The sequence below is a fragment of the Lepus europaeus genome, chromosome 13 (genome assembly GCF_033115175.1).
Source record: "Lepus europaeus isolate LE1 chromosome 13, mLepTim1.pri, whole genome shotgun sequence".
In the NCBI taxonomy this organism is placed as follows: Eukaryota; Metazoa; Chordata; class Mammalia; order Lagomorpha; family Leporidae; genus Lepus; species Lepus europaeus.
In genome coordinates, this window is record NC_084839.1 from 95,716,153 (window position 1) to 95,788,241 (window position 72,089).

Genomic DNA, 72,089 nt, shown 5'->3' on the forward strand with positions numbered 1-72,089 from the left:
CAGAAGGTGTGCAGAGAGATAAATGGATGCTGATAATCTACTTCTTGACCTGTGTGGCGGTTATTTATATGTATTCACTTTTCAGTAGTTCACTGAGCTGTGCCCACATGATTTGCACACATCTGTCACTCTATATATACTCACGTGTGCACCCCTCTCACGCGCACACACACACATACACACACTAGATTTTCAGAAATTCAAGGAATGGGAATTTCAAGTTAATATTGGGTTGGGTATTTAGCTTACTGGTTAAGCACCAGCTAAAATACACTATCTCAGATTGGAGTGCATGAGGTAGTTATTCAGCTTTGGATCCTGACCCTAGCTTCTTGCTATTGTAGACCCTGGGAGACTGCAGGTGATGGCTCAAGTTCTTGGGTTCCTGTCACCTATATAGGAAATCCAGTTGGCCTTGACCTGGTGTAGTGCAGGCTAATTCAGGCATCTGGGAGTGAAAGAGTATGTGGAAGACCTCTGTTTTTCCTCTTTTTTTTCCAGTCTGCCTCACCAATAAATAAATAAAACATTTAAAAATATATTAGGTATTTTCCATGAACTTTTTGAAGTACCCTGTGTGTGTGTGTGTGCAATTTCAATTAAATGTTTATTTAGAAATTGATTCTGGTGGGGCCAGTGCCGTGGCTCACTTGGTTAATCCTCTGCCTGCGGCACTGGCATCCATATGGGCACCGGGTTCTAGTTCCGGTTGCTCCTTTTCCAGTCCAGCTCTCTGCTGTGGCCTGGGAGTGCAGTGGAGGATGGGCCAAGTGCTTGGGCCCCTGCACCTACGTGGGAGACCAGGAGGAAGCACCTGGCTACTGGCTTTGGATCAGCATAGCTCCAGCCGTAGCAGCCATTTAGGGGGGTGAACCAAGAGAAGGAAGACCTTTCTCTCTGTCTCTCTCTCTCTCACTGTCTAATTCTATCTGTCAAAGAAAGAAAGAAAGAAAGAAAGAAAGAAAGAAAGAAACTGATTGTGTAATACTCCAGTGGAGATATGTTGTTTGAAGTCTAAGACATTACTACATCTGACATCTTAGTAACTTGCACCAGGTTTCTCATGAATAATTAGGCTGAGTTGGAGTTTGAGATGTGTATCCCCAGTACTATCTCTCCCAGCTCATTATCCATTCTTTATAATCATCTCCAGAAAATTCCCATGTATCCCAAAACATTGTGATTGAGAGCTGCGTTGAGACTGAAAAGTTAAAAAGGAAAAAAGTGTTGCAGGTATGATTTCTATGAAACTTACTTCTATAAAAGAAACCTAGAGACACTGGAGACACAGATATTTCTATCCCCAGAGAGAACAGTAGGCAGAAAAGGGAAGGCCAGTGATTCCCAAGAAAGGGCAGACTTCAGGCTGCAGCATAACAGGTCCCGGAGATACGTAGCCAGAGACTCCACAGGCGTGGAGAGCATGCACAGCAAGCTCAGAGGAGGGATGAGGTTGCTGGCCTGGTGGACTCATTAGAAATCAAAAGCAGAGATGACAAAGGCAAGACGGAAACTCAAGATGCAGACTGACAAAGTTGTATGGCTAGGGTACAAATCTCAATTCGGTGATGTTGAGAGGTTTTGTGGGAGCAGGGGAGTTAAGGCAGCCTTGACTTGAACTCATCTCAGATGGAGGAAGAGCTTGGTTATCTAGAAAGGAAGAATCTGGAAGAAGAAACTATGCATTTTGGTGACAGAGAAGCCATATGAGTCCATTCAGGGCCAAGACCAAAGCCTATGCAGACCAAAGCTACAGAGCAGCAGCAGGTCAGGGTGCAGTTAGTTGGCCAGTGTGAAAAATTACAGCCACATTACATTTTTGACATCCTATGGTGGGGTGATGTAGCACAGTGCTGAAGAAAGTTGCTCCAGTTAAGCTATAGCTATTGTTGGGGAGGCTTGTGTTCCGTGGGCTTCCACTAGGGCTAGATATTTCGTGACTCTCTTATGGGGCCAGTTAGAAAGCTACATTTCACAAAATCCACAGAGTTATGCTTTGACAACCGTACGCTTGACATGTGGGTCATCTTACCAGGAGCTTTGATCGCCCCATGGAAGCCACTGTATATTGTTAGACTCAATTCTCCCTCCGTCCATATGCAGTCATTTCTTATCCATGTGGCTACTCTGTCACCCAGGGAGATTTATTCAAGTTTCAAGGTGCTAATTTTCTTGAACTGGTACAAATAGTGAATTAAAGGAATTAATCAAATGTTATTAGCTGAGAAACACGCTACAAAAAGCAATTGATGGAGCTGTCAAGGTTTCTATAGCATTAAACACTTCACATACAAATTTTATAAGGGAGGAATATTATAGATGCATATAATATATCTGGTGAGAAGGGAACATTTTCCTAACATGATTTCTCAAAACCCCTTGGTTAGAGGTGCTGCAAAATAATGGGCTTAATCATATGTGGACAGATCATATGGGGATCAGTCATAATGGCCAGAAGGCAACACCTTTGACTTATTCCATATAATATTCCATAGAAGATTTATAGTCCATATAAGATTACTCCATATAAGATTCCCTTAATAATTACCATCGAGTTTTATTGTATATACAAGTACTTAAATAAGTTGCTTCTACCAGAGAGCCTTGGAGAACCACGTGTTTGGAGTCCCCTGGAAAGCTACTGTCCTTGTAATCCTGGCTGGGACAGCAATTCTTGTTTGATCTTTTTTTTTCTTTTCATAAGGGGAAGAGATCTGGATATGATCAGCCTTTTAGGGGAGACATTTACATGCCAGGTGATTTAGGAACTTTCACTCACACATACATACACTCTTCTCTGTCTTCAGTGCTTCTGGCCTTTCTTCTTTGTTAGATACTCAAAGCACTCGGAAATAAGCCTGTTGCGTATTAAAAAGTTCATATTTCAGTCTCGCCTCCCCTTAAGTGATTCTTTCAGTGTTTAGGATGGGATGCAAATGATACTTCTGTCTCTTGAAGTTGGAAGTAAGGTCTATAATTCCTTCTAAGTAACTAGAATGGGTTTGATTTCATCTCATGAGAGGTAAATGTCATCCATGAACATCTGAATTCTCCACACAGACAAATATTGTTTACCTAATATCCAATCTACATCGCCAAGCACTGTAGGAATACAGGGGTATGCAAGCTATGGTCCTTATGCTCAGGGATCATGAAAGATACACACACATATGCACATGAGATGCAAATACAAGGCAATGTGTACATGGGATACAGAAGGTGCAAAGGAGGTGAAGTCCCACCAGCTGTGATGCTGATGGGAGTTTTAGTGCTAAAAGTCGGTACTTGGGCAAGAACTTGAAATCCGTAGAGGTTGAGTGGGCATAAAAGAGAGATATCATGAACTTCAGGTATTTTAGGATGTGAATGGCCATCTTACAAAATGACTCATTGTTTTCTAGTATGCAGAGTTTATTTAAATTCACCTTCTCTTTCACACACAATCCTAGAGCATTCAAAGCATTATTGAATTTACACATAAAGCAAAGTTAAGATCCCTTATTTTTTAGGGATGTCTGCTGTTTGTGGCTTTAATTAGTACAGTGGCACACTGAGTTGGCTGGTGAAGAGATTGTGATGATGTAATCAGGTTACAGGAGTAATTTTACCTACTCCTCAGACTCAGCTTAGATACAGCCTTACCTGACCTGTGCCTTCCCCCAAGTCCATCAGAGCTAGCTGTCCTTCTTCCAGATATCCAAAGACTCTGGGATTTTACCCATCGTATGATTTCTCTTATAACATCTGACCCAGTGTCTGGCCCACGGTAATCACTCATTGTGAATCGCTGGAGACTTCATGCTCTACATGCTTTATCTCATCTAATCCTACAACAAATCATGAGTTTTATATGCATATACAAAATATGTACATATGATAAGAACCTCTAATCTGAAATCCAAAATCCTTCAAAATCTGAAACTTCTTGGCCACTGACTAGACACCAAAAGTGGAAAATTCCATACCATGAATCTTTGTTTTATGCACAAAATTGTTAAATAGTTCTTTAAGATTACCTTCAAGCTATGTATATGAGGTGTACATGAAGCATAAATGAATTTCTTTTTTAAAAATTTTAAAAATTCTTTAAGATTTATTTATTTATTTGAAAGGCAGAGTTACAGAGAGGGATAGGGAGAGAGAGAGAGGGAGAAAAAAAAAAAAGAAAGAGAGAGAGAGCACAGCTGGTTCACTCCCCAAATGGCGACAATGTCCGGAGCTGTGCCAATCTGAAGCCAGGAGCCAGGAGCTTCTTCTGGGTCAACCATGCAGGTGCAGGGGCCCAAGGTCCTGGGCCATCTTCTACTGCTTTCCCAGGCCATAGCAGAGAGCTGGGTCTAAGTGGAGCCGGCAGGACTTGAACTGGCGCCCATATGGGATGGTGGCATCACAGGCAGCAGCTTTACCTGCTACGCCACAGCACCAGCTCTGCACAAATGAATTTCATGTTTAGCATTGACTCCCATTCCCTAAACCCTCTCACCATTTCTCTACAAATATTTAAAAGTCTGAAAAAGCCTGAAATTCAAAAACACTTGTGATTCTAAGCATTTCAGGTAAGGGCTATTCAACTTGTATTATTAATATAATTCATCTTTTATAGATAAGGAAACGGAAGCATAGAGAAACTAAGTAAATTGCTGGAGGTCACAGTTACCAACTTTCAGAGCAAAGACTTGAATCCAGGAAGTTTTGTCCTAGAATCTGGGCTTTTAAACGTTATGGCACCCATTCAGTTGTTCATTCAATTGGACCGCTCATTGGATGTCAGCCATTGTGCTAGATGCCTGATATCAAACGGTGAGGATTTGTCCATTAAAGGCCACAGAGTTAAGTGAGAGGGGCAGAAATGTAAGCAAGCAATTGTCAGATGGATGGCAAATAAAATGGCAGATTACTGTAGGATTAACAAAGAGAACTTGATTGTCTTCTGAGGAATCAACACTAAAGGATGTGATGCAGTTGCAGACACTGGGGAGTTGGTCAGGTATTGGCTAATTAAATGGGCAGACAGAAATCGCTAGAAAGAGCCAGAAAGGCAAATCTGTGATCTCAAAGGATAGAAGAGAGGAAAGGTCCAAGAAGGAACCACTTGTGGATGAATATTCAGGTGACTTGTGTCTGTGGACTGATCTCTGTGCCAGCCTTCAAGTGTGACTAGGTTTTCAAATACCATATAACAGAGAGACATTCAATGGCAACTGGTGACAGAGTGGGTGGGGGCAAAGGGAGGAATGGGAAAGAATGAAAAATGACCCTCAGTCTTCGGTCTTGTGCAAGTAGACAGGGGACAGGTGACACTCCCGATGTCCAAGAGCACAAAGGAAGCAATGGACCCGGCAAGGGAAACAAGGTCAGATTTGGAACATTTGGATTTGAGATACTGAGTAGAGAGAGATATTAAATAGAGAATTTAGGGTCATGACTAAGAATAGTGTTACTGGGACCACAATGCTAAGGTTCAAATTGCAATTTCCCTAACTACTAAATAAATTATGTGGCTAAGGAAGAGTAACTCAACCACCTTAGGTGCTCTTAGGTATAAAATGAGAGGAAATTTTGGCTATGGCCATTTTAGGCATAGCATGGCTGATGGACTGTCTGGAGACTCAAGAGAGAAGAGATCAGGCCCAGAGATGGGGACTTTTGAGTTACTTTTGTGCAACGTGACGTAGACTGAAGCTGTGAAAGAAAGAGGAGAGGGGATCAGAATCTGGGGAACTCTAATATTTAGGGAGCCTGGAAAGATTCACCACCTCCAAGTGCATGCTTCCTGCAGGTTAACCATGGACTCCAGAAGCTGGGCATGTCATCTGCCCTGTGGATATCCACACCCCATCCACCATGCAGTCACACATGGAACCTGGTGACTGCACAGTAGGTTCCAGTTTGTGACTGTCTCCTTCATGGCAAATGGCACCACTGCCATGCAATACACAGAAGAGTCTTAAAGGCCAAGAGAGCCCTGGCTGTTTCCCCAGGGATTTCTTTGTTGGAAAGCAGCATTTCTGAATTTCAAGTAAGATAAATAAATGTCTTTTAAAAAAAGTATTTGCCAATAAAGTTTTCATTTTATTTTTGATTTAATTTTTTAAAAAATTTATTTCAAAGGAAGAGCTACAGAGAGAGAAGGAGAGATGGGATATATATATATATATATATACACACACACACATATATATATATATATATAGAGAGAGAGAGAGAGAGAGAGAGACAGAGACAGAGACAGAGACAGAGATAGAGTGCTTCCATCTGCTGGTTCACTTCCCAGATGGCCACAATAGCCAGGGCTGAGCCAGTTCCTGGAGCTTCTTTCAGGTCTTCTAGGTGGATACAGGGGTCTATGCACTTGGGCCGTCTTCTGCTGCTTTCCCAGGCACTTTAGCAGGGATCAGGATTGGAAATGAAGCAACCAGGACTCAAACTGGTGTCCATATAGGATGCCAGCATTGCAGGCAGAGGCTTAACCTGCTATGTCACATTCTGATCCTGGGTTCAGGTTTTTGCACTTGATCTTTTTGTTATTCTCTTTTTGCATCTTCCCAGTGCAAATGGACTCAAATAACTTAATGCAGACATTGTCACGGCCTGTCAAGATTGCCAGAAAAGTGTAGGAAGCTGTCCCGAGAGCTTTGTATCCTGGTCCCACATTCCATGATTCTCACTCGTCCTTGTTAGTAGACTACAGACACTATGGCACTGCTGTCTGCCTCCTGTGAGTGCTGATGGTAATGGTGTTTAGATCTTGTTTTTCCTCCTGTGAAAGATGTACTGGTTGGTCACAAAGGGTTGGAACACAAAGTGAATGCTCAGTAAACAGTTATTCTCTTCCCTTGTATGCTCTCGCACTGTATTAATAGAGGGAACTTTAGAAAGTTTGTAAAGAATAGAATTAGAAGATACCCTTATGCTGCTGCAAAGATATTTGAAATCCAGGCATGTGTGTGGTTTTAAAAAAGTTCATGGGAAAATATTTATTACGGAACTTTGAATACATTTCAGTGCTTTACATCAAAATAAAGTTTTTGTAAGAAATACACATTTTTTTAAAGTTTTTTTTTTTTTATTTCTCTGTAAGGCAGAGACACACAGGGAAAGTTCCTTTCTTTTCTTTTCTGTTCTTTTTTTTTTTTTTTTTGACAGATAGAGTTAGACAGTGAGAGAGAGACAGAGATAAATGTCTTCCTTCCGTTGGTTCACCCTCCAAATGGCCACCACGGCCAGCGCTGCGCCAATCCGAAGCCAGGAGCCAGGTGCTTCTTCCTGGTCTCCCACATGGGTGCAGGTACCCAAGCACTTGGGCCATCCTCCGCTGCCTTCCCAGGCCACAGCAGAGAGCTGGATCAGAAGTGGAGCAACTGGGACGAGAACCCGGTGCCCATATGGATGCTGGTGCCGTAGGTGGAGGATTAACCAAAGGAGCCACAGGCGCCGGCCCCTGGGAAAGTTCCTTTCTATTCATTCTCCAAATCTTTGCAACAGCTTGAGGGAAAGCAGTAGGGAGCTCAATCCAGGTCTCTCCTGTGGGTGGTAGGGACACAACTACGTTAGCTATAAGTGCTACCTTCCAGGGTCTGTGCTGGGTGGGAAGCTGGAGTCATAAATGGAGCTGGAACTCAAACTCAGGCACTCTGACATGAGATGCAAGTGTCCCAGTCAACATCTTAACCACTGAGCTCAGTGGCCACCTGTAAAGTTATTTTTAAATTCCATTTTTCAGAAAACTTTGGATATACCCTACTATTTATGTTATATTTTATACAGTGATTTTTTTTGGGGGGGGCAGTGATTATAAATGAAGGTATGCCAAAAATTCAGAAAATGAATACATAACAATCTGAGTTTATTTTGGTGAAACATATTTGAAATAAATGCATTTTTCATATTATACATCAAAAAATTTGCACCAAAATATGTTGACTTTCAATATTGTTTTCCCATGAGCTTTTGTAAATATCCTCATATTAAATTCAAAATAGATTTTAATATAAATAGTTATCTTACCTGGCAAAGATATACCTAGCAGGAATATTTGTAAATATAAGAGCCAGCAAACCCATTGAGCATAAGCACTCTGTTATCCCAAGTGCCATCCCAAAGTGTTCCGCTGACTCTTACTCTTATTTCCTTTCTCATCTTTCCAACACCTCAGTAGGAAAGTCTGCCCTGTTGTTCTATTTCTTCCTTTTTCCTCTTTCTTTTATTTCTTTTTTAAAGGTCTATTTATTTGAGAGGAAGAGTTACAGAGAAGCAGAGGGAGAGAGAGAGGAAGAAAGAGAGAGAGAACTTGCATCTGCTGATTCACTTCCTAGATGGCCACAACAGCTGGAGCTGGGCCAATTCTGAACCTCCAGGAGCTTCTTCTGGGTCTCCCATATGGGAGAAGGGACCCAAGAACCTGGGCCATCATCCATTGCTTTCCTAGGCACATTAGCAAGGAGTTGGATTGGAAGTAGAGCAACCAGGACTTGAACCAATGCCCATATGGGATGACAGTGCTGCAGGCGGTGGCTTTAACCTGTTGCACCACAGTGCTGGCCCCTCTTTCTTTTATTTCTACAGGCAGAAAGCAAAGAGAGGAAGTATGAAGAGGGAGCTGAAGAGATGGTTAAGATTTTTGAGAAGATCACTCTCTTGACCTCTCAAGTATGACGAAATAAGATGGAAGCGTGACTTAAGAGAGAGCACAATGGGAGGTTTGGCAAGTGCCATTAGCATGATTCTACCTCAGTGCTATGGAAGGAGCCCGCATAAAGTTGTTCAAAAACACTTTCTAAGAGTAGAAGGCTTTCCTCTACAGAAAGTAAGACAAACAGAATCTGAGAGGTGAGGATTATGACACATATAACAACAGAGTCATGTTTCCATAGCGAAAGAAGGTGCCAGATACCAACCTGGCCAACTCGGCCATTGCCTAGGGCCCGAGCAGCTGCTGGGTTGTGTTCTACTTGCTTTAGTAGCAGAATTTTGACGTTTTCCTCAACTTGCTCTTTGAAATGTAGGTTTCTCATTACAGTTACCATCTGGCATTCTCCCTGTTGTGAAGCCTCTCTAAATATAGGTTAGACTAAGCAAGGAAAATGCCTCTCTCCAAAGAGCTTTCCCTTGGAAAGCAACTGAAAATGGAAATGGATATGGGAATGCGTCACAGAGAATCAGCCTGCTACAGGAAAACTCAGATTTTCTCAAAAGACAAGAGCTCCTCTCAGTTCTCAGTTCTTCTCATATATTTAAATGCAATCAAATTCTTTTTTAAAAAAAGATTTATTGATTTGAAATACAGAGTTACATAGAGAGATAGAGATGGAGAGAGAGAGGTCTTCAATACATTGGCCCAATGGCTGCAACCATGGGAACTGAGCAGATCTGAAGCCAGGAGCTAGAAGCTACTTCTGGGTCTCCCACATGGGGGTGCAAGGGCCCAAGGACCTGGGCCATCCTCTGCTGCCTTGCTAGGCACACCAGCAGGGAGCTGGCTCAGAAGTGGAGTAGCTGGAACTCGAACCAGTACCTATATGGGATGCCAGCACTGTAGGCCAGGTCTTTAACCCATTGTATCAGTCCTGGAAATTGAATCCTTAAACACACACACACACACACACGCGAAATTAGTCTTTCAGGAGACCAGTTTCTGGGAACAACTAACAGCTAAGGAGAGAGATTATGCTTAAACCTGAGTTTGTCATAAGCGTTACCTGCCTACATCTCTCTTTTATTTTCCTTTTCCTGTCATCACTAAATTTTCAAAAATACTCTTTGAGAACCTTTTAAGTATCTAGCATGATGGCAAGAATTATTTGAATTACAATAAAATAAAAGATTACAAGAAATATGAAACATGGTGCCTGCCTTGGGACACATTTAGCCTGGAATTAGGTTATGGACATGCAGTCAATCCTGCAAGGGAGAGGAAGATCCCATCCTATTTGCTAATTTGAGAAGTCGTTCATCCACTCTTCCTCTTGTAACTTTCCCTTTTAGAGTCCATTTGATGGGTCCAATAATGTCTCTGAATTCTAATTTGTCCAATTTGAAAGAATACACCTAGGAAGCCATATTCTAGCATCTATGTTGCACATGTACCCTGAAACCTGGGAACTGTAAGTATGGACAACAGAACTCAACACAAGTGTTCAGTGATGTCTCTTCTCCAGGTGCTGTGCCAGTGCTGCAGCATGGACAAGCCTCATTTTCAAGGAGCTTAGAATCTTCTAAAAAGGACAGATGTGGATGAAACAAATGTGCACAAAGCTGGGAGAAATCATAGCTGGAGAAAATAAATGACACTTTATGTAAAAGATGCGATTTGTTTAGGTTGAAAGATCATTTAAGAAAGGAGAGGGACTAAGATACAGAAGCAACAACATTTTGGGGAGATAACAGGGGATAAAGAAATCCACAGCTAGATCGTAAAGGGCATTACTTTGAGTGGTGTGCAAGCTTGGGTTCTCAGTTCACGTTGGTCTTAATGGGGACTTTGCCAATATTTGCATATTTCCCTGTTGTAGTCTGCAATTATTTTACAAGAAAAGTATTTAGAAGAGTCTACTTTGAGAAAGCCTGTTTGGAGACACAAGGCTGGCAGCTGGTATGTTAATGAACCCATTTCCATAGACTAAATCCCATTACTATTAATATTAAGCAGTCACAGAATGATTCATGCAGCTCTTTTCAAAATTCAAAAAGTGCCTAATGAAAAGGAGGGGAGAGCAAAGAATAAATAGAAATCATGTCAGCAGTTGACTGTCGTTGGGTTACTTGCAGAATCAGTTTTTCTGTCTCAAGCTGACTGAGGCTCAGGTAGAGCACACTGGTTTATTTTACTAAGTAAAACTCTTCATTGGGTTGATACAGGCATACCAGGGCCCTGGGGAATTGATTGATGTTTGCAGGTCACATGACATACCCAGGTTTATAAGGTCTGTGTTCAAGGATTTTGATAGGTTTCCAGCAGAAGAATTCTCCTTTTGCCTCTCACCCTCTGTCTCATGGTCCTCCCTCTCTTCTTGCATTTGCTTCTCTTGTTATAAGGGAAAGATTTTGCAAGTAAGAAATGATTATCCAGGTAAGACTCAAAGTAGATTTGACATTGTGGTCTGCATCATCATCAATGAACTCAACAGATGAGACTGATGACATAGAAATGTGCAATTAGGAGAAAGGAAAGAAGGCATCATTTTAGGCAGGAACAACACCAGTTTTGATGCCAGTGGGCAATTGTAATACTCTATTTCCAGCAGAGGGGCACAGGGAATAAGAAGCTGTGTTGCCTGCCTGTTGTGTCATTACTTTTCCCAACAGTTGTTTGACTGTGTTTCTTCTAAGGGTTTCTGAAGGGCTAAAAGTGCACCATTCAAAGGACCACTAAGAGATTAAGAGGATTCTATAGGATACTGGAGTTTGGAGTCACTGTTATCTATGCACCCGAGTGCAGAGGATTCAAAATCACACTGATAAGTCATTCCTGTTATTCTGAATCTGGTTTTTAAAAAAGTCAATCAAACCCTTTCTTTCACTTTCAGCTATCTTTTCTTTCTCTCCTCTTCTACTCTGGTTCTCTTCTATGAGATGAACCCTAATGTTATTGAAATTAAATCTTGCATTGTAAAAATTACTTCATCACTTAGCACCTTAACAAGCATTTATTATTTCATGGTTTCTAGTGCAGTTCAGCTTGCAGCCCCTTATAAAGGTGTGATGGAGTGGACCGTTTGGCGGAATGGGTAAGACGCTACTTGGGACACCTGCATCCTTTATCTGTGTGTCTGGGTTTGAGTCCAGGCTCCATTACCAATTCCAGGTTCCTGCTTCCAGCACAACTGGGAAGTAGTAGATGATGTCTCAAGGACTTGAGTTCCTACCCACATGGAAGACCCAGATGGAGTTCCAGGATCCTTTCTTTGGCATGGCACAGCCTCTGCTGTTGGAGGCATTTGGAGAGTGACACAGAGGGTTGCAAATATATTTTTGTCTATCTTTCTTTCCCTTTCAAACAAATGAAATAAGCAAAAACAGAGGAAGAAATAAAGACAGGATTGAGGTGTCTGTGAGAGTTTGGGATCTTATCAAGGCTCAGTGGAGTTGATTGTTTCTGGCTTGTTCTGTGGTGGTCGGCAGGCCTGGCTGTGTCTTTATCTGTTGGCTGGAGCACATCTTGGACTCATGGACTTTTCATACGACAGTGCACACTATGGGAGAAAACCAGAGAGTGCACCCAAGATGAAAATCACATTCTTTTTGTAACTTAACTTCAGAAGTAATGTTTTGTTTCTTTTACTATATTCTGGTTACTAGAAGTAAGTTTCTCTTTTCAATCAAAGGGAGATTATAGAAGGGAGGTGGGGGCCGGCGCCACGGCTCAATAGGCTAATCCTCCATCTGCAGCGCCAGCACCCCAGGTTCTAGTCCCGGTCAAGACGCCAGATTCTGTCCCGGTCTCTCCTCTTCCAGTCTAGCTCTCTGCTGTGGCCCAGGAGTGCAGTGGAGGATGGCCCAAATCCTTGGGCCCTGCACCCGCATGGGAGACCAGGAGAAGCACATGGCTCCTGGCTTCAGATCAGCGCGGTGCACCGGCCACAGTGGCTCTTGGGGGGTGAACCAACGGAAAAGGAAGACATTTCTCTCTGTCTCTCTCTCTCACTGTCCACTCTGCCTGTCAAAAAAAGAAAAAAAAAGAAGGGAGGTAGGATCATTGCAGACTGTCTTAGAGGTGCCTACTGCACTGGCCAAGCGTTATGACAAAACCACACTCTCTGAGGGATGGATAAACTCCACAGTATCTTACAGCTGCTGGCACTCTCATTTGTTTGTTTTTTCTGGATACCAAAATACAAAGGTTTCCCACATTATTTCCATAAGATTGGAATTCATCTTAAGATATTCTCAGCCCAGTACCAGGGAAGGAAGTCTTTGGCCATTTGCTTCATTCTCTCCCTCTCTCTCTCTCTCACCCTCCCTCCTTCCATCCCTTCCTCCCCTCTGACTTAGATGAACACAGAACTATTGCTTTATGCCCTTATATTGCATCTGACCACTGCAGTCCCATCTCCTTTCTACAACAGCTTCCACTGCTGTTTGAGACTTTCTGTGTGGGGCCACACACACTTCCTGAGGTCAAGCCTTCTACTGGCTTGCGAGTGGAGTAGTTCAATTCCTGCCTGGTTCAGTCACATTCCATTCATTCAGTTCAAACACACACACAGAGTCTCTAGCAATGATTCTGAAAAGATTTTGTTCCGTTTGCTAATCTTTGGCAACTGGGAAGAACCTCTCACTTCTTCCCTTCATTCCTGTTCTTACTCATTGTCTGTCTTGCAACAGGAAACTTCTCCCAGCCACCTGTGTCTTTGAGTTCTTCTGCTCTGCTTGCCCTTCCTCACAGAAATCCATTTCTATAGGTACTTTTTCATTGGATTCTTTGCCATTTTCTCAGTTATCCATCATGAAAGAATAATGAAACAATTTTGGCAAAGGTAGAACCCCTCTACAGAAAGGAAGGAATGAATAGGTCCAGTGGGATACCTGCTGGAGTGAGTCGGGGAGCTATGCACATGTTGATAGGTTTTATCCTGCTAGTTTTCGCATTCTTCAAGAACTTGTGATTGGATACTCCAACTCACCTCTTCTTGTGGACCCTGGATAGGTGATCAGCATGACTGGGGTGTTCTTTCTTTTCCTTAAGGAACACTCATTGCTTTGGTCATCTTTGGCTAAAGATTCAGGATCTTGACATATCCAAAGTGATCCATTGGGTAGCAATGCCTGGGATCGAGGCAAACCCTCTCAGTATCAACTGTTGTCAGAGTAGGCAATGATTAAGTCCAGCTAAGCATATTCCCGGCAAATGCAGAAGAAATAAACCACACAGCTATTCAAAACCAGCAGGGCCCTAAATGAGTAGGGTAATCTAAGTGATGTGTGCATGAAAGGATAGATCATCAGCTGGAGAATGCACATATTTAAGAGTCATGGGGATAAGATCCAAAATTCTGGAGAGTATAATTGAGAGAAAGTATCTTTATCAATGCAAGTCTAGAAGAACACAGTCTCTTTTAATTTTCACATACATTTAATAGCTATAACCCAAACCAATAATTACTCTAAAGGTCACATTAATGTAAGAATATTTAATAAATTATTATTGCACCCCAAGTAATTTTACTTGCATTAATTTATCTAATCATCGCAACAATTCTAGGAGGTGGTACAATTAGTATACTCTTTACTTGTGAGAACTCTGAAGAGTATGAAGGTTTAGTTACTGAGCTGAAGTCAAACACCAAGATATGTGTGCTTTTAAACTCTAGATTTACAACCATTTTATTGCACTGGCATTAAAACTTCAGTATTGTAGGCACATCAGAAAGATTACTTCTTAAGGAATTTTTAATATAACTGAAAAAATATCTCTGAATTAAAATTAAGTACCATCCTTCCAAACTTAATAGCACCTTAATACATAATTTTATCTGAGCAAATTCTCTGTGGTTGTAAGAGCATGGTGAGAAGGCTGAGTGGGAACTGGGGTCAAACAATCTGGGCTCTGCTGTTCCTAGATGGGCCTTGGGGCTATGTCTTTCAACTCTCTTATCTTCTATGAGTTGAGAGCAGACCTATCCCAGATAGCATGTGTCTCTGAAGAAATATGTGGTATACATGAGCAAGAAGTAGCACTCAATAGTGGTAGCTATTGATATTGCTACTGAGTAATCTCATGATCTCTATGCAGAGGAGACAGCCTGATAAGGCTTGTGAGAGACATTAAGGTTGGGTCTGTTGTGCAGCAAACGATCTAGCTGGAAGGCATATATCCAAATGTTCACCTATATGATGCTCTACCTTCAGATATCTTCAAGTAGTTGCAGGATAGCTGAGATTTTGCATGTTTTATTGCAGGGCATAAGCAAAGTCTCTGTTTTTCCTCCTATGACAATGACAGTAAGTCTTCCCATGAACTAAAGTGATATGATAGTTTGCATTTGAAAGTGAATTGATGGGGCTGGTACTGTGGTATAGCAGGTAAAGTCACTGCCTGCATTGCTGGTATCCCATATGGGAGCTGGTTTGAGTCCTGGGCACTCCACTTCCAATCCAGCTCTCTGCTATGACCTGGGAAAGCAGTAAAAGATGGCCCAAGCCCTTGGGCCCCTGCGACCACTTGGGAAACCTGTAAGAAGCTCCTGGCATCTGGCTTTGGATCAGTGCAGCTCCAGCCATTGAGGCCAATTGGGGAGTAAACAAGCAGATGGAAGACCTCCCTCTCTCTCTCTGCCTCTCCTTCTCTCTCTGTGTAACTCTGACTTTCAAATAAATAAATAAATCTTCAAAAAAATAAGTGAGTTGACTTTCTAGTTACAAATAAGCTTTACATATCTAATGAAGATAATTTTTAAAGAGATGGTCACTCACAAATTTTCTGTTAGTCCAAAATTCTCTATGCTGCATTCTTGACTATTTAACTGTGAGGGTCCTGATTCATGAGTGGAATTGCAACTATTTCTGGGGTAGAGAGATGAGAATAAGGACCCAGGACCCAGGAAAAACTTATATAATAACACATGGATTGCCACAGGGGAGGAATGTGTTAAGACCCGTTCTTTTGTTTAACTCACATGTACTTTTTTTTTTTTAAGATTTATTTGAAAGAGTTACACAGAGAGAGGCGAGGCAGAGAGAGAGAGAGAGAGAGAGAGAGAGAGAGAGAGAGAGAGAGAGAAGTCTTCCATCTGATGGTTCACTCCCCAATTGCCCACAACAACCAGAGCTGCGCCGATCCGAAGCCAGGAGCCAGGAGCTTCTTCCTGGTCTCCTACATGGGTGCAGGGGCCCAAGGTCTTGGGCCATCTTCCACTGCTTTCCCAGGCCATAGCAGAGAACTGGATCGGAAGTGGAGCAGCTGGGTCTTGAACCGGCGCCCATATGGGATGCCTGCACTTCAGGCCAGGGAGTTAACCTGCTGCGCCACAGCACTGGCCCCACATGTACTACCCCCCCTTTTTTTTTAAACAACATTATTTATTTATTTATTTATTTATTTATTTTTTGACAGGCAGAGTGGACAGTGAGAGAGAGAGAGAGACAGAGAGAAAGGTCTTCCTTTACCGATGGTTCACCCTCCAATGGCTGCTGTGGCCAGCGCTACACTGATCCGAAGTCAGGAGCCAGGTGCCTCCTCCTGATCTCCCATGCGGGTACAGGGCCCAAGCACTTGGGCCATCCTCCACTGCCTTCCCGGGCCACAGCAGAGAGCTGGACTTGAAGAGGAGCAACCAGGACAAAATCCGGTGCCCCAATCGGGACTAGAACCCGGGATGCCAGCACCGCAGGTGGAAGATTAGCCTAGTGAGCTGCAATGCCGGCCTTTCTTTTTCCTTCTATCCCTGCCCTCCCAGTAGTACTCAGCCCCATTGCTGCCTGGCAATCCCTTCCTGACTTAAGAAAGACATTCACATGGAATTTGGGTAAATTTCTTTTTTTTTTCCTTTGGAATTTATAACAGGAAAGGAAAAAAATTGTGTTTACTTTCTGTTTGAGAATACAAATACAGGACAATTTTAATTTTCTAATGTGGTATATTTTCTCTACCAGGAAAACTTGCAAAGTAAGTTGGTTGGTTGAGACCAAGGGCATCAGTGAAGTGGAGGAGGCACTTGGGAGCCTCTGTTTCACTAGGTCTCTCAACATCATGAAGAGGAATTGATCTTCATGCCAGTGGTCATTAGCAGGACTCAGTCTCAGAATCAGCTCAGAAAAAATAAGATAAGAATTTTCTGTCTACCAAGAAAGAAAAGGAAGGCTCATTTTCTATCCATATCCTGGAAGATTTTTCCCTCTTGAGCACATTTATATGAGAAAGAAGAGAAGAATATCATGACTCAGGAAATGCTTCAGTGAGACATGGTTTATTTGATGCATCATTAGAAGGCAAATCAGTGCCTCAACAGTCTTTTTTTTTTTTTTTGCATTTAGGAGAAAATAAAGCCAGTGTTGAGCTTTCCATCTAGGAGAGGACTGATCAGTGCAAAGCAGCCAGACCATGCCTAACTAGGGTCTGGGGTTGGGGCTTGGAAGTCTTGGCAAAGCCACCCTCAGCCGTTCTTATCTAAGGCATCCCCTTACAGGTTCCTGGGTCATTTTGTCATAAAGAGTACTCTGAAGAAGTTGGTAATCCGCAAACATGATGTTACAGGGTGATTTTCCTTTGTGGAATGTAACTACAAAGAGTGGAAACTAATACAATTAGTCGTCTCCATCAGTGGTGCGGGTTGGATGGTAGCATCCTTGATGCTCAGAAATGTGTGACTGAATTGCCTCTTCAATAGAAGAAGGGACCTCTGGGCTAATTGCATATTGCTACTTGTTTGGAGCTTTGTCTCTTTATAGCTCTCACTCAGCGGTGGTGTGATATCGTTATTTTCTCATATGCGCAATCCAGTTAATAATGATTTACACTTCCTGTTGCTGTTGCTGTCAGAGCAGCAGTGACAAATCTTGCTTAAGTCTGGTGGGATGCAGTTTTATAAGCTTTCCTAAATACCCTTCCACATTGGCAGTAATATGGATGAGGTGACAGGCAGAGCTCATCTGATGGGAATTTTTCATGATTGTGCTGACACCAGCCTCTGTAAACCCTATGCAATTTTCAAAAGGTGTATTAAGCTGGAGTCTGTTTGTCTATTTGGAAGCTTCAAGCTGTCAGGCACACCTTGTGCTGCAATAAAAAGTGAGCCACCCCAGAGGCACAGAGCTGGTTCTTCAAGCCGAATGCTGAGTGTGTTGTCCCCACTTGATCTGAGCTTGCCACCCCTGGGATGGAAGACACTGCTTCCCCATGGAGGAGACGGTGCATTGCTACCTTGAGCAGGCTGGGTACCCTGTGTTATCCTGCAAATCCACAAGGGAGCTGCACCACTGTTTGCTGAGGAATTTGTGGAGGACATGTAAACTCTCTTCACTGATTCTTCTAGGATTTTCCAAAAATACTCAGGATGGCGGAGGAGATTAAATATTTATCCTTAAAGTGATAGAGGCAAGTGGTATGCAATGGCCATCCACACACCTAAGAGGTCTTTGAAGTTGTAAAAAGCCATGCCTAATTTACAATTTAAACCAAAATACATTCCTATTTGTCTCTGAAACTTATATTCAGATTCTTTTGGTGTAATTAGTAAATACTTTTTTGAACAAGTTTAAATATACAAAGCCAGATTCTTTTAGGTGTCTCCAACTCATAGAATCTGAAACAGCACCTTGACAATAGGGACTCCATTTTGGAGCATCTGAGACTCCATTCTGGGAAGGCAGCCCCCACACACACCATGAGACTCTGGTCTGAAACTATGATCTAGAACAGTCGGACAATAGCAGTGCACTGCATCACACTTGGCAGAGCATAGAAACCCCCTCACATGGTCGCTCAAGCTTGAAAGTAGAAAGGCTGCACCTGGGTTAATGATAAAAATGTGATTTGTCTATGTCCTACATATAATTAAAACCAATAATTGGATTAATGTCAGGATTATAATTAATAATTGTTAAGTTTGTAACTGGTACTGTCAAGATTATAATTGATATTAATTTTGCATAGGTTTTAGGTCAGCTTGACCCCAGTAACTATGTATTCCCCCTTGATCTTAGCAACCATGTATTTCCCTCCCAATTTTGCAGTTTTTGCCTTTATAAACCCTGTTGCTTTGGTCTTCGGGGTCATGAGTTCTTTGGGGCATGAGCAATAAAGGATTCTAAAATCTCCTCTGTCAGCACTCGCTCAGGCACAACAAATCCAGGAATAGCTAAGACAGAGCAGATGCACTTTGCTGGGTATCAGGAGAGACCTTAGGAGAGAGGTGTTTCTCTTTGTCTCTCACAACCGCCATTGTTTCTTCTGCAGATCTGCTCATGTAGGTTTATACGTGGTTCAGGATAGCATGCTCCACTTTGGAGGGTTCCCGTCTTTACTTTGAGCTTTCAATGTCAAATACCTACAACTTCTTAGCTCAAAATAGAAATGATCATGTCTGTTGAAACTGGTGGATGCTCTTTTTTTTTTTTTTTTTTTTTTTTTGACAGGCAGAGTGGACAGTGAGAGAGAGAGACAGAGAGAAAGGTCTTCCTTTGCAGTTGGTTCACCCTCCAATGGCCGCCGTGGCCGGCGCACCGTGCTGATCCGGTGGCAGGAGCCATGTGCTTCTCCTGGTCTCCCATGGGGTGCAGGGCCCAAGCACTTGGGCCATCCTCCACTGCACTCCCGGGCCACAGCAGAGAGCTGGCCTGGAAGAGGGGCAACCGGGACAGAATCCGGTGCCCCGACCGGGACTAGAACCCGGTGTGCCAGCGCTGCAAGGTGGAGGATTAGTCTGTTGAGCCACGGCACTGGCTGGTAGATGCTCTTATGATAAATCATTTAAGGCCAGGAAGATGGTGCTTTGCTCATTTGTTTTACAAGACTATTTCAAAAGGTTCATGGCATAATGGACTTAAAAGCTAAGCTTATTTTGGAGTAGAATTTTTTGAAATTCAGGCGCAGTGCTTTATAATGAACATTTTCCATGAGCTTTTTGAAGCAGGCTTTATGTGGCCAGTTCATCATGGATAATGGATAGGACAGGTTAAACTATAAGAGAAAATTGGGGGGCTGGTGCTATGGTATAGTGGGTAAAGTGGCTGTCTGCAGTACCGGCATCCCATACAGGCACCAGTTCAAGACCCGGCTCCTCCACTTCCGATCCAGCTCTCTGCTATAGTCTGGGAAAGCAGTACAAGGTGGCCCAACTCCTTGGGCCCCTGCATTTGATTGTGAGACCCAGAGGAAGCTCTTGGCTCCTGGCTTCAGATCAGCTAGCTCTGGCCATTGCAGCCATTTGGGGAGTGAACCAGGAGATGGAAGATCTCTCTCTTTCTGCCTCTGCCTCTGCCTCTCTGTAACTCTACCTTTCAAATAAATAAAGCTTTAAAAAAGTTGGGCTTAGCGAGTGAATAATCCATGTGCAAATGTGATGTTCCCATGAAAAAAATGGTTTTCACTATTGTCCCATATTCATTAATGTACTGTATAGAGCTAGATAAAGTCCAATTAAAAATTAAATTCTAGATTCTATGCTCTTTTCTAGGGTCTGAAGAATGAATTCTCTCACAAAAGGGAGACTGCTTTATTATCACAAGTATAATAATATTCACCAGAGGTGTGCTCTTAGGGCACAGGTCACCAATTCCAAGAAGATGGCCTTTCAGGTTCAACATTATCTAGAAGAGAATTCTCAAAGAAGTGATTACTTTAAAAAAATTAGCAACAGATTTTTTCTTTTACTGTGAAATATTCATTACATAAATTCTGCCATTTTAGCCACTTAATGTACAATTCAATGACATTAATTATATTCACAATTTCATGCAATTATCACAACATCACTGTATTTTTCTGAAACTTTCCATCAACCAACAGAAACCAACAGAAAGGATTTTAGAATCCTTTATTGCTCGCAGCCGAGAGTAGGCTCATGCCCCAAAGAACTCATGACCCCGAAGCCCAAAGCAACAGGGTTTATAAAGGCAAAAACTGCAAAATCTGGAGGGAAATAAATAAATCCCTATTGCTCCTTCCACAGCTGTGGAAAGCTGCAGCCTCATTTTCTAAATATTTTTAAAAAGTAGAATATACAATATTTGTTCTTTTGTGTCTGGCTCATTTCACTTAGACGTTTTCAAGGTTCATCCATATTGTAAGCTATATCAGAATTTCAGTTCTTTTATGGCTGAAGGAAGCCCAGTTGCCTGAAGGTACTACATTTTGTGTATCACTCATCTTTTGGTGGACATTTAGGTAGTTTCTACCTTTTGAATGTGAATAAGTTGCCATGAACACTGATGTACAAATGTCTGTTCAGCTCCATTGTTTCCATTCCTTTGGGTATAGCAGAGAGCTGGCCTGGAAGAGGGGCAACCGGGACAGAATCTGGCGCCCCGACCGGGACCAGAACCTGGTGTGCCGGTGCCGCTAGGCGGAGGAAGATGTGTTCTTGAAGTGTGATCTCATTGTGGATTTGATTTGCATTTTCCTAATAACTGATGTTATTGGGTGTATTTTCACGAGGTTATGAGCTATTCAAGTACCTTGTTTGGAGAAATGTTGTGCAAGCCCCTTGCCCATTATAAAAATAAGTTGTTTTGTTTTTTATTGCTGAGTGGTAGGAGTTACTAATTCATTATAGTTATTGTCAGCAGATAGATGATTTTAAAGTATTTAGTCCCATTCTTCAACATCCTTGGAGGCACAAACCTTTTTAAAACTTTAATGAAATTCAGATTACCTATCTTATTGCTATGGTTGCTTGTGCATTGGTTGTCATATCTATTACATTGGTAAATTTAGAGTTGTGAGCATACTCCCCTGTATTCTAAATATCTTATTGTTTAGCTCTTTTATTTGTTTTTGGTACATTTGAATTAATTTTGTGTATAATGTGAAGTAAAGCCCAACTTCATTTTTTGGCAGGTGGGATTCCAGTTGTTCCAGTATCATTTTTGAATACATTATTTTTTATCTATTGGATGGTCTTGGAACTCATGTTGAAAATCAATTGACCACAGATGTGTGAATTTATTTTTAGTATTTTATTATCATCCACTTTTTAATAACAGTCTTTATGTCATTGCCACAATATTTTGAATATTATAACTTTGTAGTATATTTTTATTATTTATTTATTTTTATTTTATTTGAAAGACAGAGAGCCAGACACAGATACAGATACATACACACACACACACACAGAGTTTTCCAACTGATGGTTCACCCTCCAAATAGATGTAACAGGCAGGGCTGGGCCAGGGAAAGCCATAGCCAGGAGCCTGGAACTCAGTCTGGGTCTCCCATGTGGGCAGAAGTGTCCCAGGCAAATGAGTCATCATCTGCTGCTTCCCAGGGTTTGCTGATAAGTAGGAAGCTGGAATTGGAAGTGGAGCTGGGACTTGAACCCAGGAACTCCCATACGGGATGCAGGTGGCCCAAGGAGTGACTTAACTGTTACACCAAATACCTATCCCTGTATTATGCTTTGAAAACTAGAAATATGAGTCTTATAATTTATTATTTTTAGTTATAGTTTTGTTATTTTGGGGAATCTTTTATAATTATATAGAAATAGAAGGACAGGATTGAATCTTCCTAATTATACAAAAGGAAGGTTGTTGGAATTTTAACAGAGATTTCAATGCATATGTAGATTGTTTTTGGGTAGTGTTGACATTTTAACAATATGAAATCTTCCGATCTGTGAACACATAAAGTCTTCTCACATATTTAGATCTTCTTTAATATGTAACTAAATTTTTGTAGTTTTCACTATGCAAGTGTCTCATCTCTTTGATGAAATTTATTCCTAGATACCTTAGTAGTTTGGATCCTGTTACAAATGGGATTAATTGCAAGTTTATAAAAACACACTGATTTTGTGTGTATTGATTCTGTACTTTGTAATTTTGCAGAGTTCATTTATGGCTCTGTTTTGTGGATTCCTTTGGGATGTCTCTGTAAGCATCATGTCATCCAATTTGGACAACTTCCGCTTTTTGATGGATTTTTCTTTCAATTATTTGATATATAATTCCTATGCTTCTGAAGATAAATTGCTTGATAATATTGAGGATGCCTTGTACATAAGCCTCACTCTTGACACTTTCAAAATAGTCTCTTCAACTTTGGCCATTGAAAGCTAATAGTGTATGTTGATGTGGTTCTCTATGTATTTATCCTATGTGGATTTTATGGAGCTCTCAGGAAGTATAGATTCATGTATTTCATCAAATTTGTATGATTTTTGAACACTGTCCTTCAAATATTCTGTCTAGACACTTCTCTCCTCTTTCTGGAATTGCTATAAGACACTTATTATCCTTTTTGAAGTTACTTCTGTTAGGTTGTGTGTACTTTTCTTCACTGTTTTTTCTTTAGCTTTTCACTCAAGAATTTCAATTTTTTTTACCTTTAAGTTTGTTGATTCCCTCTTCTTTCTGCACAAATAAGATCTTGATTACCTCTAGTGAATTTTTCATTTCAGTTATTGTAATTTTTAGCTCCCGAACTTTTGATTTCAGTTTATATTTTCTGGCACTTTTTTTACATTCTCTTGCTCATGCATTATTTTCCATATTTTTGGTCTAATGTTTTCCCTGCATTCTTTGAGAATCTTAAGGTAGTGCTTTTACAGTCTTTGTCTATGAATGGTTGCACTTCCTCAGGGATGGTCTCTGTCAATAAGTTTTGTCTTCACAACAGGCCATACTTCCCTATTTCTTTGTATGTTTTCATTTTTAATTGAAATCTGGGGGTTTGAAGAGTATAGTACAGTAAATCTGGAAGTCATATTTCTTTTTATTGTGTAAAGTTTCCTTTTTTGTAATTGTTGGAGGGTGCTTAGTGTCAGTGACTTTTCTAAAATACTTTGGGAAAGGTTGTATTCCTTATTTGTGGTTACTGGAGTCTCTGTTCTTTTGCAGTTGTTCAGCCAATATTGTGCTTTATTATGTACGTTATACTCAGTTAATATTTTGACAGGTCTTTCTATGAATGCTAGGAATTAAAAATAATTTAAAAAAAAACAGATTTCTTCTACGCTTGGCGGATGGGCTATGTACCATGAAACTCCTTGAGCAGTTGGCCAGATTTGCCCTGAGCTTAGAGATCCATCAGAGCTAAAAGATCAGGATCTTCTCAGCTCTGGTTTAATCATGTAGCTTGCTTTGGGCATGTGTGTGACTTTCTATTTTGAATCCCTAATTTACCAATGAAACTCTCCCCAATTTTTCTTCTGACATTTAGACAGTCTATTAATGTTTCAACATTATATTTTGCCTTAAGTCACAGTATTCTCCAGTATTGCCTACCACTTTTCTGTTCTAAGCAGATCTGCTATAGGTAAAATGCAATGAGTGTTATGCTTCGGTTCTTCAAATATTCTACAACTGACATTCACAACGGTTGGAAAATATGGCCTGTTCTACTTCTCAAATCAGGGACCAGGGAACCACCATTAGAACAGAAGCTGCTGTCCTCAAGTTTACTATTGATTTGGGAAGACCAGGGAGCAACAGACAAAATCAAATATACACAGTAGATTCTATACAACTTATACTGCCTTTTCCTGATTTAGCAGAAATTCTTTTTATTGCTGTAGAATGATGACAGGTTCTGACAACATTGGTTTTGATCATTTCTGCTTGTGTTTTGATGTTTCTGGGAAGTAGGTAGCAATTTGAAGAAATTAACTCTACCGGTTCACTGATGTCTCTTTTTCTCTAAGAAAAGGTGCTTGATTTACTTTTCTAGGAGCAGTAGACAAACTACAATTTTTACAGTGTACAAGTCCTGTTGCCTATTTTTACAAATAAATTAAAATAGTTGTGCTCATATATTTGTGTATTAGTTATACATGATACAACAACAAAGCTGGGTAGTTATAAGAGACCTCACGGGCTAATATCAACTCTTTATACCTTCATGGAAAAAAGGTTGAAGACCCATGTTTCAAAGTTAAAGCTGTTGTGGTGGACTTTGTATTGTGTACTTTAATTTCTTTTCCATTTAATGATACTTAAATATGCATAAAGTTGCAAATGAAGTTTTGTACTTACAGCATTCACAAAATCAAATTTATGAAAAGATGAAGAGCTAAAAAAAATCAATGCAGATACAATTAACAATCTTGATTTAATGTGAGGTTCTTTTGATGAGATAAAATTGGTGATGCTGACTTTAAGTAGAGAAATTACTTACCTCATTTTAGTTCTTGATTACTTGATTTTATTTTTGATTGTGAAAATGATTTCTTTGAATCATGATTATTGCCATTTGAATATTTTTTCCTTCTTAACAATAAACTTTCTAAGTATGCTTGCAAAGGCCCTGTGTTTTGAAAGCTCAACCATTCTAATCTAGCATCTTAGCTTGTGTCTCTAGGAGCATGGCTGGAGAGGAAGATTCTTGTGAAAGTGCTTTGTTGAAGAAGTGTTCTCAGGAGAAACTAGAAAGAATTGTGGAAACAGGATGGGGAAAGGAAAGAATCCAAGAAAATGTCTATTGTATTTTTAGCCTGACTCCATAGGGAGTTCTGATGTAGATGATGTGGCTTAGAGTTTGTCCAGAGTGGAGGCCAGGCAGACTTGACCTTAATTCTCCTGCAACCACTCTGTCATTGTCTAAGGACCCTCCAGAGCATTAATGATCCCCTGCAGGTGTGGACACAGGCGACTCTAGTAGCCCAAGAGAAGATTCCTTGAGACCGTTTGCAAGTGTCAGCTGCCAAGGAGAGAGCTTAACAGAAGCCAGGGGAACTGCTCAGAGATGTTAAGAGGAGCCTTGGGGAACCTGGGCAGAATGCTCTGTCCACTACACAATCTTCAGGCAGAAGGTTTTCATCAATTGCGGGTATCTATCCTACAGTAAACCGAGAGGGGGCTCATTCTCTGACTATATCGCCATAGTCACATAGCTGCACAATTCTCATTTGCACAGTGCATGGGATGCTGTCTGCCTTCCACGGTGAGAGGATGCATTGTTTATCAAGTCATTTTTTCCTTTTCTTATTAGCCCTTCTCTAGTAAAGTATTGTGGTTCTTTGACACATTATGTAATCTCCGTGGTGTCAAATAACATTTTGATTTTGCTAAAGAATTCAGGAGATTAGGACTTACTGTAAAAAAGGGTATTTCTACTATGAATTAGCTCCATTAACTCGGTGATCTTTGGGTCTGGGAAAATCGGTTCATGAATTCAATGGCAAATGAAAGACGACCGTGTCATTTTGACATTATGACATAGCAACTCTGAGGTGGACTGGCACTCCCTTCAATGTCGGAGAAATGACACACTGTCACTCCAGGTGGTCATTTGGCCCAATACTTTTGTAAAACTAAATCAAGCAGAAACCCTGGGATGAACATTTGATGAGAATGCACCTTCTAAAATGTTATCACAAAATAAACGTGCTTAATTAAAATGTTATCAAGAACTCATGTGTTAGTGGCCCCCACATGTACTATGAACATGAGAAGCCAACTTCTCTTGTTTTTGAACTGTCATGCCTTCTAAGTTTTTCAATTACAGTATGATGACTGACATCTGAATTTTGTCTTTTATGCATTTAGAATCCCCATAAGTCACATGGGCTATGCGCATAACAGATACTCAATACGTTGTTTAATATCATAGCTAGCAGGCATTCAGGTGAGATAGAAGCCCAAAGACTTCACATGCTGTTTGAAATCAAGTCTGGGAGATGGAAACTACACAGTGTGTGTCATCAGAAGGCTAGGGGATCAGTGCATGATATGTAGCACTTCTTAGCCATAGTAAAACACACAACTTCGATTTTCTCACTTACATTATAGTAAGAATAAATATACAAGTAGACTTCAGTTTTGGCTCTTAAATGTGAAGAGCATGCGAGTATCAACTCCTGTCTTAATTTTTAATTTATTTATTTATTTATTTTATTTTTGACAGGCAGAGTGGACAGTGAGAGAGAGAGAGAGAGACAGAGAGAAAGGTCTTCCTTTTGCCGTCGGTTCACCCTTCAATGGCCACCGCGGTAGGCGCGCTGCGGCCGGCGCACCGCGCTGATCCGATGGCAGGAGCCAGGTGCTTCTCCTGGTCTCCCATGGGGTGCAGGACCCAAGCACTTGGGCCATCCTCCACCACTGTACTCCCTGGCCACAGCAGAGAGCTGGCCTGGAAGAGGGGCAACCGGGACAGGATCGGTGCCCCGACCGGGACTAGAACCCGGTGTGCTGGCGCCACAAGGCGGAGGATTAGCCTAGTGAGCCGCGGCGCCGGCCTAACTCCTGTCTTTATAACAAAAATAAGCGGGGCAAGTTAAAGATCCACAGAGACATAAAGTAACAGGAGCATTCAAACAGCTAGGCAGCTCCCAGGGACCAGAGCAAAGTCATTGTGCTCCACAAACCATTAAGAACATCTAAGTGTTAATTTTGACAAATTGTTAGAAGTGAAATTTGAATTGGTGTCATCATGAGAAACCTCAGAGCGCTATAGACATTAGGGAGCTCAAATACTTTTGCAAACTTTATGTCTCAGAACTTCCCCAGCTTTTCATGGTAAGGGTCTGAGAAAGATCCCATTGGACTCCTCAAAGGGAAAAGGGTAGAATAGCCATTGTGAAACTCGACTTCAGGGAGAAATAATTCACTAGAGCGCAATCCTGAAACCTTATCTCAGCCAGGGGGAGAAATTGCAATGCAGTCTAATCAGCCTCTCTAAAGGGAGGAAAAAACAGCATGAGACATAGCTGACAAAAATAGGTTGGAAAATCTATAGCCAAAGGAGAAGAAAGAACTATACTCCTGGAGAAAGGACAGAAACACATTAACAAGTGACTCAATCACTGCTGGTGAGAAGCCAAATTGGCTTGGCTACTTTGGAAGTCATTTGGGCAGTTTTTTTTTTTTTTTTTTTTTATAAAGCAAAAACTTTATCATACTATACAATCCTGCAATTGCTTTCCCCCAATTAATTGAGAAATTATGTTTTGCATGTTTGTAGCAGTTTTAGTCACAATCACACCAAACTCAAAGAAATTACAAGGCCTGCTGTGGTTTAAATGATTCCCTTTAAAACCGAGACGCTGTCAACATGATTGTATTGATTGGTGCAGCCTATAAGAAGTGATTAGGTGATGAGGGCACCTCCCTCATGTGTGAGATTAAGGCTCTTCAGAAGGAGGCTTCATGAAGCATTTGGCTGTCTTGACCTTCCACGTTTTGTCATGTGAGAAGCCAGGGTTCCTCTCCTGCAGAATCTGCAGCAACAATAGCATGTTGGAAGCAAAGAGCAGCCCTCACCACACGTCAAACACGTCAGCACCTCGGATTTCTCTGCCTCCTGGGAGTAAGTTTTTGTTCTTTATAAATGATCCAATCCCAACTATTTTCTTAACTATTTTGTTCTAACGACACAAATGAACTAAGACAGTGTTTTTCAGAAGGTGAATGAAAGGTGTTCTGCGGTGCATCCATGCATTGGAGTGAACGATCAGGCTTGTGAAGACACAGGTGAGTCATAAAGGCATGTTACTAAAGGAATCAAGCCAGTGTGAAAAGGCTACATCCTTCACGTGACGTTTTGTAAAAGGCAGAATTATAGAGACAGAAAACAGTGGCTGTCATGTGTCTGAGAAGGAGCTAGGTTTAATATATGAACAACAGGGGTTGTTTTTATGACGGTGAAACTGTTCTGCATAACACAATGGTGATGGATATACGATACTACGCATTTGCCGATGACATAGAACTTTACAAAAAAAAGAGTGAACCCTAATGCAATCCTCCACAAATTGGTATAGAGACTATGATAAAAGAATATAAATATGGTGTCAATGTAAGCCATTGCCTTGCTGAAGGATGTGGAGGGAAGGTTCATTCTAAATAACTCAGGAAATGAGGGAGAGAGTAAGACTAAAATCAAAAGGAATTGTAGAGAAGCACTGCGCTCTAGGTGAGTAGGGAGTTTCCCGTGGAGATGTGGGCTCATGACTCTGAAATCACCACTGACCCAGAAAGCGAATGGAGGGAGGACAGTGAAAGCCAGATTTCTCATGGTTCGACAGGGAAGCTACTCTTAAGCCAAAGCAGGAGGGCTGGTAGGAGTCATATGCCACTGGACTAGAGTTGGAGATAGGTATATATATGTATGTATATATGCACACACAGATGTTATGGACATAGAAATAATCATATAAGTAAATAAATATGCACTCATACATAAATACACATAAATAAATATATGTATTACACATAAATATACATAAAACATATAAATATATACACACTCGTACACACATATACACACAAACATATATCTATACACACACTCACACACACACACTCATATGACCTAGTATATACATACTTATATCTATGCTCTAAGAAGGCCTAGAAGTTACAACACCCCAGTAGCAACAAGCATATCTAGAACCCAAATGTTGGTTTCTTGTTTCATTTTCTAATGAGAGGAACTGGAACTCCTTGGGAAAACGGCTGATTCTAACAGAGTAGGGAATACGGAAGATGAGCCTGAAGCATCCCATAGTGTTTAAAAGTAAAGAAGTGCTCTCACACTATGATGTGGATATTTCAAAAGGATATGGAAGGTGATTGAAAGTTCTCACAGGCCAAAGCTGGAACAACTTGAGCAACTGTAAACAATATAGTCTTAGATTGTTGCCCAAGAATAAGACAAATAGTAATGAATCTATATTATTAAAAATAAATGATTGAATAAATAAATGGAAGAGAATATACAAATGCCCCATAGAGAATCTCAAATAACTTAAGTATACTTCGTTTTTCAAAAAAATCATTTTTTTTTATTTAAAAAGCAGAGTATCAGAGAGATAAGAGAGAAACCCTCCATCTGCTGCTTCACTTTCCAAATGGCCACAACAGCTGGGGCTAGGGCTGGGTCAGGCTGAATCCAGGAGCCAGAATATCCATCCTCGTCTCCCACATGGGTGTCAGGGACCTGAGTATGTGGGCTATCTTCCACTGCTTTCCCAGGTGTGTTAGCAGGAACCTGGATTGGAAGTGGAGTAGTCGGGATTTGAACTGGTACTCTGACTTCCTTTCAAGGTCAAAGTATAGAAATAGAGGAATAAAAGCAACCTCACAGTGGACAAATCCGACACCTACTGCCTGGGCATTGTGATCCAGCTCAGTGTCCCTAGGGACAAATCACAATGATCTGATGCAGTGAAAACGGCAGTTTCCCTCCGTGCTCATCCTCTCAAAGGTATACCACCCCTATCCAACATGGGAAAAATATCACACACTCTTAAGTTGAAGGCAGTCTACAAAACACCTGAGCAGCACTCCTCAGGTCATCGGAAACAAAGGAAGCCTGAGCCACTGTCACAGAGAAGCATAAAGGAGACAGGATCTGCTGCTCAAGGTACTACGGGATCTCGGGACAGAAGAGGATGTGAGCTCAAACCAGGAAGACATGGGCAAGTTACTGACTGTTGTTAATATTGTCTCACTATTGATAGCAGACTTCCCATCATTATGTTGTGTTAACTATTGAGGAAACTGAGGGCTGGGTTTAATGGACAGCTCTGCATTAGCCTTGAAATTTCTCTGTAAATCTGAAACTATTCTACATAAAAATATATTTTAAAAATTCATACCGGGGCCAGTGCTGCGGAGAGTAGGTGGAGCCGCCGCCTTCAGTGCTGACATCCCACATGGGCTCCAGTTCGAGTCCCGGCTGCTGCATTTCTGATCCAGTTCTCTGCCACGGCCTGGGAAAGCAGTAGAAGATGGCCCAAGTCCTTGGACCCCTGCACCCATGTGGGAGACCTGGATGAAGCTCCCGGCTCCTGGTTTTGGATCAGCACAGCTCCAGCCATTGTGGCCATCTGGGGAGTGAACCAGTGGATGAAAGACACCTCTCTCGCTCGCTCGCTCTCTTTCCCTCTCTCTCTCCCTCTTTCTCTCTCTGCCTCTGCCTCTCTGTAACTCTGCCTTTTGAATAAATATACAAATCTTAAAAAAAATTAATACCTGGCTGGTGCTGCAGCTCAATAGGCTAATCCTTTGCCTGCGGCACTGGCACACTGGGTTCTAGTCCTGGTCAGGGCGCCGGATTCTGTCCCAGTTGCTCCTCTTCCAGTCTAGCTCTCTGCTGTGGCCCGGGAGTGCAGTGGAGGATGGCCCAAGTGCCTGGGCCCTGCACCCGCATGGGAGACCAGGAGAAGCACCTGGCTCCTGGCTTCGGATCAGCGTGGTAAGCCGGCCTCAGCGCATCGGCCACAGCGGCCATTGAGGGGTGAACCAATGGAAAAGGAAGACCTTTCTCTCTGTCTCTCTCTCTAACTGTCCACTCTGCCTTAAAAAAAATAATACCCAACTCATGAAATTGTCATGAATTAAAACACATACACACACACACTCATGTGAAAAGCATACATATTCTAAATAACAAGAACAGCAATTCTAAATAACAAAGTGTTTACAATTGAGATTTGGAGGAAGGATCAATACACAGCATCTTTTTCTCAGTTGCTTTGGTTTGGAATTAACTGAAAAATAGACACAGGACATCAGACAAAATGAGGCTTGAAACAGCAGCCTTAATTAGTAGTAAGTATTAACTGTGCTTAGTCCCAGGACCTGGATTGGAATATGTGGCTTTGGTGGGTTTACAATAGACTTCCTAATATTTCACAACAGAACTGACTAAACCTGGCTATATGTAGCTGATGATTCTTTGTGGCCTGGTAGAAATCAGCCCAATATTAAATTTCTCCGCAGACAGGCAGTTACGAAAACAAAGTCACAAGAGGTTGAATGCACACTCCTCCGCTTTTTTCTGAGTGCGCTAATTAAATCTGTCTTAGCACTTCTGAGCGAGCGAGGGAGGGAGGGAGGGAGGGAGGGATGCAGGAAGGAAGCTTGGCTGGACACGAGGAGCCAGGGGAGTGAATGGTGTTGCCTCCCAGTCAAGATCGACAACCCAGCAGAAGCTGGTTAAGACAAACCAGGTCTACACCTGCCTCCTCCTTCGTGTACAGTACACAGCTTGAGGATCTAATAGTGAAACCCAAAGGCGAAGTCTCCTTTGGCAGAATCCCGTGGCTCAGTTGCCATAGCCTTTTGAGGGTGTGTGATTAGGGCGATTCTGTCATACTGACTTTGTAAAGGGGTCCAAGGAGAGCCTTAGAAAATCACTGAGAACTAGGGGCCAACGCTGTGGCCTAGCGGGTAAAGCTGCCACCTGCAGTGGGTGCGGGTTTGAGACCTGGCTGCTCCACTTCTGATCCAGCTCTCTGCTATGGTCTGGGAAAGCAGTAGAAGATGGGCCTTGGGCCCTGCACCCATGTGGGAGACCCAGAAGAAACTCCTGGCTCCTGGCTTCAGATCGGCGCAGCTCCAGCCATTGTGGCCAGTTGAAGAGTGAACCATCAGATGGAAGACCTCTCCCTCTCCCCCTGCTCTCTGTCTCTCCTTCTCTCTCTGTGTAACTCTTTCAAATAAATAAATCTTTTAAAAAAAGAAAGAAAATCCCTGAGAACTTACCGCACTCTGGTTCTTCTGAAGACTTGAAGAGGTGTCTTATCTCTCAGCACCTGCTGATGGAGGCAATGGGTTAGGGAAGACAGATAAAAAGCTATGTGAAGAGCAGTAAGGAAATACGGTTTGCATGGGGCCAGTGTTGTGGCGTAGTGTGTAACACTGCTGTTTGTAGTGCTGGCATCCCATATTTGCAACAGTTCATCTCCTAGCTGCTCTATTTCCAGTCCAGCTCCATGCTAATGGCAGGAGAAAATCAGGGAAGATGGTCCAAGTGTTTGGACCCTGCCACCCACTCAGGAGACCTAGGTGAAGCTGCTGGCTTTGGCCTGGCTCAGTCCTGGACGTTGTGGTCTTTTAGGGAGTGAACCAGCCGACGGAAGATGTCTCTCTGTCCCTCCCTCACTCTGCATCTCTGACTTTCAAACAAATAAGTAAATCTTTAAAGAAAGTTTAAAAAAGAAAATAAGATTTGTGGGGCTGGTGCTGTGGTATAGTAGGTTAACTAAGCCTCCACCTGCGGTGCTGGCATCCCATGTAGGCTGGTTCAAGTCCCGGCTGTTCCTCTTCCAGCTCTCTGCTATGGCCTGGGAATGCAGAGGGTAGCCCAAGTCCTTGTGCCCCTGCACCCACGTGGGAGACCTGGGAGAAGCCCCTGGCTCCTGGCTTCGGATCCACCCAATGGCTGTTGTGGCCATTTTGGGAGTGGAAGACCTTTCTCTCTGTCCCACAATTCACATACTATTATTTAAAAATTCAAGATTATCTAATAACCAATTCAAATTTTGCAGAGGCAAACTTTAGGGATATTCACTTTCTATTCTGAAAACCTAGAGATCATTCTATGAATTGCATTTCAATTGTTCTACATAAGCATATTAGGAAAATTATAAACATACTTCCATTATCTTTATGAAGAGACTTCCTGAAATTTATATTTGATCTGCTTATGAAGATTGTCAAAATTTCAGACACCTGTAATTTGGATAGAGGAAAACTAATTCAAATGATTCTGCAGAAAAGATTTTAAAGAGAAAATCTTGGAAAATTCTACAAAATAACAAGTATTCATATATGCTATGTGTTATTAGATCCATAACCTATAATAAATTACAGTAATTAAAGTAGGAACAAAAATATTTGTTACACAGTACTTTTCTTCAATAACTTAATGTTAAGGGTTTTTTTTTTATCAGTTTATACTTTTTTTAATGCTTTGCTGTATTTACTTCAAGATTTATTTATTTATTTGAAAGGCAGAGTTACAGAGACAGAGGGAGAGACGGGGGAGAAGAGAGAGTATATTTTCCATCTGCTGGTTTGTTCCCTAAATAGCTGCAATGGCCAAGATTGGGCCAGACTGGGTCTCCCACGTGGGTGGCAGGGGCCCAAGCACCTGGACCATCTTCTACTGTTTACTCATTCCATTAGCAGGGAGCTGGATAGGAAGAGGAGCAACCAGGGTATGTACTGGTGTCCATAAGGGATGCCGCTGTTGGATGTGGAGGCTTAACCCAGTGTGCCACAGCGCCGGCCCCTAAATAATTTTTGACTTGTTGCAAAGGCACTAAGGGAGTTCCAGACAAGCCTTCCTCCAGCTTCCCTTAATGTGCACATCGTACTCGTGGCATATCTATTCAAACTCAGAAATTAACCTTGCCAACCTGCGGGCTGTTTTCAGATATCCTGGGATTTTTCACTAATGTTATATAACATAGTGTTTTCAGCATGTAACATCTAACCACTTTCCCTCTCTCTTCCAACGTTGAGAGCACAAACCTTTGCTTCCTCTCCTGATTCCAATCCATCTCCTGTCATATCACCCGCCAGAGAGCCTTGCGATTGGCAGGTCTAATTCCAACAGATTTCGCTGCAGAACTAGAAAATGAGCAGGGGGGTAGGGGGTCCTGAACAGCTTAGTGGGAGAAATGAGGGGACAGAGCACAGCCCTGGAGACCAGAGCCATCTACACAGAAAGGAGTTTAGAAAGAAGATACAGAAGAAGAGACAAAGAAATTTATTGTGTGTGTGTGTGTGGGGGGGGGGGGGATTCTGTTTAATGATAGACCTTATTTTAAAAGGAATGCAAAAGAATTGTTTTAGAAAGAGAACATAAGATACAGGAAATGTTAGAATACTAATAGAACAAATTTGAGTTACCTAAATTGTTAGTTCCATAAGATGCAAATTAAAGATTGGATTAACTTCCTTATGGGGCTGTAGTGCCATAAGTTAGTCCTCTGCCTGTGGGGCTGCATCCAATGTGGGAGCCGGTTCGAGTCCTGACTGATCCACTTCCGATCCAGCTCTCTGCTATGGCCTGGGAAAGCAGTAGAAGATGGCCCAAGTCCTTGGGCCCCTACACCCACGTGGAGAGACAGGAAGAAGCTCATGGCTCCTGGCTTCAGATCGGTTCAGGTCCGGCTGTTGTGGCCATCTGAGGAATAAACCAGCAAATGGAAGATCTCTCTCTCTGTCAGGGCTAGGCCAGGCTGAAGACAGGGGCCAGAAGGTTCTTCTGCATCTCCAAAATTGCTGCAGAGGCTCAAGCACTTGGACCATCCTCCACTGCTTTCCCAGGCACATTAGCAGGGAGCTGGGTTGAAGTGGAGCAACCAGGTCTCAAACTGGCACCCACATGGGATGCTGGTGCTGCAGGTGGTGGCTTTATCTGCTACGCCACAGCACCAGCCCCAACTCCACCTTTGTTTAAGCATATCTTCTCAACAAACAACACAACTACGCTTCACATCTTGTTTCGGAGTTTTTACTGCCATCTTGACAAAATTAGTTCCTTACCTCATCCGTGTCCTATTAATCTTTTCTGTACAGCTCCACTCACAATTAAATCTTCCTTCTTATTGAAACTACTTCTGATTATGATGACACCATTTAACCGCTGAACACAGATTCCATAAGCCCAGCTGCCCGGAAGTGCAGAGGTTGAATTTATAGCCCTAAAATTCAATGAAAGCTGGGAGTCCAGGGAGCCCTCATGGTCGATGGAGGTGGCGGTGGTTAATTAGCACAGCTCCTACCCATCAGTGCAGTTATCTGTTGTTGGCAGTCAATGTCATTAACAATTTCAGGTTTGATATTCGTGTTAGGATGTTATGTTTCTGGTTAACATGCCAACTGCCAGTCTGAACCCAACTTATCTGGCATGACATCTAAGCAGACTCGAGAGAGCCTGATAGAGGTCCTTTTGTCTTTGCTCTTTTCTGGTGCTCTTCCCATCTTCCACACAGCAGTAGTCAGTAATGAGCTCTGAAGAACAGACCTTCCCGTAAGGGCTCTAGGCTATTTGAACTCATTCTCATCTCGGAGACTGCTGATTTTACTCTTCTGTGAAACTCAATAACAGGTGCATTGGGGAACTCCAGAGCCAAGACCTGATAGGTGATCTCTTCCTTAACAACATTATTTGCATTCTCAGGCAGGCTTCTCAATTTCTTTGAGCATGTGTCTCATTGTCCGTGGGTTGGAGGTCATGATTATCTCACACTGCTGTTGGAAGATTCAATTATATAGCACGGGTTAAGCAACTAGCACGGTGCCTGGCAAATGGCCATGGTTCCTGAAGACACAGCAGCTTTCATGGGTGTACAGATGCCCCATAAGGAGTTTGGTTTCTTGAGTAGCAAGTTTCTTTCCTTGTTATCTGCACCTGCATGTGTCACCCACAATGCCTGACACAGCACATTAGTGGATCATAAAAGTTGCTCTTTCAAGTGGTGCTAAGTCAAGTAAAAGCATACAAACATCTACAGACAGTTTTCCCTGGAAAATACTAAAACCAGGATTTTAATCCAGGATTACACCCCCTCCCCCTGCCACACTCCCCAACCAAGGATGACCTACTTAGGATCAGAAGAATAAGGGAAGACTGGGGATTTTATTGGGAAAGAGAAAAACTCCTAAACTTGCTTTGGAAGGAAACTTCTTGGCACTTGCAATTCAGGTCAAAGGCAGCAGCTACCAAGTAAAACGGTCTTATAGTCAGAGCAGGCAGTTGCACCATCAGTTAGGAGGTAAAAGTCGGATAAAAGTCTAAAGTCGCAGCAGTCATTTTGTTTGGTGTTGCCTTGCTATGCAGTTCTTGGAGCAGGGCCCGAAGTGAAGCACTTTCCCTTATGGGCTCCCAGCTCTATTTTAGTTTGAGTATGGCAAGAATGACTCTGTATAGTCTATTTTCACAGAGTTTAGCCCTGTACCAGGCACAGATTGGACATTTGATCTTTCCCCCCGCCCTTCTTGTAGGAACTCCCCCTTGAGCTGGAGCTAACAGTTCCTTGAAGAGCACAAAACCCCCTGAGATTGGGTGTCCCGACTCTCTCTGCCCTGTTCAGCCCTGGGGAAGAAGGCCAAGGTGAAGGGAAGGGAGGGAGCAAACAGGGACTGCCTCTGGCCTCCCAGGGGCGATGACTGTAGAGCTGACATATGTAAATCACCCTCCAGGGTCAAGCTCACAATAAATTCAAATTACCTGAAAATGTATTCAGCGACAGCAGCTGTTGTTTGACTTCAAAGTGACTCAGGGTACAGGTAAATGTCCCACAGCTACTTTAGCATTCTATTAATCAAATTATCCAAACCTACTCTGCCAGTCTCCTCTCTCGTGATAAACGCTGCACCCAAACTTTGCTGTATTGCCCAGGCTTTCCTTCTCCAACCTCTTAATGTCGAGGATCCTTCTGATCATGAAAGCAAGGCTGTTAAGTCTCTCAACAGAAACTCGCATGCGCGCACACACACACACACACAGAATGGACATTCCATTTCCATTAATTCACAAGTCCTCAAAAACCATGCTTTGGATCTGCATTTCCAGGGACTCTGAATTAAGAGCTCGGCTGCAGACTACTTCCCATATTTAGCTAAAGAATTAGACATACGCAGCAGGCTGATGCAGGAAGCTGGAGACGCAGACCGGTCCTTTCCCATGAGCATCTTTCTCTTGAAACCAAATAGTTCATGTCCCATGAAAAGTAAAAGGTGAGTCTCATTAAGGGAAAGAATCCTTGAGAGAAAGACGGTTGACAGACATGGTCTGTCTCAGATCCCTACCTGTGCTCAACGTCTCCCCAGCAAAACGCCAGAGAACTCCTGATAGGCGCGGTGTCCGTAGCCATATTGTGGTGTAGTAATACCCCTGGCAGGTGCTCCAAGCCCTGAGGAAGGACGCTTTTGAAAAGAAAAAATGTCCTTTTGGTACCCTGTTTCCAACAGTGGTACTAATGTCAGAGACAAATTGAGTAAAATAACCTGTTTTCATAAAGTGCTAAAGATTCTGAAATAAGACAATATCCTTATCTATACACTGGCTGATTATGCTAGTATTTTATGGTACCTTAAACTAAAGCTTTATAATATGTAGTCTTTTTGTTTTTTAAATATTTATTTATTTATCTGAAACACGGAGAGAGAGAGAGAGAGAGAGAGAGAATCTTCCATCTGCTGATTCATTCCCCAGTTGGCCACAATAGGCGGAGCTGCACCAATCTGAAGCCAGGAACCAGGAGCTTCTTCTGGGTCTCCCACTTGGGTACAGGGACCCAAGAACTTGGACCATCATCTGCTGCTTTCCCAGGTGTCTTAGCAGGGAGCTGGATTGGAAGTGGATCAGCTGGGATTTGAACCAGTGTCCATATGGGATGCCAGCACTGCAGACGGCGGCTTTACCTGCTATGCCACAGCACCGACCCCAGTCTTTTTTGTTTTTAAAGATTTATTTATTTTATTTGAACAGCAGAATTACAGACACACACACAGAGATTTTCTTTTTTCTTATCTTTCTTTCTTTTTTTTTTTTTTGGACAGGCAGAGTGGACAGTGAGAGAGAGAGACAGAGAGAAAGGTCTTCCTTTTTGCCGTTGGTTCACCCTCCAATGGCCGCCATGGCCGGCATGCTGCGGCCGGCGCACCATGCTGATCCGATGGCAGGAGCCAGGTGCTTATCCTGGTCTCCCATGCGGGTACAGAGCCCAAGCACTTGGGCCATCCTCCACTGCACTCCCGGGCCACAGCAGAGAGCTGGCCTGGAAGAGGGGCAACTGGGACAGAATCCGGTGCCCCAATCGGGACTAGAACCCGGTGTGCCAGCACCTCAAGGCGGAGGATTAGCCTATTGAGCCGCGGTGCTGGCACAGATTTTCCATCTGCTGGTTTACTCCCTAAATAATGGCCAGGTCTGGGACAGAGAGAAGCCAGGAAACAAGACTTCTTCCAGGTCTCCCACTGGGTGCAGGGGCCCAAGTACTTGGGCCATCTTCCACTGCTTTCCCAGCCATTAGCAGGAAGCTGTATCAGAAGTGGAGCAGCCAGGGATTGAACTGGCACCTATATGGGATGGTGGCACTGCAGATGTTGGCTTAACCCACTATGCCACGGCATCAACTCCTAACATGTATTCTTAATTCAGCCTGAAGGTCTCTGACTTCACTCATCCCTTTTCAGTCTATCTACAGATTTTTAAATAAACTGTACAGATTCGCAGATTATTACGTGATGTCTTGATACATGTATGCACACTAGGTAATGTCCAATCAGGGAAAACATGTCTATATCCTCAAACATTTAACCTTCCTTTATGTTACAAAGATTCATAATCCATCCTTACATTTTTAAAGAGAGATATAGAGTTGGTTGTCTTCTATAGTCACCTTACTGATTCTGATAGAATCCTGGGACTCTTGGCCAGAGCCACGGCTCACTTGGCTAATCCTCCGTCTGCAGCACTGGTATCCCGAGTTCTAGTCCCGGTTGGGGCACTGGGTTCTGTCCCGGTTGCTCCTCTCCCAGTCTAGCTCTCTGCTGTGGCCCGGGAAGGCAGTGGAGGATGGCCCAAGTGCTTGGGCCCTGCACCCACATGGGAGACCAGGAGAAGCATCTGGCTCCTGGCTTTGGATGGGCACAGTGCGCCAGCTGTAGCGGCCATTTGGGGGGTGAACCAATGGAAGAAAGACCTTTCTCTCTGTCTCTCTCACTGTCTAACTCTGCCTGTCAAAAAAAGGAAACAAGAATCCTGGGCCTCTTTACTTCTACCTTACTATAACTTAGCACCCATTAATCAGTTTTTCCTCACCCCTCCTTTTACCCTACTTTCCCTAGTCACCAGTAACCATTATAATGCTCTTAACTTCTGTGAGATTAACTTCTTTACATCCCACATATGGCTGAGATCATGCAGTGCTTGTCTTTCTGTGCTTGGCGTGTTTCAGTTAACATAACGACTTTTAGTTCAGATTCCACCCTTTTGATAGCTGAGTAGTTTTCCATTGTGTATGTATACCATAGTTTCTTTATTCATTCATTAGTGAATGGGCACTTGGATGTTCTATTTCTTAGCTATTGTGAGTAGTGCTTCAGTGAACATGGGTGTGCAGATGTCTCTGAAACAGACTAATATTCTTCCCCCGGGATATGTATCCACTCCTGGGATTCCTGCGTCTCGTAGTAGTTCTGTTTTCAGTTTTTGGAGGAACTGTATGACTGTCATAACTTATATTCCCACCTACGGTGTGCGAGGGTTTCCTTTTCTGTGAAGTCTGGCAACACATGTTCTCCTTTGTCTTTTTGATAATGGCCAGCCTTACTGGAGTGAGGTGATATCTCATGGTCGTTTTGGTTTGCATGGACCTGAAGGTTACCAATGTTGAGCATTTTGTTATGTATTTGTTGGCCCTTTGGGTGTGCTCTTTTGAGAAATATAAGTTTAGATAGCCTGCCCATTTTTAAATTGTATTATTTCTGGATATTTTGCTATTGAGTTGTTTGAAGTTGTTTTATAATGTGCTTATTCATCCCTTGTCAGATATGTAGCTTGCAAATGTTTTCTCCCATTCTCTAGGTTGTCTCTTCATTTTGCTTTGCTGTACAGGTGCTCTTTAGTTTGATGAAATCCCATTTGTCCATTTCTGCTGTTGTTTTCTGTGCCTCTGGAATCTGAACCAAAAATTTTTGCTGTATATAATATCCTGAAATGTTTCTGCTATGATTTCGACTAGTAGTTTCAAGTTTTAGGTCTTCCATTTAGGTATTTGATCTATTTTGAGTTGATTTTTATAGATGGCAAGAGATGGAGGAGTGTCCAGCTTTATTTTTCTGCATATGGGCTTCCAATTTCCCCAGCACCATTTTTTGAAAATTCTGCCCTTTCTCCAACGTGTGTTCTTAGCATCTCTGCCAAAGACCAGTTGGTTGTAGACACACGGGTTTGCTTCTATACTCTCTATCCTGTTCCATTGGTCTATGTTATGGTTTGAACATAATTTGGCTCCCGAATTTCATACAGATCAAGGGTACTAACTATAGGAGGTGGGCTTAATGGGGGAGCTGTTAGATTATTAGGGGTTTTGCCCTAGAAGGTGGTTCTCGTGAGAAGGTTGTTTATGTGAACTAAACGTGCTTCTGGCTCTGTTTTCCTGCCTTGCTCTCTGATCATCCCTCTGTAACCTTCTAGCCTACCACATGCCTAAACCGAAGGGGCTACCCGGTCTTGGATGACGAATCTCAAAAACTAGCTGAAATAAATCTTTTTCTCTCCAAAGTAGGTCCTTTCAGGTATTTTAAAGTCATAAAAAACTGACTAATATACTGCTATATGTCTGTTTTATGTTAATATCATGTTTTAAATACTGTAGTTTTGTAATGCAGGTAGCGTAATGCCTCCTATTTTGTTCTTTTTGCTCAAGATTGCTTTGGCTGCTCAGGGTCTTTTATGGTTCCACACAAAGCTTAGTAGTGCTTTTTATAGTTCTGTGAAAAGTGTCATTGGTATGTGGATGATTCCATTAATTTTCTAACTTGCTTTAAGTGACATAATTAATGTTAATAGAATTTTGGTAGAGCCTTTGGAGTTTTCTATTCATAAGGTCATCTCATTCTATAAATGCGTGACTATTTGTTTTGTTAGGAATTGACATTTATGTATCATTTCCATTTATCACATCATGAATAATTCAGCTGTGAACTTCCTTGTAGATGTCTTTTCAATGAACATAGGTTAGCCGTTTTGTTGGAAATACCAAGGATCCCGTTGACGGTTGTTGAAGTACATATATTTTAACAGATACTACCAAAAATATCCAAAATGTTTGTACCAATTCCATTTCCAGCAAGGTAGTAAGCATTCTAGCTGCTTCACATTTCCCCAGTGCTACTGCCACTTTAAAAAACAATTAGCTGTGGCCAGTGCTGTGGCACATCCTGTTAAAAACCGTGGCCTGCAGTGCCAGCATCCTGGTTGCTCCACTTCCATCTCAGCTCCCTGCTAATGAGCCTGGGAAAGCAGTGGAGAATGGCTGTGGTCCTTGGGCCCCTGCAACCACGTGGGAGACCTGGAAGAAGCTCGTGGAAACTGGGTCATTGTGGACCTTTGGAGAATGAACCAGTAGATGAAATATTCTCTGTCTCTCTCTCTCTCTGTCTCTCTCTCTGTCTCTCTCTCTCTCTGTGTTCTCTTTCTCTGTAACTCTCAAATAAATAAACAAACAGCCAATGGGTTCTAGTCTTTGGGGTATATTACAGTAATGGGATTGCTGGATCATATGGCAACTCTATTCTAATTTTATCAGAAATCTCCACAGTTTTCCACAGTGGCTGCACTAATTTACATTCCCACCACTAGTGAATAAGTTTTCCCCTCCTCCACACCTTCACCAACATTCGTTACTCTCTGTGTTTTGGATTTTAGCCATTCTGACAGGGTGAATAGCTCATTGTGGTGCTGATTTGCATTTCCCTGATGGCTACGGATGTTGAGTATTTTTTCAAATATTTGTCAGTAATTATTATTTCTTCTTTTGAGAACTATCTGTTGATGTCCTTTCCCTGTTTCTCAATTTGATTAGTTGTTTTTTGGTTGTTGAGTTCCGTAAGTTGCTGATACAATTGGGATACTAATCCTTTGTCAGATAGGAGGTTTGCAAAGAGTTTTTACCATTCTGTTAGATGTCCTTTCACTCTATTGATTGTTTCCTTTGTTGTGAAAAAGCTCCTAAGTTTTAATCTAGTCACATTTGTTTAATTTTGCTTTTGTTACCTGTGCTTTGGGGGTTCTTTCCAAGAAGTCGTCCCCTACACGAATGTCTTAGAGTATTTCCCTACAATTTCTTCCAGCAACTTCATCATCTCAGGTCTTAAATTTAGGTCTTTGATCCATCTTGAGTTGATTTTTGTATATGGAGAGAGTTTTGCCAGCATCATTTGTTAAAGAGATTATCCTTACTTTATTGTATGGTCTGGGTACTTTTTCTCAAAAATCAGTCGGCTATATGTATGTGGATTAATTTTGAGGCTCTTTATTCTGTTTCACTGATCTATGTATCAGTTTTTATGCCAGTACTAAGCTGTATACAATACTATAGCATTGCAGCATGCTTTGAAGTCGGGTATTGTGATTTCTCCAGCTTGATTTTCCTTGTTTAGGATGCCTTTGGCTAGTCTGAATCTTTTGTGATTTCACATGAATTTTATGATTGCCTTTTCTAGTTCTGTAAAGAATGTCATTGGTATTTTGACAGGGATTTCATTGAATCTGTAGATTGCTTTTGGTGGTACAGACATATAAATGATATTGATTCTCCTAATCTATGAGCAAGGAATATGTTTCCAGTTTTGTGTGTGTGTGTCCTTGATGATCACTTCCATTAGTATTTAATAATTTTAATTGTAGAGATCTTTCACTTCTTCGCTTAAATTTATTCCTAAATATTTGATTTTTTGTGTGTGTGGCAACTGTGAATGCGATTTCTTTCTTGATTTCTCTTTCTGTGAGTTCACCATTATCATACAAAAAGGCTATAGTTTTTTGTATGTTTATTTTGTAACCTGCAACTTTATTAAATTGGTTTATCAATTCTAACAGTCTTTTTGGTGGAGTATTTAGTTTTCTCCATGTACAACATCATGCAATCTGCAAATATGGATAGTTTGACTTCCTCTTTTCCAATTTTCATGTCCCTTATAATCCTTCTCCATTTCCTGAAAAACTTCTAATGATTTGCATATAAACATATAAATATTTGTCTATGCAACATTTTTATGATTTGCATCTAGAAACACAGTTAGGTTCTAGCTCATAGAACTTTAATTTTTTTTCTTTTATCTGAAGTTTCCTTAGGATGTCTGAAAGCTGGGCAGGATGCAGTGTGATTCTTCCTTGGGTGGGATGCATTCTGTATGTAACACATAGCACACTGCATTCCAGTCATTGGAATCTAGTAGTGTCTCAATTGTTGTGCTGCAAAAAATTAATCCTACAAATTTTCAAAACACATTACCAAGAATTAGAAGCAGAATAGACTATTAAATCAGTCACCATCAAATGTTTGATTTATTGTTACAGTGTGAGAATTTAACCTGGTCAGTGTTAGCAGCCATATCGGATAAGGGGCTGAATGCAGTCATCATTTTGGGGAGTTAGAAGACAGCGCCAGATGCTCCACTTTGGGTCCAGGTCCCTGTTAATATGCCTGGGAAACTGGTGGAAGGTGACCCACGTACTTGGGCCTCTGAGCCCATGTGGGAGACCTGGATGGAACTCCTGACTACTGGCTTCAACCTGATCCAGCTCTGGCTGTTGTGGCCATTGGCAGGGCTAGGGGAGGGAACCAGTGACTGGAAGATGTATCCCACTCTGTCCTCTCTCTGTAGAAACTCTGCCCTCCAAATAAATAAATAAGTCTTCAAAAACATTCACAGTCCCATTTATAGATCTATTGGCAGTTTTCCTTCAGAAGCTGGACATCTATGAAATTAAAAGCAGATTGTTTCAGTAGTTCAAGTGGAATTTCTAAACGGTCAACATAGGGGTGTAGGGACTCAATCATGCCATGTCCAAATTCACATATAGAATCTCTAAATACCTAAGTGACTGTATTTGATGACAAAGTTGATCTTTAGGGGGTAATTACAGATAAATGATGGCATGAAGTTGGGACTCTAAGTCAATAAGACTGGTGTCCTTTTAAAAAGAGGAAGAGAGACCAGTGCTTGTGCTCTTGTCTTGCCTCTTGCCTCTCTCTCTCTCTCTCTCTCTCTCTCTCTCCCTCCCTGTGTGCGCAGAGAAAGGCTAGTTGACAAGGCAGCCATTTAGAATCCAGGAAGAAAGGCTGTGCTGGAAACCAACCCTGAGAGCACCTTGACCCTGGATTTTCAGCCTCCAGACCTAGGACAAAATAAATTCCTGTCATTAAGGCCGCCAGTGATATTCTACCATGGCATCCCTAGCAGACTCATGAAGCGAGCGTAACGTGCATCCCTAGTAGATTTCATTTTCTTTATTGCTTTTGCTATTAGAATAAAATTGCACAGATGGAATATTTGTTCTTAAAACTATTTTGACATCAGATTTTACCTGGCGGGCGACTTTTGTATCTGGTTAGCCAGCAGAGGAATGAACTTGGTCTCTCCGGCCAACAGGAGTGGTCACAGGTACCCTTTGGCATGGTTTCTTCTGCGTGCCCTGCCTCACTGATCAGGTATTCTGTAGCAGGAGAGAGGTGTCTGCCTGGAGTGTATTTGCATTTGGTGTTCTGTAAAGCTTTCGCACCTCCTCTTGCCAGCATTAACCATCGTTTGAATTTTAATGATGGATTATCTAAATACGACTTGTGCTCTGTGTTTCTGCAGTGCCTTGAATTTTAATCTGCTGCTACTGTCAGTTCCAGTCACTCCATTTTAAATAGACTGTTCCATCTGTGGACCCGCGTTTTTGGCATCACCAGTGAGAAGCTCTGGGTAGTATGTAGTAGTCGCAAGCAGTAAGATTCTACCTGTCCCACCTGTCAGCACGAGAAAGGATGGAGCATACTTGAAGTCTGACTCCCTCATCACTAGTAGCACGTGACTCTACTAGGCTTGCATGCTCAAGGAGAATGAGCAGCAAAATTGAGAGTGCGGGTTTCTGTGTCACCAGGAACAAATAGCACAGGAGGGAGAACTTCCTACAGTGGAAAGGCAAGCACTGTGTTTGTCCTCTGGACATGCTTTCTTCAAATCTTCTAAAAATTCAGACTGCATGGCAGTAACTCAAGGGAGTCACCACAGGTTTTTTTTTTTTTTTTTGAAACTATGTAATAGAAAAATGCTATCAAATATTATTGTGAATTGGGATCAATCTAGAAGATATTAATTTTTTCTATTAAGTCACAATTGCCAAGGCAACCAAGAGAGGTATTGAATTGTAAATGAGCAGACAACAATTATTCTTTTGCATAACATATATATAGCACATTTTTCTTTTGCATACATATATTTATTTTTACTAACAACTGACTATTATTGTTGATTCTGTTACTTAGCAAATGATTTACCTTATTAATATATCCAGTAAATACTTACTGAGCACCCACCAAGCAAGATATAATGAAAATAGATGTATGCATTTAGGGATGGCAATCAATAAGGAAGTATAAGCCATAAGCATAAATCATGATTTGCTTTGAGGATATGCAGTATTGCATCACTTTTCCTCCCAATGATGTGGGATCAGGTAGGCAGGACAACAGCTACTCCCTGGTTGTGTGTTGGATAACAAATGGATTTCTGCTGTGAGAGCACAGTTTAGGAAGCTGGAACTCACAGATATTATCTAATGCATCTGGAGAAAATATTAATTACAATTCTCATTTTACAGATAATGAAATGCAGGCTTCGTGAGGGAAGTAGTTTATCAAAAACTTATGTAACCAATATGTGACAGACACAACAATTGAACTCAGACCTAATTCTAAATTCAAAATCTCTATGCTACTTCACATTGCCATAAGAGAACTTTGAACAAAGTAATTTACAAAAACAAGAAAGTAGAAATTATCTGTGTGCTCTACCAAAGAGGAAATGAAAATGAGAATCAAATTTTCCAGTGGTAGGAAAATATGCAGCCATTAAATATGATATTGCAAGGAATGATCCCCTGAGACAGTTTTGTGCTGCTATGTTATGGTGTGTGTCTGTGTGATGGAGAGGTGATATTATGGAAAAGTATATGCTTAGCTTAACGAGAGCCATATTCAAATATTGATTGAACAAGTGAAGAGGAAAATCTATCTATCTATCTATCTATCTATCTATCTAAAGACTTATTTATTTGTAAGTCAGAGTGATAGAGAAGGAGAGGGAAAGAGAAAGAGAGAGAGATCTTCCATCCACCACTTCACTCCTCAAATCCATCTGGATCTCACGTGGGTGTTGCAGACCCATGTACTTGAGCCATTCCCCACTGACTGTCCAGGCATGCTGGCAGGGAGCTGGATCAGATATGTAGCAACTGGGACTTGAACTGTCACCCTGACATGGTATACTGCCATTGCGTGTGGCAGCTTAGCTCACGCACCACAATCTCAGCTCCTACGCAAACACTTTATGATGCCATTTTCCTTCCTTCCTTTCTTCTTCTTCTTCCTTGTCACCTTTGTGTTTGTCTTTCTTCTACTCTTTTTTCCTTTTGTCTTTTCTTTCACTTCCTTGTTTTGTCTTTCTTAATTGTATGTAAAATATGCAAGTGTTAAGCCAATGAAAAGGAAAATGGAAATTCTGAGAAAAGAAATTGCTCCCCCCTGAAATGCTCAAAATGTGGAAAGGCCCCATGTGAGGATATGGCTTACAGACAGATTAGAAAGGAAAGTTGTTCCAGGAGGAGGGACAGGGGTCAGTGGAAGAATGAGCAGGATTTGCACAAAGACCACAGCAGCCAATGAGTCGTCAGTCTGTTGAAGCAAACATCTCCACAAATGGAACATTTTTGTACCAAATACTCTGGAGTCTTTAGTTCTCTGTGCTGTGACCTGATTTTTTTTTTTTTTTGTGTGTGTGTGTTATTAAAAAGGGGCCTTGTATTTTTAGTGCACTCCTTAGGAACAAACTTGTAAAGTGTGCTCTTTCTCAATGCACAGAAGGTAGACGCCTCTTAGTTTTCTTGAAACCAATAAAAATAGTGAGAAATAGTTATGTTCACGAGTAGATGTTAAATCTAGGGCGCGTACTTGCCAGAAGACATAGGGCACTTGGCAAGCTTGAGCTCAAGCTATTAAACATGAGGGCCTATTACTGAATATTTATGGTCTGCACCATTCTTGAAATGGCATCATTTGCGTGTCCTCCGACAGTTTATGACAGGTATTTCCATACTGATCATGAATACACTAGTGAGCTTCAGCAGCCAGGGAGGCAGCCTTCTTTTGGCCCTGATGCATTTTTGTGCTCCACCATAGCATATGCATGGATTTCAAATGAATATAGTACAGCACAGATTGTATAAAAACACAACTTTTCAACTTCAAGCCTTTTCACCTGGAGTTAGCCTTCTGTTTTGAGGAGTGTCCTACTTCTATTTTTATTAAGAAGATGAAACAATTGTACATATTGCTGGCATGAACTTCCCTCACCCCCACAGTCCTTCTTTTGTTCCTGATGTACCCCATTATCCAATTGCTTTTTAGTCCTGCCTTAGCCAGGAGCAAGTACTACAGAGCTCATTTGTACTGAAGTCTACTCCTTTATTTCTTCTCCCAGCATATTCCAAGGTTTAGCTGAGACCACTGCTGTCTCAGTAGGCCAACCCCTGACTGTTTTGGGGTTCCTCTCAGCTTTGATTTTGTTTGACAACTGGAATCCCCTACTAGAAAAGTGAATTTTGAGTTGACAGACTTAAATCGTCACAATTTAATATTTGGCCTCCAATCTCAGACCCTTGTATATATAGGACTAATATTCATAAGGTTAATAGAGGTATTCTTTCAGGTAATAGGTCCAACCTTGCTTGGAGGTAGTGCCCTGGTCCCAAGTTGATGGTGCAGCTGAAATTGATTTCTTGGTATCCATGGTAATTATGGTCTCTTCTCAGATTTAATCCCTCAGTTCCTGTCATGGAAGGCAAAGTGAAGTTTCATGATTTCTCTCAAATACTAGACTACAAACAGTCTTTTCAAATCTCTTATAATTTTAATTTATCTCAGCCATGTTCCCCAAGGTAATCAACAGCTGAGGTCATGTTGGAATGGATACCCTAACAGAACAGAGGGGACAATGGGGACTGATAAAAATCCATGAAACAGAGAGGTGTCTGCTGTACTCCCTACTGTATGATCCCTCTAAATATTTTTTTAAAAATTTTATTTATTTATTTGAGAGATAGAGTTACAGACAGTGAGAGGGAGAAACAGAGAGAAAGGTCTTCTGTCCATTGGTTCACTCCCCAGATGGCCGCAATGGTCGGAGCTGTGCAGATCTGAAGCCAGGAGTCAGGTGCTTCTTCCCGGTCTCCCACATGGGTGCAGGGGAGCAAGGACTAGGGCTATCCTCTACTACTTTCCCAGGCCACAGCAGGGAGTTGGATTGGAAGAGCAGCAGCCGGGACTAGTACCAGTGCCCATATGGGATACCAGCACCACAGGTGGAGGATTAACCTACTGTGCCATGGTGCCAGTCCTGAAACCTCTAAATACTAAAACCACTATGACAACAGACCAACATCACCACCATCTTCCCTTCTAGCCCATTCTTCAGAAGTATCTATTTTTCCATTTATTTGAATATGGCTCCCAATGCTGAATAAACATGAAACTTAGATATGAAGCAAAAATATTTCAATGATTTTGCTGTGATTTAAGTCAAGGTGGCCTAGGTGCAGATTAAAGAGTGATCGATGTGTGTCTTAGTCTATTTTGTGTTGCTATCACAGAATACCGCAGCCTGAGTAATTTATAAAGAAAACTCATGTTTTCTCCTAGTTCTGAAGGCTAGGAAATCCAGGATTGAGAGGTCAGATTGGGTGAGGTCCTTCTTGCAGTGTCATCCCACGATGGAAACTGGAAGAGCAAGAGAACCCTTGAGAAATGAGCCCTTTACGTGAGAAAACGTGTAAAGGAGCTAATCCTTAATCAGGAACCCACTCCTGTGATAACTAATCTACTACCACGGACAGGAGTCTATTCATCAGAGTACAACAGACACCTCTTAAAGTCCCTACCTCTTCACACTGTGGGGATGGAAAACACATTTTATAGGTCTTAAATCCTTAAAGATGAACAATAGGACTCTACGTGAGCTGGCAGGTATCAGATAACAGAAATTCCTACAACATTTGTTGCAACACCATTTAGCATTTATTTCTCGAACATTTCTTATAGACATAGAAGTGAGTAAAATATAATTCTGAACCATTTCCAAGAGTCAGGATAATTGGAAATGATTGATGATGGGATGAATTTTATCCTCTTTCAGGAGTGGCTCCCTGGTGGAAGGGAGTAACAGAGGTGTGTTTTAGGGGCACAAATATACAGGGCTAACCAGAAGGCATTTGAGGGCGAATTAGCAAGTTACTGGATAAAGGGGACAAGTGCTTGGCTTAGCAGTGAGAAGCCAGTTAAGTCTCCTGCATCCCATGTGGATGCCTGAGTTTAATTCCCAGCTCTGGATCCTGACTCCAGATTCTCACCAATGCAGACCCTGGGAGAGAGTGGCAATGACACAAGTAGTCAGTCCATGGCATCCACGTGGGAGACTTAGATTCAGCTTTAACCAAGTCTAGCCAAGACTGTATGTAGGCATTTGGGGAGTGAACCAGTGGATGGGAGAACTTTGTCTCTCTCTGCCTCTCAAATCATCAACTTTAAAAAAAGGTAGAAAAAAGTGTGATTACTACCTCTAGTGCCTACCCCAAAGCTACTTTCTTGCTTCCTATTTCACTGCATTTCATAATTTTCCATCCCCAGCTACACTTCATAATTCACACTTTTCCATCCCCAGCTACACACACATAAATCCTGCAGACGGTCAGATACAGGACTGTTACAATTTAGAAGGGCTTATTAAGTAATATTGGGATGGGCTCTACAGTGTACATCAGCAGGGAAGAGCAACTTACTAGATCTAACTTCCTTCAGACTGCTTTTTTTATTGGGTGGTGAGACTGAGGGCTAAGTTCCAAAGGATGTAGATACTTAAGTTTCAATTAGCCTCTTTTGAATATCTAATTGGATTGTGTCTGGAGATAGGACACTGTAACTTGACATTCATAATTCTGATTGTACCCTTTATTTAGAGCAGGATTTCAGCCAACCTTGGATCATTAGAGGACAAGGTTGAGCTCCAAAGACTTGGCAAGGTCCTAGAACCTCAGTTGTTCTGGTATGTTTTAACTGTGAACTCACTTCTAAAAAATGGGTGACTGTGTGTGTGTGTGTGTGTGTGGAATTTGGTACAGCAATTAAGAATCTGCCTGGGACACCTGCATCCCAGCACCCAATATTGGAGTGCCTGGGTTCAAGTCTCAGCTCCAGTCTCAGTTCCAATTCTGTGACAATGGATATCATGCAAGGCAGAAGGTGATGGATCAAGCAGTTGTGCTTTTGCACCCACGTGGGAGACCTGGATTGAGTTCTCAACTCCTGGCTTCGGTCTAGCAAATCCTGCCTGTTGCAGGCATTTAAGAGTGAACCAACTGATGGAAGATCTCTCTTCCTCTCTCTGTTTCTTTCTGCTTTTAAGTAGAAGCATTTTTTTAAAAGTTAGCATTGTCTTCAATATATGTGCATTAAATTTATACAAATGATATAAATATTCTGTCATACCTATTAAGACAAAACATCATTTATGTAGCTCATAAAAAAAACACAAAGACTGGACAACTGAAAAGAATGAAATTTAAAAATAACTGTAAGTAGTAATTGTTGTACTTTTGTCCTATGCTTCAATGGATCATACAGCACAACTTGCCTTAGACAAGTGGACTATGGATTATAGGAGGGCTTGGTCTCCATAGGATTTGTATTTGAAAGTCAAATGTTAATCTGAGTATAAAACTGGAAAAGCACAGTGCCAGGATCTTCTTCTGGGTCCCCCATGTGGGTGGCAGGTGCCCAAGCACTTGGACCATCTTCTGCTGCTTTCCTAGGAGAGTTAGCAGGGAGCTAGACTGGAAGTGGAGCAGCTGTACTTGAACTGGCGCCAGCATTTTAGGTGGTGCCTCTTCGTTCTATGCCTCAGTGCTGGCCCCACAAGAAATTTTTAGCAGGGTCCCCCTCACCCTCTACCCCTTATAGATATAAATCATTCAGTAGTAGTTGGAAAGACAATGTCACCTTTGAATAGCACGGGGCACTGTCATTTATTTAATTTTTAAATTAGAAAATGTAACTGTGATAAAGTACTCATTGCATACAACTTACCATCTTCACCATTTTTTAAGACTTATTTACTTATTTGAAAGGCAGAGTTACAAAGAGGCAGAGGCAGAGAGAGAGAGAGGGAGAGAGAAAGGGAGAGAGGGAGAGGGAGGGAGGGAAGGAGAGGTCTTCCATCCTTTGATTCACTCCCCAGATGGCCAAAATGGTTAGAGCTGCGCCAATCCGAAGCCAGGAGCCAGGAACTTCTTCTGGGTCTCCCACATGGGTACAGGGGCCCAAAGACCTGGGCCATCTTCTACTACTATGCCAGGCCATAGCAGAGAGATGGATTATAAGTGGAGCAGCTGGGACTTGAACCAGTTCCCATATGGGATGGAAGCACTGCAGGGGACGGATTTACCCTCTTTGCCACAGCAAAAGCCCACATCTTAACCATTGTTAAGGGTACAGTTCTGCAGTGTTATGCACCTTCTCATTGCTGGGCTGTCTTCAGAACTCTTGGTCTTCTAAGACTGAAATTCTGAGCTTTTCTCTGTCTCTCTAGTCCTTGGCAAGCACCATTCTACTTCCAGCCTATGAATCTGATGACTCCTGGGACCTCACATAACAGAAATCACACAGCAATTGTTCCTTTGTGACTGGCTTAATTCACTTTGCAAAATGTCCTTGAGGTTTGTCCATATGGTTGTATGTGTCAGAATTTCTTTCATTCTAAGACTGAATAATATCTCACTTTATGTATCATGTTATATGTATGCAACACACACATTTTTTTTTCTATTCAATCAGTCATGGGTTACTTCAACCGCTTGGCTGTTATTCATAATGTTGCTGTGGACAAGGGAATGAAATTGTTTTTAAAGATTTATTTATGTATTTGAAAGGCGGAGTTGCAGAGGCAAAGGCAGAGGGAAAGAGAAAGAGAGGTCTTCCATCTGCTGGTTCACTCCCCAGATGGCCACAAAGGCCTGAGTCGTGCTGATCCAAAGCCAAGAGCCTGGAGCTTCTTCTGGGTCTCCCATGAGAGTGCAGGGGCCCAAGCACTTGGGCCATTTTCCACTGCTTTCTCAGGCCATAGCTGGAGCTGGATCAGAAGTGGAGCAGGGGCTGGTGCTGTGGTGCAACAGGTTAACACCCTGGCCTGAAGTGCTGGCATCCCATATGAGCGCTGGTTCGAGTCCCGGCTGCTCCACTTCCAATCCAGCTCTGTGCTGTGGCCTGGGATAGCAGTAGAAAATAGCCCAAGTCTTTGGGCCCCTGCACCCACATGGGAGACCCCGAAGAAGCTCCTGGTTCCTGGCTCCTGGCTCCTGGCTTTGGATTGGCGCAGCTCCAGCTGTTGCGGCCAATTAGGGAGTGAACCATCGGATGGAAGACCTCTCTCTCTCTCTTTCTGCCTCTCCTCTCTCTGTGTAACTTTGACTTGCAAATAAATAAATAAATCTTAAAAAAAAAAAAGAAGTGGACCTGCTATTCCACAGTGCTGGCCCTGCAAATTTTTTTTTCTTTAGATTTGATTTCACTTCTGATCACGATGTACTCAGAAGTCAGATTGCTGGACCGTGGGTAATTCTGCTTTCAATTTTTTGAGGATTCACCATACTACTTCTATAGCAGCATGACGCTTTTTTTCATTTCTCCACACCCTCACTAACACTTCTGTTTTCTTATTTTAAATCTAGCTATTCTAGCAGGTGTGAAGTGGTACTGTGGTTTTGATTTGCACTTCCGTAATGACTAGTGATGTTGAGTGCTTTCTCCTGTTTGTTGGTCGTTTGTACATCAATGTTATAGTCAAGTCCGTCACTATTTTTTACATTTTCTCTCTCTTTTGTTGTTGAATTGTAGGAATTCTTCTTATGTTTTGTATAGTAACCCCTGATTGTGTGGATGAGGAATTTTCAAAAAGTTCATGAAAAAAATGTGGATAACGGCAAATAATATCCATGAATTTCATTTTTTTGCTCCAAAATAAGCTTATCTTTTGAGTCCATTTTCAATGATGTTTTTGAGCCCCTTGTATATGGTTCACAAATATTTTCCCCCATTCTGCAGGTTCCTCTGCTAATCCCATCCTTGTTTCTCAGAGATTTCTGGGTGTGAGGCGAGATGTGTCTTTTTCCCTTTGCCTACACTACAGAGCTGGCCTCATGGACTTCCTGTCCCGCAATTTCTTCTCACATATAGAAAGGTCCTAAGTTTGGCTTGACACTACACTGTACCACCTTCGATACCTTGATAACTTGTGTACAAGTGGTTATGCATTTCTTTTTTTTTTTTTTTTTTTTTTTTTGGACAGGTAGAGTTACAGACAGCAAGAGAGAGAGAAACAGAGAGAAAGGTCCTCCCTCCATTGTTTCACTCCCCAAATGGCTGCCATGGCCGGTGCTGCGCCAGGAGCCAGGTGTTTCTTCCTGTTCTCCCATGCAGGTGCAGGGCCCAAGCACCCGGGCCATCCTCCACTGCCCTCCCAGGCCACAGCAGGAGCTGGACTGGAAGAGGAGCCACTGGGACTAGAAGCAGGTACTCATATGGGATGCCGGCACCGCAGGCGGAGGATTAACCAAGTGAGCCATGGCGCCCGCCCCCAGCCATTTCTATTTTTCCCTGAGCTCCCCCAATTGTGTAGCTGGTTCTGCTTCTCTGCCAATGTGCCTCCAGGCTCTTGCCATCCTCTTGGACCTTCTATTTTGGGCCCCACCCTCTCTTTAATACCTGTTGCCCCTAGATTTGCTTTGTTTTATATTCTGACAAAGCGGTCTAAGCAGAGTCAGCGAAAATTTTCTGAATTAGTTTTGATATGAGTCAGGCAGGGAGTTAATGAGGATAAAGGGAGGTGCGAGGTTTCCAGCTGTCTTCCAGCATCTTTGTCTGGCACTGCTAAACGCTGCACCCCTTCCATGCCAATTGAGCACAGTCACTTTCCCACGATGCAGCTGAGCCTCCTCCAGTGTGAAGAAGATGCCGCGATGAACATGTATGCTGAGCTTAGGTGGACATACCGCAGAATTTCCTGAAGGTTATCAAGTGCACTGAACCCCACTAAACTCCACCCCATTTTTATGTTCAATTAAGGTGCCAACCTCTACTTAACGGAAGGGTGAACCGGGTGCAGGTGATTCTCCTTACGGGGCTGCCCACATTCATTTCTGAATGTACGCCGTATTCCTCATCTCTTTAAATAAACCCTTCTTCCATCCTTTGCACTCTTTCTATGTCTCTGCTTTGAATTCCTCTCTTAGACAGAAACAAGAACTTAAAGTAAATCCAGCTGGGGGACTGCTCCCCAAAATAATTTGACTTAATTTTGAGTAGAGGTAATCATAGCATTTAAATATGTAGAAATGACAATATGGGTATAATAAATATTTTAGTCTTGATCAAAAAAAGCCAAGGAGACTTCCTGAAGATAAAGGCTGTGCCTAAGTTTGGTTGTACTTTGGTTGTAATTCTACCCATTTTCGAGGGCAGGCATTATTTTGAGTTGTTTAAACATATGAAGTACAGCACCTGACCAGGGTCCCTCGGCTAAGGAAGTCACACTAAAGCATTTGCGATTAAGTGAACTGTCAACATAGTTTTGTTAGGAAATTAGCACTTTTGTTCACAGACTGCAGGTGAAATAAATGATGATAAAGCGAAAGGAATTGCCGAAGTGATGACGAAAGCCGATTTCTGCACTGCTTGCCTTTAACACAGTGATTTCACCTAATTGTGGTTGTTCGAGACTCTTTGGAGGAAGAGAGAAATAGAGAATATAGCAAGCTCTGTAACTTTTCTCAAAGAAATAGCCAGAGCTATCTATCTCTGCATTCAAGATGAGCTGCCAGCGAATACTAATGGCCGGCAAACTCGCATCATTGATCTTCATCAGGCCAGTGCATCAGCCTCAGTGAAGTGCTTTTGCTCTGGCTGTGATACCCGCCTCTCCCTGCACCCTGCTGCTTTCTCCTTCTTGTGCCTGCAACTTTCATTTTAACCTTTAAGTCATTAATCAAGGCAGTGACCTTGACCATCAACGTCTAAATGTGGTGGGTAAATGGAATGGAAATCGGAAGATGTACGGCCCCCAGGAATGGGCGATGATGCACTATTCCGTGGCTGTGTTGGTTTGGGCAGGAATTCTGAAGGAGTGGTATCACTTACTGAAAACTTACCACACCTGCTGTTGTATTTCAACCTCTTGCTGTCCTCCAAGGATGGAATTTAGGACATCAGTGTTAACCATAAGTGTCTGCTATTATTCCAATTTTCAGGTTGATTACCAAATCTGCAGATGAGACTTTACATAAAAATGTGAAATGATTCTCTCTATATATATCCTTCCCTCTCTCTCTCACTCACTCTCAATTCTAGTACCAGATTTTTTTTTCTACGAAATGCATTGATGTTGGTAGGATTCAGGCAGATTTGGATTTTAATCTTAGAGAGGCTGACCCAATTTCTAGCAGGGGCAGGGAACCGGGGGCATAGAGAAGGACTTCACCTTTGCACCTGAGCTGCAGTCCACCAGGAAGCAGTCCCAAATGCACAAAGGATCTGTACAAGAGACTGCTTGCTGTGTAAATACTCACACTTCCTGTAAATAGCCAGCCTCACCTTCAACTGGATGGCTATCCACACTTCCCTCCAGGGAAATCCTGGAGCCACAAGTAAAGTAGGCTCAATGTTTAACTAATCTAAGTTTCAGTTTAACTGCTATAAATCTGGGATTCAAAATCCTTATCTTATCAAATTTCCTGTAAAGAATAAATGGGAACATTTATGGAGGTGCCTGGTACAATGTGTCTGGTGGGTGGGACAACATTCTCTGTGCAATAAAATTGGAGTCATTGAACCAGGCACTCAGAATCTGTGGCCAGGAAGTCCATGGGATGTGTCGTTCTTGATGAATAGCCTGTGTGGTCTGCAAGTATGCCTTTATGATCCTAAAAGTATTGTAAGATTTTATGAAAATAATTCAACTTGCAATAAATTCCTTCCTTCTACAAAATACAATGAATCAATCACACCCATGTGTTGTATGTATTGTGTCAGGGTGTCTGGCATATGTTACATGTCAGGTGTTAGGATGTCTGGTGTGTGTTTCATGCTGGTGTGTGCCTGTGCATGTGCTGGGTGTGCCTTCATGTTGTATTCATGTGCATTCACATGTGTTTTGTGTTGATGTATGCCATGTATATATGCATGTGTTGTGTTCTGGGCATGCACACGTGTGTGCATGCATGTTGCATGTAGGTGCGTGCTTGTGTGTATATATATGTCACGTGTTGGTTGGTGTGTGCTTGAATGTGTGGTATTTTGTTGGTGTGTGCCTATATGAACCAGTATGTTGTGCACATGTGTGTGATGTTTTGACATTCTTATCATTCTGAACAGAAGTCAGAACAACATTACTTCTGCAATTTACATGATACATCTTTGACAACCCTTCTGCAGAAATTTCAAGGTTGAGGACCTTACTTATATTTTATATAGAAAATGTATTTGGAACCATGTTTACTAGTGAAGCTATGAATGCTTTTAGAAATAGTTGTATGTTCATTAACATAATAGCAGCACGGATATCTGAAAACCATGATACTGAATGTATAAAAATAAATTATCTTTATCACCTATTATTCACTGAGTGTTCTTTTTTTTTTTTTTTTTTTGCTTTTAAAACTTTATAGAGACCCCTCCCATCTGCCGGCCCCACCCCCCAAGGCCCAAATGGGCAGGCAGGGCCGAAGCAAAGGGGCGGGAGGAAAGTGTTTGATCCCAGGTGTGTGGCATGGGGAGGGGAGGGGTGGGCGAGCTGAGTGAGCAGGGTGGAAGGGAGTAGTAGCCAGGAACCTATACAGGCCACTCTCCGCTTCTACCCTAAGCTTGTAGCTCTGTGCATTGAGGAAGCTCCGCTTGCAGGGGTGCTGGGCTCCTTTCCCACCACCGGGCCCAAGCCTTCGGATTCTAAGCGGAAGCACCTGTGTGGGGCTTGGGGCTGGGATTGCTGATCCACCCACCCCAGGAGGCGGAAAACACCTTCCGGATTGCTACGCCCCTCCCTGCAGCGCGACAGACCCCTGCCCATCCCAGACCACACCAGACCAGACCTCGGCGTTAGTGGGCAGTGGGCGAGCTCTGGGAGGCGCGGCCCGGCCCAGGGCAGGGCCAGAGAGCTGCTCGCTCGCACCCCAGCACAGGCGGCCGGCGGAAGGACAATCGGTGAGGCTTCCCGGCGGTGTCACTGAGTCTTCCACCAACAATTCCCCTGAAACCGTGGTTCACGTTTGTTCTATTTAATGTGCTAATTAGATATTTCATTGCTTGGCCCCTTTGAGGTCTTTCTGGCTTGGTCCCCTGAGTTTCGCACATCATTTCTTTGGTCTCTTCTTTTTCCCTCCCTGTCTAGGGCCAGAATTTGAAACATTTCACTCAAAGTGGCTCCACAGCCACAGCTCCTCCTTGCCTTGTACTTTATCGCCCCTCTCCCTTCCCAAATGCTGCCTTCCATTTTGCTACTATTTCTGAATGGGCCATGTTTTCTTAAATTTAAATAAGCATTCTTATAATTTTGGAAAAATAGAGAAGTCTGTATTTACTGGTTTATTCTGAAAGAATTTTCTGTAGGGACGAGAGGGATTATTGATGGAGCCCTAAGTGAAGAGCAGCTGTCCCATGCTAAGACTGAGCTGTGTTTTTTGAGTTTTCGGCTTTTATGTTTATGATGTTCCTGTACCTCCACTGTTACTTGTTTTTGGGGTCTGGTCTTTTTAATTAATTTTAAATTTGTAAAGAGAATGTATCTGATAATAATTTGAGAGAGTCAGAAAGAATTCTCATCTGCTGGTTCACTCCTCAAATTCCTACAGTGGCCCCCAGTTGGAATCAAAATCAGGAGCTGGGAACTCAATCTGTTTCCCTAGTGGGTGTCAAGAACACACTTACTTGGGCAATCACCTGCTGTCCTCAAGGTTCTGCATTAACAGGAGGCTGGAATCAGGAACTAGAATTGGGACTTCCAGGTTCTCCTATGCCGGGCATGAGGCTCTTAGCCAGCATTTTAGTCTCCAGTCTGTGCTCATGTTAAACATTACAGTGAAAACCACACAATCCAAATTTATCACATTACCATTTTTAAGTGCACAGCACAGTAACAGTTAACTGTATGTTCATTGTTTTCTAATTAGTGTCGTACCCTCCCCAGTGAGGGTCCAACGTAGTCACGACACAGTCACTGTTCATCGGTTCTCAAGGAACTTTCACCCTTTCTCGGTTCTCAAGGAACTTGTGGGAGCAAAAGGAAAGTGGGGAGAGGAGAAAAGAGGAGGAGGGGCTGCGCCGGCCTGCCCAGAGCCCAATGTCCCTTTATGCTGATATCGTCCAATCAGATGAAAGGGCGCGTATAGCCTCAGGTCGAAAGTTCATCCGTTTCACCTGGTTCTTCCTAGTTGTTTATGCAGAGTCCATTCTGTTTCTTCTGTTTCACCTGGTTGTTTTCGTAGGCCTTGTGGTAGACCGATTGCTGCAAACTATGTAGATGAGGTTCCCACAGGTGGCCAGCCTGCAGTCCCCAACAATTAGTCTCTAGACTACTGTCATCTTACACAATAGAAATTATACCAATTGAAAAATAACTTCCATTTTCTCTTTTCCTTAATCTCTGCCAGTCACCATTCTACTTGTTGCTAAGAGTTGGCTTCTTTAAATAATTCACGTAGATGGAATAATGCAGTGTTTGTCTTTTTTGTGACTGGCTTATCTCACTGAGCATAATGACCTCAATATTCACATTGTGTTATGCGTCAGAATCTTCTTCTGTTTTAAGGTTGGTAATATTCCATTTTATGCACATGCCACAATTTATTTATCCATTCATCAGTCAATGAACAGTTGGGCTGCTTTCCCCTCTTGGCTACTGTGCACAATGCCACAGTGAAGATGGGTGTGCAGACACCTCTTTTGAGATGCTGCTTTTAATTCTCTTGGGTGTATACCCATAAGTAGAATTGCTGATCAGATGTTTAATTTTTTCAGTAAACTTCAGGCTGTTCTCCTAAGCAGTTGTCCATTCCAACAGAGCCCAGGAGCCCAACTAATGTCTCCAAATTTTTGTTTGCCGACATTTGTTCTTTCCTTTTTTTTTTTTTTTTTTTTTTTTTTTTTTTTTTTTTTTTTTTTTTTTTTGCATACGGATGTCCAGTTTTCCCAGCACCATTTGCTGAAGAGACTTGTCCTTTTCCAACTGTGCACTCTTGGCATCCTTGTAGAAGATAATTTGACTATATGTGCTGCTTATTTCTGGAATCTTGATGCTGTTCCATTGTCTTAAAAAGTATGGCTTTGGCATAAAGACAGATGTAGATTTCTGTAACTTGTAATGAAGTTATGAAATCAGAAACATAAGGCCACCAGCTCTGTTTTCCTTTCTTAAGATTGTGTTAGTAATTTGGGGTCCTTTGAGATTCATACAGAGTGGGATTAGGATTATTTTCTCTTTCTTTAAAAAAATATTTATTTATTTTAAAGGCAGAATTACAGAGGGAGGGACACACACACACACACACACACACAGAGAGAGAGAGAGAGAGAGAGAGAGAGAGACCTTCCATTTGCTGGTTTATTCCCCAAATGACTGCAACAGCCAGGGCTGGACCAGGTTGAAACCAGGAGTCAGAAACTTCATCAGGGTCTCCCACATGGGTGGCAGGGGCCCATGCACTTGGGCTATCTTCTGCTGCCTTCAAAGGCACATTAACAGGGATCTGCATTGGAGGTAGAGCTGCCAGAAGCTGAACACTGGCAACATTCGGGATGTTGACATCACTTAACCTGCTGTGCCACAGTGCTTTCCCTGAGTTTTTTTTTTTTTTTTGCAAATACATACATAAACATGTACACACACACAGACACACACACATAGTCTCAAGGATTTCGATAAGGATTGCATTGAATCTGCAGATTACTTTGGATATTGGAGTCACTAATTCAACGTTTAGTCTTCCAATGCATGAGCTCAGGATCTTTTTCCAATTATTTATGTCTTTAATTTCTTTCAGCAATATTTTATAATTATTAGTGTGATTTCCTTCTCTTCTGAGTTTAAGAGTTTTCGCTATGAAAAGGTGTTGGATTCTGTCCAATTCTTTTTTGTCTCTGTTGAGATGATCATGTGATTTTACCCTTTGTTTTGTAAAGTAGTGCATTATATTCATTGATTTTCAGATATACCATTCCATAATTAAATCCTGCCTACTCATGATGTCCAACACTTTTAATGTGTTGAATTTTGCTTGTTAGCATGTTGTTGAGGATTTTTGAAGCAACATCTATCAAGGATACTTGTTTATTATTTTCTTGTCTTATAGGGTAGTTGTCTGACTTTGGTAATAAGGTAATTCAGGTCTCATAAAAGGCGTTTAGGAATCCTCTCTTCAATTTTTTGACGAGTTGAGAAAGACTAGTGTTAATTCTTTTGTAAATGCTTGCTGTAATTCTTTGATGAAATCGTATGGTCCCGAGATTTTCTTTGTTGAGATGCTGTTGATTACTAATTTTCTCTCCTTTTTAGTTGTAGATGTGATCATGATTTTTTTTATTTCTTCATGATTCAGTCTTGGCAGTCTTGGTATTTGTTTTTTTAACAGCTCTAAGATTGATTTCTCTGCATGTTTAATTTGGCCCCTTTTTATGCCCTACCAGTTCTGAGTTTAAAGTTTATTAAGTTTACACAGGTGAGATAAAATTTCATTAGAAATTCTTTAAAAAGTATTTTCTGGTATAACTTAGCGGTAGAGTTTCAATCTCAATTTGTTTTTTTAATGATCAAATTAAAAAAGTACTTTTAAAACAATGTTCCAAATTTTCTAGATATGTTCAATACTTAGAACAGCATCAATCTCTTTCATTTAATTAAAATGAGACAAAAATAAACAGACAAAATATTTTGGCTCTAAAGTGACTTTTCTACTAACATTGCATTTAACAGTGTGAAGATTCCAATACATTTTGTCACCCCTTATTATATATTTTTGTCACCTTTCTCACCACACATCAGACTGATGCTTTCTCATATTTGGTTCTCCACCCACCCACCACAGCAACTATTCTGAAGTGTTCAATGCAACTGACATTGTTTTATCATGCTCTCACACTTATGCATAATTGTTACGAATATAAATCTGACATTTACATGAATGCAAAATTGATGTTAAATAGACTCATTTGATTCTCAATTTCCTCTTCAGCACTCTGTTTTTAAGATCCAGCTACACTGACATGCACACAGCTAATCTGCTGCTTTTGTAACGCTCCTAAGTATATATTCTGGTTTCACCTTCTCAACTCTCAAGCACATGGGCACACAGCCAGCTCTTCTTTTCATTCCATCTGCGATGAGCACGCTCAGACATCCTAATCCTGGTTTTTAATGCCTTATACTAACTTCTCTCTGAGCATCTCATGGACTTTTGTAAAACTCTCAAAACGTTTTCAATGGACTATTAATGTTAGTTCAATTAAGATTTTCCCTTTTTTAAAATTAATATAAAGAGGACAGATTACAGGTAGTTCATAGATAAAATTCTTAGAATATAATGATAGTCCCCTCTCTCCCTCCACCCCATCCGTACTCTCTGTTTTTTTCTTTTTAAAATATTTTATAGTATATATTTTTGACTTACTCTATAATCATAGGTTAAATGCTCCACTAAATAAAGAGTTCAACAAATAAAAAATAGAAGACCACTGTTCTGCAAGAGTATATACAACAATCAAATCTCAAGATATCAATTTCACTCATCACATTACATTTTCTGTACTCCTATATTAGCTACCACACATCAGAGGAAACATGATATTTTTCTTTTTGGGCCTGGCATATTTCATTAGGCATAGTGATCTCCAGTTGCATCCATTTTGTTGCAAAAGATAATATTTTGTTCTTTTTTAATAAATAAGTAGTATTTCATCATATATATGTTTATATGCATATTATATATATGTGTATATATGCATATGTATGTATGTATATATATATATATATATATATATATACACACACACACATACATGCACTTATATCACATTTTCTTTATCCAGTCATCAGTTAGTGGATGTCTGGGTTGATTTCATATCCTGGCTATTGTGAATCTAACTGTTGTAAAAATTAGGGTATAGTAACTCTTTCATATAATTATTTAACTTCTTTTGAGTAAGTTGCAAGTAGTGGCTGGCTGGGTCATCTGATAGATCTATTTTCAGCTTTCTGTGAAATCTCCATACAGTCTTCCGTAATGGTTGCACTAGTTTACAGTCCCATCATAATGTGCTAGTATAACTTTATGTCTACATCCTTGCTAGTGTTTGTCATTGTTTGATTATTGGATGCTAGCCATTCTAATTTGGGTGCAGTGCAGCTTCATGGAGTTTTTCTTTACATTTCCCTGATGGCTAGTGATTTTGAGCATTTTTTCATGTGTCTGTTGGCCATTTGTAATGTATCATTTGAAAAATGCCTATTCATATAGTTTGCCCATTTCCTAATTGGGTGCTTTGTTTCGTTGTTGTTGAGTTTTTTGTGCTCCTTATATATTCTGGATATTAATTCTTTATCAGATTTATAGTTTGCAAATATTTTTTCCATTATGCCAGTTACCTGTTTACTGTGCTGAGTGTTCCCTTTGCAGAAGCTTCTGAGCTTGATGTCATCCCATTTATCTAATTTTGGTTTTATTGCCTGTGATTCTAAAGTCTTATCCAAGTAGTCTTTGCCTATGCCAAGTCTTGCAACATTTCCCCTGCATTTTCCTGTATTAATTTGGTGGCTTCATGTATTAGGTTTACATCATTGTTTGTTTGTTTCCCAAATTAAAAAAATCAGAGATGAAAAAGGAGATGCTACAACTGATACCACAGGAATAAAAAGAATCATTGGGAATTGTTACAAACAGATACATGCCAACAAATTATTAAATATAGAATGGATAGATTTCTGGAGTCATACAATGTACCAGAAGTGAGGCACAAAGACTTAGAAAGCATGCATGAATCAATAATCAAGATGGAAATTGGATAAGTACTAAAGGCCATCCCAGAAAGAAAAACCCAAGAACAGCTTCACTGCTAAATTCTACATCCTTTTAAAGAAAAGTTAATCCCAATTCTTTAACTATTCAGTACACTTGTAGGGGAGAGAATACTAGCAAACTGTGTCTTTGTGGTCAGCATTATCTTAATTACAAAACCAGAACAAGATACAACAAAGAAAGAGAAGAGAATTATAGATAAACAAAATTGATTAAAATAGATACAAAAATCTTTAACAAAATATCAAATAGCTTAATCTAACAACACATTAAAAAGAACAGCAGTCTGGACCAAGTGGGATTCATCCCAGTGATGCAGGGATAGTCCTACATGTACAAATCAATAAACATGATATATCACTTTAACAAACTGAAGAATAAAAATGATGTTATCTCAATAGATGCAGAAAAAGGATTTGATAAATTATAATATCCATTCACTATAAAAAAGTTAAGGAAACTGTGTACAGAAGGAACATACCTCAATACAATCAAGGGAATATATGACAAACTCATAGCCAACATCATACCAAATGGGGAAAAACTGGAACCAATTCCACTAAGATCTGGAACCAGACAAGCGGAAGCATATCTACTAAGATCAGGAACCAGACAGGATGTGTTGTCTCACCATTACTATTAATATAGTTCTGGAAGTTTTTTCCAGAGCCATTGGGCAAGAAAAAGGAATCAAATAGATATATAGGAAAGGCAGAAGTCAGAGTCTGGTGAAGTTGCAGGATATAAAAATCAACACATAAAAATCAATAGCATATGTATACACTAACAATGCAATGCCTGAGAAGGAATGTGTAAACCAGTCCCATTCACAATAGCTACAAAAAAAATTTAAATAACTTGGGATAAATTTAGTGAAGGATGTGAAAGATCTCTACAATCACAACCAAAAAACATTAAAGAATGTAATAGAATACCCTAAAAATGTAACATTTTTTCATGTTTATGAATTGGAAGAATTAATATCATCAAAATGTCCATATTACCCAAAGCAATGTATAGACCCAATGCAATCCCAATCAAAATACCAAGGACATTCTCCTCAAATCCAGAAAAAATTGATCCAAAAATTTATATGGAAACACAAGAGACCCCAAATAGATGAAACAATCTTACACAGTAAAAACAAAGCCAGAGGCACCACAATACTAGATTTCAAGGATAGTATGGTCTATTTTAGTCAAGGAAACTTGGTAATGGCAAAAAATAGATGTATGGGCCAATGGAACAGAATATATAAGCCCAGAAATTAATCCACACAGCTAAAACAAGCTGATCTTTAATGAATGAGCTAAAATCACTTCCTGGATAGAGGACAGTCTCTTCAATAAACAATTTTGGGAAAACTAGACCTCCACATGCAGAACTATGAAACAAGACACATATTCTACATATTTTACATCCTACACAAAAGTCAATTCAGTTAAGATTTAATGCTTCTCACGGCCGGCACCGTGGCTCAACAGGCTACTCCTCTGCCTTGCGGCGCCGGCACACCGGGTTCTAGTCCCGGTCGGGGCACCCATCCTGTCCCGGTTGCCCCTCTTCCAGGCCAGCTCTCTGCTGTGGCCCGGGAGTGCAGTGGAGGATGGCCCAAGTTCTTGGGCTCTGCACCCCATGGGAGACCAGGATAAGCACCTGGCTCCTGCCATCGGATCAGCGTGGTGTGCCGGCCGCAGCGCGCTACTGCGGCGGCCATTGGAGGGTGAACCAATGGCAAAAGGAAGACCTTTCTCTCTGTCTCTCTTTCTCACTGTCCACTTTGCCTGTCAAAAATAAAAAAAAAAAGATTTAATGCTTCTCTAAATCAAAATAGTAAAAGGAATATTAGAATTTCAAAGATGAGTGAAAACAAACAAATCAGAATAATTTAACACAGCCTTGAGGATTAATTAATATAACCATCAGTGCTCACAATGAATTCACCTGTCCTTAAATTTTGGTTGTTATAGTCCAGGCTCATCCAAAGAAAAACTGTGAGGTTTAAAAGGGTTCATTTGCAGCTTCTTTCTCTGTTCTCCAATTAACTCATCTTCCTGGAGTCTGGGAAAATGGCCGTCTCACCAGGTGTTGAGCTTGTCCTCACCCCTGTCACTAACATGGCTTACACCTGTTCTGTAAGGTCTATTCTAGGTAAGTAGAGCCTAGGCTGGCCATGCAAAGAACCTTCCAGGTTGGAATACTTTTGAAAGGGGATGCTGGTAATAACCATAGAAGGCGGGACAGAATACAAAATCCTGACTAGTTCCAAGCAAATGATGACACTTAGCGTTCTATTAGATGTTGAAAGGCTGATTTGCACGGAGGATATAGTTGATTTAAGTTTTAACAACTAGCTTTCCAATGACTTTCCAAGAAAAACAGATACAAAGGGAAAATTCAAATGGTACGACGTAGTCAGCTGGAAGACTATCATTGACAGGCACGGCCAATCATGCTACAGAGAGCTGTTGATCCCCATTTCTTATTCACATTTGTCCCTGCCAACATCTTTTTCTGTGTCCTCAAGCCCCAGCGGTATGGGTTCTGCTTATTTTCTGGACTCCCTGGGGAGGGCTAGCACAGGTGATTACCCAAAAGGAGGTAGTACACAGATGCTGCGCCCCATAGTCTCACCTGTGGTTTTCAGGGTCTTCAGGTATGAGAAGAGTCATTTGTATCTGTGTCTCCACACACACATTCCTTTGTCTGATCTGCCTGATTGAAACTGAATAGAGATTAACAGAGATGTTGCAGGCAGTAGATTAGTCAGGGACACATCTGACTTCTTGCCACAATAGTTTATCCTCTCTCCAGTTAGACCGTGAGTTACTAAAGGACTGCACCTGTCTCTTTTCATTTCTTAAAATTGTAAAAAACCTTCTGTCCTCATTCTTTCGTAGAAGTAACCAGGACAAGTTCTTAAAAACAATGGGTACCTGATAGGTTATTCCTAGTTGTGCTTTATCTAGATTTGTCAAAGGTCAATAAGTGTCCTCCATGTTAGTTTTTTAATCTTAAATCTTTGTGATCTTAGAGAAACATGACTTGCCCATGATGTTCAGCAAAACCTGATTTTTTAAAAAAAATTAATTTCTAAAATTTGAAAGGCAGAGAGACATAGAAAGAAAAAGTCAGAGACGGACTGACAGATTGTACTTTCATTGGTTCCCATCCCAAAAGCCCTCAAGAGACAGGGGCTGGACCAGGCTGACATCCCAGGCCTCCCAACTGGGTGGCAGGAAGCCAACTTCTTGGACCATCTCCTGCTGCCTTCCAGAGTGTGCATTAGCATAAAGCTAGAATCAGAAGCAGAGCCAATACTGAAACCCAGGCATTCCGGTTTGAGATGCAAGTGTCCCACGTGGTATCTTAACCAGACACCCACCGCTAAACCTGCTTACTTAAAAGATGATTTCTGAATCTTGTCTGGTTTATAAGCATGATGACTGGGTTTGTGTGCCGTCGTGTGAGACATTCCTCTCAAACCTTGTTCTGATAAGAAAAGAAAAATGAAACGAAGGAACGGGTAATTTCTTCACCTTGAGAAAGGTCTGTGGGATCTGTGGGTGGCATCATTTATTTTAATTTCTATGGTAATTTAGAAACCCAAATCTTTATCATCTATTTCTAACCTTATGATTAAAGACAGATTGCATGTTTGCCAATGTTACCACTATATTGGGTAGGGAATAGATAAAGCAGTGACTTCCCTGGTCCATTTGTAGAGGCATAAAGAGATGAAGATTATGCACAATGTACGTGTGCTTTCACAGATGAAGTGAACTGAAGTGAATATGCTGACTGACGTATAACAGCTGACTCTCTTTTCTCATCTTGGCCGCTATCCTCTGACTACTTGTTTCATCTTCCACCAAATTTTCAAAAAATATATATTTTTATTTTATTTTAAAGGCAGAGAGAGAAACAAAGAGATACAGAGAGTGAGGTTGGTATTCAATCTACTGCAACATCTGGAGGTGAGACAGGTTGAAGCCAGGAGCCCAGAACACAATGAACATCTCCCACGTGGTGGCAGGGGTCCAAGTACTTGAGCCATCCCTTGCTGCCTCTCAGAGCACACACCAGCAAGAAGCTGGAATCAGAAGTGGGGCTGGGACTTGAATTTAGGTACACTGATGTGGGCTGCAGGCATACCAAGCAGTATCTCAACTGCTATGGCAAATGCTCACCCTAGTCTGACCAAGTATTGGAACCTGCTAGAAAAGGGGTCCCTGCGTGCCCTCAGGAAATATGCACAGTCCATTGCTCCTTGTCCCTTACCTTGCTTGGTGCCATCCACAAGTTCTGGCACTGAGGATCCATTCACATCATAGGGATGGTGCCTATGCATGAGTAGAAATCTCTGACCTTAGCTGTACACCCACACCAATTGCCCTGGAAAACTGCCTTCCTTACAACACACACACACACACACACAAACACACACATTTGTGCCACCCCAGAGAGTCTCGGCATGAGTCTTGCAATTTTGGCTTCCCATTGTAGCCCCTCTTCTCAGAGAATCCAGATGCAAGTCCGTAGAGATTGGCTCTAGGGCTTGACTTTCTGGCAGAGGTTATGCTGTTCTCAGTTTTTCTTCTCTTAACTCCCCCACATATGCATATCTATACACATGACTTCAATCAGAAGTCCCTTCTCTCTGCTGTGGTCACATGAAGAGTTTTCTGCATGGAAATTGCACAACTGACTTCAGCCATAGATCTGCCACTCACTGTATGACCATGTTTGAATTATTAGCCATTCTGATATGTGGCTTCTCCATATGTAAAATATAAAAATTAACAGTATAGTCATCCCTACATAACTGAGGGTGCTGAATCCATGTATTGAAGAAACTGTGGATTGAACATAATTGGAAAAAATTTTGTCTACACTGAATTTTTATTTTCTTATTATTTCCTAAAAATGCAGTATAGCAACTATTTATACAGTTGTATATATTATCAATAGAGTACAGATAATTTAAACTATGTAAGAAAATATGTGTAAGATATGTGTAGGTTAATGCAAATGCTATGCCATTTTGTATAAGATCTTGAGTATTTTTGGATTCTGGTATCCATGTGGGGTCTTGGAACCAATCCCCTAAGGATGCCATTGGATGATTGTGTTGCATTGTAAAGTTGTTGCAGACTTTAAATTACTAATCACAGATAAACATTAGTTAATCTAGTGCTTGATTCATTGTAAGCCCTCAGTGAATGCTAGCAATCATTGTTATCATATATGTATCCACAGTTTCCTAGAGTTCTAAAAAAAACCCGTTTGTGTTATAAAATCATCGTAACAGAACTTGGATCAACAATACAAATCCTGGTGGATTTGGCTGGTAGAAATTTGGCTAGAAGCCAAGTCCATTGGCAGAGGACTCTTAATTCCAGAACTACAGAAACAAGAAAGGGAAAATTACATCGACCTTGTTCAACAAATAATACTGGAGGTATTACAGTAAATACTAGAGAAGAAGAATGATATCATAATGAGTATTTTAACATTTCAGTGAAATAAAGATGTTACTACTGCAACATGAAGTGCTTGTGAAGTCTCGAGTGTGCTTCTGCCATCCTTTCTGGGTTCGGTGCTGGGCTGTGATGGACTTCACAAGACAGGGAGGCAGAAGGCATGGGTTTAGTTCATTTGTTACTTTTGCCACAAGAGCCAGGCCCTTTGATTTTTCTAGCCTCGATTTCTTTTCTGCAAGTTGGAGATCATAACAGTGGCTCTACAGAGCTCACAGGGAAAATCAAATGGAATCTTATATAGAAATCTGAATTGGAAACATGTTAGTTCTGCTAGTAGAATTACTGTAAAGTCATGTTTTGACCTTGTTATTTCCTCACTAGGAAACTGTAACCTCTTGTGTTTTTTTTTTTCCCGACCAGTCCTTACCCTGCCCTCCAAGACCTATGCTCCTGACTTGTACCTAGCAACAGAGTCTACTATTCAACTGACTCATTGTCCCATCTGCCACATTGATCGTAAGCACTCTTTTCTCTCCTGCTAATGTCCTCTTCCCTACTCATCATAATTACATTGTTCATTATTAGCCATTCTAAGTGTTTAATGTTAATGCTTCATAGCAAGAATTGCTTTTGATTACCTACCCTTGGTTTGCCGAGAAACTGAGGTTCAGAAGAGCTCGGACTGGTGTAGTCAGCTCTTGTAGACATGGCAGAGGGGGACCCTTGGGTTTGTTGGGCTCTGAGGACTCACGTCTACCACCATTCATTGCCTGCACAGATTTGCCTAAATAAAACCTCGTTGTTCTTACATTCTGCTTGCTTGTTGAACACCTACCCTGTGCCAGGTAGAAGGGACTTCAAAAGTCATCCAGAATGAACTCCTCTGTGTGCTGCTGACTCCTTTGATGTGAGGGAAAAGAATTCTTTCTGTGTCAACACAGCCCATTGCGTTATTGGGCAGGTGTCCTCACAGGACAGACTTCCTCCTGTATGGCACATGTCTTTCTTGGTTGAAAGGTTCCAGGCCTATCCTCTTCCCGATAATAAACTATAATGAATCCTCTTCAACACCCCTTTCTATGACTAAGCCTTTCAAATAGCTGGGAGTTCTCATTCTTTTCCTCATTAAATATGCTTTCATTTTGTGGATGCTTATATTGAACCAGACACACATATTAAGTCACAATAACAAAGATAACAGCTAACATTTATTGAGTGCATTCTGTATGCCAGGCATATGCTAATGGATTTTCATGCAGGAGCTTATTGAATCCTTAGCACACCCCTGTCTGAAAATATGACCACCATGTGCCTTTTGTTATCAGTGTCTGTCTCTTGTCAGTAGGCCTTATGATGAATGCCATACCCAGATAACAGGAGACAATCAGTAGAGAAGGGGATTGTATAGGCTCCTACAAAGTATCGAACTCTATATGCTACTTCCACCAACTAACGTTGCATAGTCTTCCTCAAAGGCTCACTACACATATTTCCTGACTGTATTCCACATGATACTCTAGCCAGTGCTGTTCATTGTTAGGCAATGTACATTGAGGTCTTTCCAGGTGTTTTCTCAGTATTTGAATTTGAAAAATGGGAAAAGAGACTCAGAAAAATGGAGGATATAGTCCAGGGCGATGTTGTAAGCTGCGAATCTGGGGTTGCAAGTCTCTGACCAGACTAAATCTGTCTGCTCTGCCGTGGTCTGCCAAGTGGTCAAGTTTAATATAAATGCATGCAAGTTTAGTATTGCTCTTCTGTTGTCTTCTTGATTTAAAGATTTCCAGGTAATCTCAGAGACAAGCTTCTACTCCTTGCAAAGAGTTATGTGATACTGTTCCCTTTTACAGATACTTTATTTTTTTTATATTTTTTAAAGCAAAAAGAGCCTGCTTTAGTGGAAATATAGACAATGGCTATAAACAATAATTGAAAGGAAAAATGACCATTTCATACATATACAATAAATTTTAAAATAATCACAGATCATTAAAACTATAGTAGTATAATAATAGTCTTAACCTTTGGTTTAACAAATTTGTAAAACAAGGTTTTATAAAATTATTTGCAACAATACTGATATACACAGGCAATTCTTTTTCTTTTTTCTCACTCTTTTTTTTTAATTTTAGCTCTGATATATAAGGGAGTACATGAAATATTTGTCTTTCTGGGTCTTGCTTATCTTACTCATCATGATGTCACCCAGTTGCATCTGTTTTGCTACAAATGTTAGAATTTCATTCTTTATATAGCTGAATAATATTCCAATGTGTACAGATACTAAATTTCCTTTATCCACTCATCTGATGATGGACACCTTGATTGGTTTCAGATTTTGGTATTGTGAACAGTGCTGCTATAAACATGGTGGTGCAGGTATCTCTTTGATATATTGTGTTCAGGTCTTTTGGGTGTGTACCCAGTAGTGGGATTGCTGGATCATATGGCAAGTCTATTTCTAGTTTTTTAAGAAATCTTCACACTCTTTTCCACAGTGGCTGCAATAATTCACATTGCCACCCACAGTGTATAGGTATCCCCTTTCTCCACATCCTGGCCAGCAATTACTACCCTGTCTTTTGGATTTTAGCCATTCTGACAAAGGTAAAGTGATAGCTCATTGCAGTATTGATTTGTATTTCCCTGATAGCTACAGACCTTGAGTATTTTTTTCATATATTTGTAGGCCATTTGCATTTCTTCTTTTGAGAACGGTCTATTGAAGTCCTTTACTCATTTCTCAATTGGATTGGTTGCTTTTCTGTTGCTGAGATTTTTAAGTTACTGACACTTTTGGGATATTAATTCTTTGTCAAATAGGTGATTTGCAAATCTTTCCCATTCTGTTAGATGGCTATTCATGCTAATGTTTCCTTTGCTGTGCAAAAGCTGCTGAGCTTGATGTAGCCCCTTTGTTTAGTTTTACTTTTGTTGCTTGTGCTGTGGTGGGGTCTCATCCAAGAAGCTGCCCTCTACACCAATGTCTTAAAGTGCTTCTCCTGTGTTTTTTCCCAGCAAGTTCATCATCTCAGGTCTTAACTTAAAGTCTTTGATCTGTCTGAAGATGTTTTTTCATATAGTGAGAGTTATGCATTCAATTTCATTCTTCTACATATATACATCCAGTTTTGCCAGCACCATTTGTTGAAGAGATTATCCTTGCTCCACTATATGGTCTGACCATTCTTTTTTCAAAAATCAATTGGCTATGTGTTCATGGATTAATTTCTGGGCTCTCCATTCTGTTCTGATGATCTGTGTATCAGTTTTTATGCTTGTACCAAGCTGTTTTAATTATTGTAGCTTTTTACTATGCTTCAAAGTCTAGT